Source organism: Papilio machaon, chromosome 3 (genome assembly GCF_912999745.1).
Source record: "Papilio machaon chromosome 3, ilPapMach1.1, whole genome shotgun sequence".
NCBI classification, from domain to species: Eukaryota; Metazoa; Arthropoda; class Insecta; order Lepidoptera; family Papilionidae; genus Papilio; species Papilio machaon.
Window position 1 is genome coordinate 612,918 of NC_059988.1, and position 72,089 is coordinate 685,006.

At 33.0% G+C, this 72,089-nt stretch overlaps 1 protein-coding gene across 1 annotated transcript; it reads right to left on the reverse strand.

The window, feature by feature from the left end:
• Positions 1-8,363: 8,363 nt before the first annotated feature.
• LOC106719643 (neuroligin-4, Y-linked) lies at positions 8,364-44,790 on the reverse strand. The gene is made up of 12 exons (XM_014514020.2): positions 44,594-44,790; positions 27,969-28,528; positions 22,925-23,080; positions 18,272-18,469; positions 15,322-15,438; positions 12,831-12,956; positions 11,690-11,828; positions 11,115-11,327; positions 10,662-10,800; positions 9,731-9,882; positions 9,449-9,607; positions 8,364-9,372 (listed from the first exon to the last, which is right to left on the reverse strand). The coding sequence occupies exons 2-12, from the start codon at positions 28,417-28,419 to the stop codon at positions 8,529-8,531; spliced, it is 2,694 nt and encodes an 897-aa protein (XP_014369506.2). The 5' UTR covers positions 28,420-28,528; positions 44,594-44,790; the 3' UTR covers positions 8,364-8,528.
• Positions 44,791-72,089: the final 27,299 nt, after the last annotated feature.

The window sequence follows — 72,089 nt, forward strand, 5'->3', positions numbered from 1 at the left end:
GACGGAGAGTGAAGTTAGAAATGAGATACTATTACTAAAAAACACAAGTTCTGAAGGTTACGATGAAATTAACACAAACATTTTAAAAAAATGCGTTGACGATATAACTAAAATTTTAACACATCTAATAAATTTATCTTTCGCCTGCGGAATTTTTCCAGATGCACTTAAACTATCAATTATTAAACCCATATTTAAAAAAGGCGAGAAGTGTGATGTTAACAATTACCGACCAATAACTTTGATTCCGATTATATCCAAAATATATGAAAAGTGTATGTATAAGCGACTTATAGATTTCTGCAATAAAAATAACATAGTGAGTAACGAACAATTTGGCTTTCAAAAAGGCAAATCAACTACCCTCGCTATTTATACACTCATAAAATTAATAATATCAAACCTTAATAATAACTATTTGACTACAGGCTTATTTGTTGACTTATCTAAAGCGTTTGACCTAGTGTCACATGATTTTTTACTACAAAAATTAGAAAAAGTTGGTGTTAGAGGACCCCCTCTCCAGTGGATATCCTCTTATCTTAGCAATAGGCAACAAAAAGTTATTATCACGAAAATAAATGGAAACAGGGACCTTGTACCGTACTCATCTAGATATAGACATAATAAATGTGGCGTCCCACAGGGAAGCGTACTTGGCCCTATTTTGTTTCTTTTATATATAAATGACATTATAAATATTACTAATCACAAATGTGTATTGTTTGCCGATGACATTTCAATTATAGTAACTTCTAATAAAAAACACGACACAATAAAGGACCACGAGACTAATATAAATATGACAATAGATAATTTAATAAAATGGCTTGACAATAATAATCTAAAAATTAATCTTAGTAAATCTGTATATATACAATTTAATAAAAGTAATAACAATAAACATAATTTTAAACTAAATATACCAAAAGTAAAAGCAGTTACGCATACAAAATTATTAGGAGTAACCATAGATGAAGATATAAATTGGAAGTTACACGTTAATGATGTAGCTATAAAAATGAATAAGTTCGTTTATGCGCTAAAACAAATAAAAAATATAACAAACATAAAAACAGCTCTCATGTGTTATCATGCATATGTTGCGTCAATATTGCGGTATGGATTAATAATGTGGGGAAACAGCACTGATCGAAATAGAGCATTTGTAGCACAAAAAAAATGTATTAGAGCGATGTGTGGTCTGCACCCACAAGATTCGTGCCGACCCGCGTTCAAAAACCTAGGTTTACTACCACTGCCAGCACTTTATATTTATGAGATATGTATGTTTGTACGGAAGCATAAAGAATTATTTACTGTTCGCAACCGGCGTGACCATTTTAGATTAGTACTACAAGATAATCCTAGACTTACTAAATATACTAATAGCTGTTTGTTTATGTGTATACAAATTTATAACAAGGTACCAAATGACCTGAAGATGTTAAATGCCAGACAATTTAAACGGGGATTGTATAAGTTATTGCTTGGAAGTGGTATCTATAGCGTAGAGGAATTTTTGTGTGCTTGACTTATGATAAATCTATGTGTTTCTGCATGGTATATATTTTTGTGAAAATTGTATGATTTTTGTAAAAATATGTAATAAATGAATTTGAATTTGAATTTGAATTTGAAATATGATCTCTAAATGAATCTTCAAAGGTTTACAATCCAACAAATTTATAAATACAGTAGAAATCTCATAATACGACATTGGCTAAAACAATATGATGACTGTAACGACCTGCCTGCGTGTATTAGTGACTAATTTTTTGATTTTTTCTGAGTACTTTACTCTGAGATTTTTAATAAATTTTGATAAATAATTCATAACATATTAATTTCAATTATCTGCCAGGCGTTATCCCACTCACGTGTGGTCAGCACTCAAGATTTTGTAAATCACCAACCCTACTTGGGAGGAATATGTTAAAATTAAATATAATACAAACTAAATAATTATAGCTAAACATTTCAAAATTTTTTCTAAAAAACACTAACAATAAAAATTAGTAATAAATCATTTTAGATAGAAAAAAAACTTCAAGTTCTTGTCTCGATAACTTCAAGTGTTAATTCCAATATCGATCTCTCATTCTGTCAATATATCTATCTTCATTTATACAATAAAGCAACTAAACGGCTGAACATACTTTTTTGTATATCATTTTACTGTGTTAACAATACATTGAGCAAAGTAAATAACTATAAAATTTAATGCACGAACGAATGAAGCAATGGACGGTTGCCAGCGATACGCACAAATGTAAAGAGTAACTTTGTAACTTTATAAAAATACTGCGTAAATCAAATTAGGTATACATAAATCTGAAAAGAGTACAGTTGTAAAATGAAACTCTAAATTATGTTCTTTTGTGAGTTGTAATGAAATATCAATGTAATAAAGTATAACATGTTTTCCAAACTTTCGTTACTTTCGAGGCCTCGGAAAGCAATAAAAGGAAATTAAACGCGCCTATTCCGTGATAGTCACCAGTTACAGAAATAAATAATACTTCAAAGAATACGACGTTGAAAGGAATAAGTCTATTATTTGAAAGATATTATCTGTATCGACTATTGAGGAAAGGGTCGTTAAAAGGTTATTTCTTCTTTTTTATTTGCTGCATACTGGCCAGTATTTTAAGTATATTTTTCTAAGTGACTGTAGTTAATTTAGTTTTGTAATAAAAGGACTTTAGTTTTCCAGCATTATTGTAGAAATGTACAACTATAGCATACGAGTATCGACCACGTGGAACCATTATTCTTCCAGAAATCTTACTTAATATTATAAATGCGAATGTTTAGATGGATGTTTGTTTAAAGGAATCTCCGGAACGGATCAACGAATCGTGATGAAAATTGGCACATACATAAAACATAGTCTGGAAGAATATATAAGCTAGTTATTTTTTTTTTTTAATTCGCGCGGAAGGGGTTGCGGGAGACATTTAATAGATAATGTCAATCATATTCTTGTTTGATTGTATTATTGTTTCCGTATTTAAGATAACAAATGAAAGCTTGATGTAACTTAACACAAGCTTATGGTTAATCAAAAAATAATTGTAATTCAAAGGAACCCTCGTCAATGTCGCGAGGATTACACTTTATTTGATTTCCATTCCGCGCCGGCGTTCGCTTCTCACAAATTTTCAAACTAATAGTGCAAATTATCATTGTTAAATATTATCAATATATATTTTTTTGTTTTCCTTTAAAACTTCAAGTAGTGGTGCAGAGGACCTGTATTTCGCATTAAAAAAAGGATTTAAACGTTGAGTAACAAAATTATATAATTGAAAACTAATTTTCAAAAATCTATAATCACATCAAGTTTTTGTTTTATATTTTGAAATAGACTTTTATGGTAATATTAATGGTGTAACTTATGTTGTTATATTTAATAATAAATAGTAATAAATTTAATAAAAACACGTAATTTCAGTGACAACGTAACACTGAAGTAATAGACACGAATTATTAAAATTCCCTTGATGACTTCTTTGTTCTATTGTTTTGTTTGCCAAAAAATATCTCTCCTTTATTGAAAGGCCTCGCCTATTGAGGCGAGTATCATTTGTTTCAAATGTTTTTTTTGAACCATTGAATTGTTTTTCATTTGTTTTACATTGTTTTAGGAGCCAAAATAGGAAGATAATTTTAAAGCAACGATGGGGTTTGGTTGTTAGCATTTAAACATGAAGTCTTCGGTTATAATTTTGAGTGGAATGTATAAGTATGAAGAAATATGCATCAACGTTTTTACTTTGTTAATTCTTTACTATGAAGCAAGTCTTGCTAGTCAGTCTTCGTGAAACAATTACATCATCTATCAAATATCACGATTCCGTTTCATATATTTTAATACACAAAAACTCTCTATATAGTAAGGTATAGACGGAGATCATAAGCAAAATTTGTGTCAAGTTAATATTTCTTAATATTAAGGATTATCAAATTGGAGAAAACATTAAACATCCTCCGCGAATATTAAAGCGCGCGGATCTTTCATTCCCTAACTAATTATTTATATTCAAGATACTTTGATTGTATTTCTTGTTCTTTAAAGAAGTAGGTACATATTTATTTGCTAAGGTACTTTTAATTACATTTGCCTTTGAATCATTTCTACTTAGAATTAGCAGCATTTGTTTTCATGAGTTTGAATACATATTTGATAGAATATTTAGATTTATATAGTAAAAGTACTTTTTCCTTTAAATTTAATACATAGTCTAAAAGTATTAATAGACGAATAAGAAAAACAACCAAAGTTATATCTAATGCGGTATTATTTACTAAGATCGTATCGGAAAAACAATTTTCAACTAAACAATAATATTGTGTACAGCCCTTAACAACTATGCGACATATTAAACTTTACGTGTTTCGAATTCTTCAACTAGATGTTTAACAAGTAGCCCAAGCGATGTAATTTATAGCAAGGGTCCTTCCCCTTTGACGCAATTTATAAGCGCTAGAGAATAGTTAATATTAACACTAAAATTAAATACTACGTAGTGTTAGGAAGAAAACCGACACTGTGCCGGTGTATCGGCGCTTCACTAGACCTACAAAATTATCAACGCTTACGTCCCCTCACTACATCTGACACTTGGCTTTGTAACAAAAGCGCGCTATTCGCTCCAAACGATTTCAATTTATAATAGCTGTCGCCCGCGACTCCGTCTGCACCGAATCAAAAATAATCTTTTTTAGTAGCCTATGACTTCTTCCAGACTATGCTCTTCATCTATGCCTAATTTCATCAAGATCCGTTGAGCCGTTCAGGATATACTATCAAACAAACATCCATCCATCCATCCAAACATTCGCATTTATAACATTAGTAAGATGGTCTAAAAGTAGATATCCAGAAGTCTTAATTTAATGCTATTTTTAGATTTTGAAATTTTTGCTCTTTATTAATTAAATTGATAATGTGTAAATAATAAGGTAATTTTTGTTAATATAAGTACAATTTGCATGAAAAAAAAAACTTCAATCAATTAATCGCTATATAATTTCAATCAAACCACAAGCTGAAGAATGAAAATTAATGATGTCATGTTATGTTACTGGGAGGCCGGAAATCCATTCATTATAGAAAGGTCATTCTGTTAAGTTGTACAATTGTATTAATCACTTTATGTCCAACAAATAAAGAAAATATATGTATTACGAATATTTCTTGAAGTTAAAAAGTATCCACAATTATTTTCTTAGTTGCTTAAGTTTAAACGAAGGAAAAGGAAGGACAAGGAAATCTATATATATATAAAAGAAAGTCGTGTTAGTTACACTATTTATAACTGAAGAACGGCTGAATCGATTTGACTGAAAATTGGTGGGCAGGTAGCTTAGAACCAGGAAACGGACATAGGAACTTTTTTATCTTTTGTGCATTCTTTTTATTCCACGCGGACGGAGTCGCGGGTAAAAGCTAGTTATGTATAAGAAAGATGTACATAACAATATAGAATATATGTCTGTTAGTACAAATAGAATTACAGTACTGAGATTAAACATGTTTAAATTACTTACGAAAAGGCAAACGTAAGGCACGTTTAAGTCAATATAACACACCTGCTTGCTAACATTAACGGGACCCTATTTACACGGGTCAATAATTACCTGCTTTCGTTAAGTATTTATTCTAAGAACTTTGTTACATATGCTTAGTCGAAACAAGTGTTACGTCTATTTACAGAGTACCTTACTGCTCGACTACCAGTGGGTTTCTAAGACCAAAGTCTCCTTTTAAAATATATTGTTATCTTTGTTTTGTCAAAGATAATGACAGGGATGACGATATGTTTACAGAGATTTTTGTCTCAGAAACTTACGGTACGTAAATGGAATAAAATTTGACTGTAACAATGTTGGCTTCTAATACCAAAAAATCTAAGTAAAACATATCATTGGATAACGATATGTTTTAATTGGGCATTTTGGTCTTAGAAACCCGCTATTAAACAGTCAATTTCTGAATGTTATCCAATTTGTTTCTGTGTTTATTGATTTGACTGTATATCAGAACCATTATATTAAAAGATTGATAACATCAAAGAACTATCAACGAAATATTGGATCCCGGAAAATGTGTATTTTACTGTCTTGTGAATTCTGCGTCAAATACTTTTCCATTTTATTTGACTTCTCATGACGCACTTCCGTTTAATACAGACTGTTCATATTATAATAACTGTTGTCCACGACTCCGTCCGCGGGGAAAAAAACAAAAAACTTCATTAGTAGGCTTTGTGTTCAGCGAGATTCGTGCATTCATTCTGGAGATACCTTCTAACAATCATCCATCCATACGTCCCAACATTCACAGTAATAATGTTACCAAAATTTATGATAGTGATAATTTAAAACAGCTTTTGTTACGTTCTATTGCGAAAAAAATGCTTTAAACACTCATTACACGAAGCAAAAAAGTAAACTTCATAATTTTAAAATTTCGAATGCATTTAAGTTTCCATTTTTAAAATGTATGCTCTTTAAATAATGAACAACTTATGCTTCTAACACTACGGTAGTTTAATTACTATTTATTTAAGCTACTAGTTCTACTAAGCACTTATAAAAGAACTGAGAAATGTACTCACTTGTAAAATGCATAAAATAAAACTGCTTAATTTCATTTGTAATGTTTTATTAAAATCGTTTAGTCCGCCTCTCATTAGGTAATTGAAGGAAGTATTTTGTTCAGACCAAATGTATATGTTATCTATGATTACACGTCAAGTTGTTTAATTTAATAAAATTAACATTAATAAGTCTTGGAAGCTACAAATAATAAGAGAATATGTTGAAAAGATTTTACGTAGAAAATTATTACAGATATTGTTGACTGTTAAAATTTGAAATTAGTACCTTTATTTCCATTAAGTACATTTTATAGAAATTTTTGTGTTCAAATGAATAAATTATTACTGATTTAAGAGTAACCTTGGATTTCTGTCACCAAATCTCTCTGTGAAACATATCGTCATCTCTTTCATTATCTTTGACAAAACTGAGATAACAATATGTTTTAAACTGACATTTTGTTTTCAGAAACCCACGGTTAGTAACGTAAATTATGTTTAACTAAACTAAGCATATTATATGTATAGTTTACAACTGAAGTAAAGGATACTAGTCAATGAGAATCCAATTGTATGTAGGACTCCTTGGACTTATGGTTTTTCATTATGCGAAAGTTTGTGCTCGGTATTACGCTACAATTACGAATTCAGTAATTACTAGTTTATCAATTTGCAATCATTTTTAATAAAAATTAAATTTTCAACCAAGTCAAATTTAACGTCATAAAATTAAATTGATTTGCCAGATTTTAATTATTAATTTTTATATTCATTTTTATTGATTGAATTTAGGTTACATTCGTTCCAATTTGCTAAATTGATTACTAAAATTATTTACATATATACAAAAACTATTGGTCCGTCTATGTTAAACGTAAAGATACAATATTGTGCACACGATAAGCTTTAGTTTTACAATCAGATTATTTTAAAATTCATAAAATTAAATGTAATAATAAATACGAAAAGTTCAAAATTTCTTTAGTGAATTTCTTTTTCCTATTAAATTAAGGGTCATAGTTACTTCAACGAATAAATTGCCTTTGAAATTGCTGAATTAAAAAACATGAAATGTTTTTAATTAAAAATTATGTCAAAACAATCACATAATTCACAAAAAAATAATTGTTAAATAATGTAATAAAAATATTTATTGCTTTATACATACGTAATACTATGAAGAAAAATCTTGGTGTTTTTATTAAATTCATTCTGTTATAATATTTGATCCATAATAGCTTTTTAGTAAAATAATTCTCTCTATTTTCTAGAAAATATACAAAATAAATCCAATACATTTTTACTTCATATATATTACACAACATTTGAAATTAAATTATCAAGATAATTAGTTAAAAATCGTGCTATATATTGAGGTTTAAAGTATAATTTAATAGGAAATAGAGACAATACCAATTACGTGTCAATTAAATGCTAAATTCTAACTCGACAATTACGGTGAGTAGGAGGGATATGCGGCTGAACTGTTGACACAACTATGTACATAAATTTAATTTTAACCATTAATGTTATTTACAAACATTTACATAATGATAAACATATATTAAAGTTCGATTTAAAACACCGGCACTTCTATAATCCAATTGTTTAGATATGGTTATATAAGTCACAAAATGTTTTCACACACTTCACTACATAGTGTTACCTCTAACGTCTTTTTAGTACGTGACACTATAAAAGTTTATTATAGCATTTGTTTCTTTTTACTACTAATTTTAAGGAAATGTTTTAAATGTTTCACATCACAACACAGTGTTTTTAACCTTCTATAACCGAGAGCGTCAACAATTAAATATAGTCCGTGACGTTCTCGAGAAGGTCCGGCTGAAGTCACACGATCTCGTCGTGGTGCACCACGTCACTGCAACTGCCGGCGCGTTGCAGTCAGGCGCGCTGACGTCACACGCGCAGCTCCTCCATCGTCACGTTCGACTTCGCGTTCAGCTGCGTATTCTTCTTCGTCAGTGTATTCGTGTTGATCATCTGTATCTGATGAGCGGACAGCAAAGGCTGATTCTCTTGCAGCTGACCGCTAGCTAATGTATTTATATTAGTCTTCCCTAATTTTGGCGGCGGTGGTGCCCGCGGCAGAGTTGCCATGCTCGCTACATTGTTGCTCGGCAAATCGGCAAATTCGGGCGGTGGTAATTGATGATGAGAGTGCGTGTGATGATGACTGAGTATAGTCGCCGGATCGTTCTTGAGGCTCGTCTGATAGGTCAATGTTCCTTCGAGATCACCGCAGATATTGTTAGGCATCTGACCATTTTCGACGCGCTTCTTCAAATGAGATCCGTTTATGTTACCGTCTTGGCCGTTCATTCGCGTTTTATCTCGCTGATAGTACACGCCGGCAAATATTAATACGTTCAAAATAAGAAGAGAACATCCGATTGCAATAGTAACACTCAAAGCGGTAGAATAGGCCGCGAACCCATCTTCAGGTGGCGGCGAAGTAGTTGCGTCTGATTTGTGTACTTCCGGACTTTGTGTTGGTGGGTTTAATCCACCGATGTTGAAGTTCAATGGCGAGGTAACATTTAGTACTGCTAGCACCGGTACTTTTGTAGCAACCCCTGTCTCTGACAGAATCAAATCAGTGATCTTCTTAAACGGCGGTGTGAACGTTTTTATAGTGGGCTGTAAGGAAGTATCTTCGTGCTCGAGCTGATGATGAGAGGGGGGAACATCTTCTCCCCCAGGACGATGTAAATCCGGTACAAGGTTTAGCCAGAACGATAGCCTGAGAACAAGCATTATATAGTTGCATCAATTATTTATTCTCTTCCCTAAGATATTAAAAAGCATTTGTGATTTACCTGTGTGCTCTGTAATGGTTCTTTAATTTCGATTTTATATCTATGTTTAAATATTTCTTATGAACTGCTTCGTAGGCAGTCCACTCCATATTCTTCATTCTTACTCGTTCTTGTCGACCGGCTCTTATTGGATCACTTTCTTGAGCTTCATTTGGATTGCTAGAAATCAAATGTCAACATTGAAATAGTAAAATCTTTTTATGTTTGATTAGTGTATATAAATTATTTTGTTGTTCTCGTTACTTCAAATATTTCTGATGGAAAATCGTATTCTAAACTTACCCAGTCTTTGCAAAATTGCCCCAATACAGCATGACTGATTCTGAGAGTGCTACTTCAGCTTTAGTGTAATTACGAGGGAAGTGAGCCAGTCCGCCAACTAGTGGCGCGCCGAATATATACGGCAACTCCTCACCATGTATGCAGCCTTGACGCTATTGAAATAACATGAATATAATTCTCAGCATTTGATTTGGCAATTCAAAAGCAAGAGTCTGACCTACTTGGCACATATGTTTAGTGGTTAATATACAATACAAAACATTATATACCTAAAACTGCTCATATTAACTATCAAATAATTAGGGAAACTCTTAAAATGATATCAAAAAAGTAAAATTGTTACCGTACGCTATATATACATCATTTAACGTTTAATTTTTTAAGAGTCGATACCATCCTATTTTAAAACTAGGTTCCGGTAATAAATGAAAGCCGGTCGGTAGGTGCCTGACCAAGTAATTGGCTCACTATCTTGTTAGTGAAACATCCGTCTCCGCAAACGAGGTAACTCGAGAGCTCGCTGTCTTTATTAATAGTAGTTTTAACTTTACCATCCTAGCACACCTCAAACGAGACTTTTATACTTTATTCTCAAGACATAAAAGTTCTTCTCCGGCAGTAAAATCTACTTTGAATATGACGTGAGAAGTTATTAAAAATTATTTACGAGCAGTTTAACACAAGCTTTGGAATATAATATAAGTCATTTAAAATTATACACTTGTCTTGATACTAGGCTTACTCCTATATCTAGAATTCAGTTTATAACCTTTGATATAAGTACAAACATAACGCTTTACAAAAAATAAAAATCCAAGTCCATTGTTAAACGTACAGTTTTTATAATTGCCACAATTTACAGTCTTTTTACATGAAATTCAATCCAATAAAGTATTTGTTTGCAATATTAATTATTTATTTAGATACATACCTGCGGATAATCTCCGTACTTGGTCTGATAGTCGAACACGTACAAGTAGGAGTTACGTCGCAGTGCCGAGTGCGTGTCCGCCGTTAGCACTATCGGCGCTACCACCTGTGCGTCGCTCAGCGCCTCTAGAGTCTCGTCTCTGATAATAAACGTTTCTAGTTGCTGTATACTTCCATATTTTTAAAAACAACTGTCGGAGTTTAGGTGTAGATAGGTTGCACAGTCTGTTCTAATGTTGTCGTCGCAATGATTATTAGATGCGACAGGATTATAATAGCTGTTAAGTTCTTAAAACCAAATTTTTCTCGACAAACACGAATTTTAAAATGTGATAAATTTTTATTTATTTTATGTGACAGGTACATATTATTCGTTTTTATTTTATTTAACTAGAAATCTATTAGATTTTAAATTTAGTCAATTATTTTTGCAATTTCAGACTATTTCCATTACCTGATATTGATGGGATGTTGCACAGGTTTCTCCCAATCAGTATATTCGTTTATAATCGTCGCTAGAATTTCAGATAGATGATAGCTGTACGTATTTCTAACGAATGACTTGAGGATCTTCGAGCGCCTGTCCGCCTCAATGCCGTACTGCACGTCGTCACCGCTGAACGCGAAGTAAGCTTCTGCTTTCGTCACTCCCAGCATCAAGTCATACCTGTTTAGAATTATTAGAATTTTCACATATCTTAGCGGCTCTCTATTTCGCGTGAGTCGCTGCGCAGAACACAATTATTGGTTTAGCAGGACGGCCTTGGGCCGCCAAGATATATGAAAAGAATTTTAATAAAGTAGTATACTTGATTCTTTCTTGAACAGTGTGCCATTCTGAATCAAGTAATAGCACCATACCTTTTTTGTATTAAAAAAAACATCTACTAATACTACTTGCAAACTCTCTAAAGCCCAATATGAATTTGAATCTACAACCAGATGATCGGATGCCATTACGCTTAACCATTAGTCTATTGACGCTTTGCTTTCTTATAGTACAATAAAAGTACTAAATATCTTACTGACTTGGTGAGTTGAGCGACTGCGCTCTTGCGCATGAGCACGGCGTTAATGATGTTGACTGCGGTCTGCTTGCCTCCGGTGTGCAGGCTTTGTCCACCCCAATCGTAAGCGTTCTCCGGATTCATTAGAAGATCACCTGTGTCTGACAATTATAAGATCATTCTAGAAGTTTATGTTCAAGTGTCTTATTTAAGAGAATGTTAATGTCCTTGTTTTTTTGTTTTTTAAGATATTGAGAGGGTTGAAAATATTACTTTTAATTTATACTACAGTGAAAACTCTTCATAAAATTGATTTGTTAAGAATTTCTGTATTAACACAAGTGAATCGACAACAATATAAAGTTGTATTTTTTATGTTTTATTAATTATTTTTCTATGCAATTTTGAATTGTAATATTATTTTGTAACCAACTGGCTTATACATAATTAAGTACAACTGTAAGTTGTAATTTATTTTGAAAAATTGTCGAAGTATTTAAGGCTCTTCATAAGAATGTTTGTATTGTAAAATTAATACGTTGACAAAAGAATACAATTTGTTTAAGAATTCCAGAAAGAAAGTTTCCAGGAAGAAAAATGTTATGGGACAAGAAGGCGAGATGAAAACGTGGAAGCTCAAGCAAATAAAATGAGAAAAGTTTGTAAGAAAATTTAATAACATCGAGAACGCGCTCCGTTTGTCAACACTCGAGGTATGAAAAAGTTGGTATTGGAAATCCGCCACATTACAAGAATACTAAAATCATTGTTGATTTGAGCTTCCCCGTCAGATTTTAATAGCTTCCTACAACTTTCACAACTTTCATGCTTCACAAGAATTATTAATATTAAAGAATAATTTTGTTTCAAATTGTTTACTTTAACATTTCAAATTTACGTTTACGTATTGAATTTAAAACATGCAGATAAAGTCAAAACATTTACATCTGTGCTGCCACACTTGTAAGATTACGTAATTTGACAATCATGAAATACAAATACTCAATTAACTAAACACATATAAATATAGCAAAGTAAATAAATAGAAGACTGATTGGGCGTTATGTGTTATGAAGATTATGCCGTTAATACAAAAAATTGCGAGGTTCAATAATAAAATTATTAATTTTAATTGAAATCTATTTGGTTGACTGGATTCTTACCAATGACAACCCCGTCAACGCTGGGCCCGAATGCGTACGAGAAGTCCGGTGCGCGCACGGGCGCTGACAGCAGCGCCTCTAGCGGCCGCTCGCGTAAACACCGCAGGAGAGCAGGTGGCGTCAGATCTGTATGAAAATAAATGTCAGTTATTCATGTTCCTGAGAGAAATTGTAGTATATCAATTAAAACATTTTCATAACTAGACATATATTTATGGATTCCGCTTGATGTGATCCTGGTACAGTCAGCTTCATAAATATAGTGGCAGTCAAGATATCCAAATATATAGGAACACCTAAAGTGATCAATTATATAAGTACAACCAAAGTTATCACATTAATTGAAGCATCCACTCTGCTCAAAAACACCGGAGCGTTCACATCGTCATATATATGAGTACATTCAAAGTGCCCATAATTATAGTAACAGACATAGCGTCAATAGTAACGAAGCATCGAAAGTATGCAAAAATATCGTAACATTTGACAAAATTGAACTCTATCTCTATTTACTTAAGATACAGTTTGAAATATACTACTTCTGTTAAATTCATTTGACGCTTTGTATCAACATAATAGGTTGTCCAATAAGTTCGTTCCGATTTTCAATAGGTATCTTAGAATAGACCCGAATATATTACAATTATTGAAAACATATGACATGTTTACATAACACATGCATAATGAAAAACTTAACTTCAGCCATATTTTGACAAATGGTAGGACACGATTCGTTCTTTTCTATCAGTTTTATAAAAACTGATTGACTTAATTTTTGCCGAAATACATAAGACGTTTTGCTATAAAATCGAACAAATATAATTTAAAAGACGTATGCCAAAACTTAAGGGCCTTTAAAATTTCCATTAAAAATGGGCACGAACTTATCGGACAACCCAACATTTTTCTTCTTATTTAACGTTTAAAATTTATAAATTGACGATACATGACAGATACCTAATCTACCTATCTATATATATAAAAGAAAGTCGTGTTAGTTACACTGTTTATAACTCAAGTTCGGTCGAACTGATTTAGCTGAAAATTGATGAGGAGGTAGCTTAGAACTAGGAGACGGACATAGGAACTTTTTATCTTGTGAGCATTTTTTTTATTCCGCGCGGACGAAGTCGCGGGTAAAAGCTAGTAAGTAATATCAAATTTTATTCTGTCACAATATGTGCTAGTTTCAGTGTTTTACTATTTTCGCCGCAGTACGTAAGTTTAATGGTTCGAATCCCAGGCTTACAAGGTTTTTATTTTTCAATATTATCAATATATGTATAGAGCTTGATTTATTTTTAATGAAAAGGAAAAATCTAGTAATTTACTTAGAATATGTTTTTTACTTAACAAAAACAATTTTAAATTTTTATTTTTGGGGTATTAAATATTTAAATAAAATTAATAACGATTAGGTTCGGCCATCTATACAACTTCTGTTAAATTAATTGACAATTTGTATCAAAACATTTTTCTCTTCCTGTTAGGTATCTTCAGCCCGGTTGCAGTAGAATTTTCCAAGCATAGATTTATTACACGTATTCGATGTCGCCAGTGACAGTCCGCGCGGAATTTAATGACGAAACTTACAATAATAAACGTGAACAATAAAAAAACATGCTAATGACGTCTCGGTTAAAAAAAGGGACAAGGAATATTGTGGTTCCTTAATTTTTAAAGATGTCGAATAGAAACCAATAATTGTTGCGATAAAGTTCAATTTTATAAAACGCTTTGATAATAAAATTAAAAACCTTAAAAATGTAAAAATAAGTTTGGGATTCGAATCGCCAAAACTGCGTATTACAGCGAGCAGTTAAGCCGTAAGGCCAAACTGGCATATATGGTGACAAATTAAAATTTGATATTGCTTATCTATCTCGTACCTATCTGTCATGCGGGACGTAAACTTGAAGTAAATAGGAAAAAAATGTTTTGATATAAAATGTCAAATGAATTTAACAGAAGTAGTATATTTCAAAGTGTATCTTAAGTAAATAGAGATAGAGTTCAATTTTGTCTAATGTTACGATATTTTTGCATACTTTCGATGCTTCGTTACTATTGACGCTATGTCTGTTACTATAATTATGGGCACTTTGAATGTACTCATATATATGACGATGTGAACGCTCCGGTGTTTTTGAGCAGAGTGGATGCTTCAATTAATTTGATGACTTTGGTTGTACTTATATAATTGATCACTTTAGGTGTTCCTATATATTTGGATATCTTGACTGCCACTATATTTATGAAGCTGACTGTACATCACTATTCCTTATTATTCTTACATACATAAATAACAAATGAATCTTCTCTCTTTTTTTATCTGGATCCCTTTTGGCCTGATCCAAGAAGTTGGTGTGGACAAGAGAGATTTTCCAAGCCTTCATTGCTATACCTCTGTCGAAAAATTTATGTAGGTACACACAGTTAATGTTTCACTACAATGTAATTATGTAACAAAGTGGATATTCTTGCACCTTACCGGGAGAACAATTGGCGTGTCTTGCGACTATTGTGGCGTATTTGTTAGGGTCAGCGACCAAAGACCAGGGACTTAGACCCGAGCCTGACATTAGAATAGCTCTGTGGAACAGCAGACCTGCGAACAAATTTATAATTCATAGCTGTCGAACGCTACTACGTCCACGAGGAATTAAAAAAAATTAGTAGGCTATGTGTTATTCCAGACTATGTTCTAGATCTATGCCAAATTTTTGGACGTTTGGACTCAAAAGTAAGGCAATATAATCTGTGGACCGTTTTTGAATGTTTGCAATGACACCACTATAGTTACTTATATATATTTACGAGTGTAAACAACATTTTATTTAGTAAATAGGGATCGCAGTCGCTAAAAGAATTGTTATAATTTATTATCGAACTGTTTTCAAATAAGCTATCGTACAAACAATACGCATTATTTATTCACGAAATATTCAAATGGGGACTGGAATTGGAGCGAGAAACGCATTCATACAGTTTTGTTTGAATCATAAATCAACGTTAGCTCCAATACTATCCCATGTATGGATAGCTTTGTGGATGTACTGTTATTATTTTTTTAAATAAGTTAATTTTCTGTTTATATTTACCGAAAAATACAATGATGGTGTGTTCATCTAATTGAGTCACTTCTATCTGTATAACTTCTTATTAGTGTTTTCAAATATTTTGACGTTTCTAACCTCCATCCCCATACACCCTCTTAGTTCTAATCCTGTGATAATCTGTGCAGCGGACTTGTACGATGTTCCGAACCGCATGATATTTGAATACCTCAATATTTCTGAGGGCCTATCACGGATATTTTCATGACAGTTACGAAACAGTATTCGACAAATTTTGTATGAAATTTTGTCCAGAACATTTCGAAAACTATCTCATGAACAGTCACACTAGATCCCTTGTAATCAAAATCGTTTTAGGTTTTAATTTAGTAGAGATATTATTTATTTAGTAAATATACATTATGGCAGTTAGTCCATTCTATCTCGTAGCGTTTCTTTCTCTACAAATAATGCTACGTTAAAGTGAATCATATTCATTTCATTGCATTTCCTGAGTGTAAAATGTGAGATGCATTGCGTCTCCAAGCGACTGAATAAAATATTCCGTCGACACTGGGTCACGGATCACGTTGAAAATTTCTCATATTATGTGACATATATGTATCGTAAAGTATGTTATTAAGTTTCCGTGAAAGTATATTTTATTTGCATTAATCAGTTTTAGTGCATTTTGAGTGGTAAATAAAATAATTGATATTAGTAATGTTGAGATTCATAAAAAGATAAGTTAAGATTTTACTTATTTTATTTTAAGAATACTATAAAGTCGGAGAAAGTTGAAAAATATAACTACTTAGGAATTAGTGTTAAATATATAACGAAAATTATAAAAAATATCAAGTAACTGTAACACCAGATTCTTAATCACATAATTATGTAGATAATATGCGCAGATGTATGCACATAGTGAGGAGGTTCCTGTCTCTGTAGCCCTCACCACTGGTTGCTTGATTCATGGGATTCCGCAGCCGGTGGTACCATTTTTTATATAATATATTTTGTTATTTTTTTATAAAATGTATATTATATAGATAATAAGGTAATAAATGAATATGACTAGATAATTAAATATGTAAGTCCAAGCGGGTCTTTTGGAGTCATCTCATTGTAACCATTTTTCATACTTAACAGTTCGCTGGAATCTTTCCAACTTTGAACTAAACGCTTCGGTCATTAAAGGAAGAATAATAAAATCACTAGCCAAGCTTTCGTGGAAAGATTTAATTTATTTTCAACTATAACTATATCATATTAATAATAAAATATTCTAGCATCATTTTTATAAGATAAGACAACCTCCGAAATCAGAAAACAGATCGCGATGAAACTACTTAACCTTAAATAACTTTAAAACATTGTAATTATTTAAATATGTGCAACATGCAACACATGTGACCGTTACCGTGACGTGAAAAATAGAATGAAAGCGGGATGGATGAAATGGCGACAGGTCACAGTGTTAATATGCGTCTCAAAAATTTCCCTCAAAATAAAGGGTATAATTTACAAAACCAGCGTAAGACCTGTCATGATGTGTGGATCAGAATGTTGGGCTGTTAAAGGGACGGATGAAAAGAGTGTACATGTGCCGGAAATGCGAATGTTAAGATGGATGTGTGGTGTAAAGAGTGGATAGGATACAAAATGAGTATATTAGAGGAAGTCTGAAAGTAGCACCGGTAGTAGAAAAATTGAGAAGTTGGTTAGCGTGGTATGGACATGTTATAAGGAGGGAAGAATCGCATGTTGCAAAGAGAGCGTTAAGTATGAGAGTGGTACACCGGTAGAGGTAGGCCTAGGAAGAGATGGATGGATTGGGTGAAAGGTGACATGATCAAGAAGGGGGTGACAATGGAGTTGACGGCAGACAGATTGATTTGGAGGACGGAAACCTGGTGCAACGACCCTACGTAAGTGGGACAAGGTCAAGGAGATGATGTTGATGACATGTATCATAAAACGTGCGTAGTAAAATTATAAATTTCTAAAACTAACATTAGTTGTGCAACCGAGTTACCTGAACTGAGTAAGCATTTGCGTCAGTGAATAAAGTCTACAAGCAGAGTGCCTGTGGGATCTTATTTACATAGGATAGTTTGTAGAGAAACACTATGAAAGGCTACTTCGTATTCTATAACCAAATAAAGGTACCGCTGAGTACGCACCGTCAGCGGATACGTTTCAATATTAAATGGATGCCATTACTGGTGTAATGGTTAATGGAATAACTGTGAATTTAAAGTAACCAGATTCGATTCAGTACCGAGACATGAATACGTACATATTACTCGTACAAATTTATTAGAAACACTGTGATAATTAGCGAAGTAAAAAACTAAAAGATATTATAAACATTGTACTAACCTTCTGGAACGGCTAGTGACGTAAGCAAGAAATGTACACACGCTGCGCCGGTCCCATGTCCCATGAGGGTTACATTAGTCGGGTCTCCGCCGAATACACCCACGTTCTCCTTTATCCAGTGAAGCGCCGCGATCTGGTCCATCAGCCCGTAGTTAGCTGGCGATCGTGGGAACTCATCGGAGCGGGGATTCAGGAATCCTGGTACACAGGATATAAATTAAAACTTTTTAACATACAAATTATGTGTTGGCATGTGGAAAGAGCATCGGTGGCTCAGGGGTTAAGCACTTGACTTGCGATCTGCAGGTCCTGGGTTCGAATCCCGGCGTGTACCAATGTCTTTTTTATTTTCGATTTACATACGTACATATATCCGACGTTGGTACAGTGAAGGAAAACATAGTGATTTGTTTGAATTCCCGGGAGAAACATACGGCGACGCGGCTCGCCACAAGTCACGTTGCATCTCCCGAAATGGCGAAAAGTGGATTGCGGACGTTCATTTGGCCACACTAAATGGAGGTCCGTGATCTCTGCCTACCCCTCTGGGTTACAGGCGTGAGTTGTGTGTGTGATGTGTTGGTGACATAAGACAAACGACTAACAAAAATGTGGGTAAAGTTTAGGAATACCAGAATTTAGTTAACCGGTAAACGTTTAAAAATTTACCCTTAATATAAATCGTTACACGAAAAATCTATGAATGTGTTTATTTATATCACCAAATCATAGTTTTGAATTTTGAGGCTAGCATTCTGTCAATAATTTGTACTATTTAAATTTCTCTTTTAAATACATTAAAAATTTGTTGCTGTTTGAATATATTATTTGAGTACTTCCTACCGGACTTAACCTTATACTAGAATTAATTTTAGTAATAAACTGACATCCATTTGGAAGTAACCTGCAAAACAATATTTCATTTCTTTTGTAACGCATATGTAATCGAGCGAGAGAGAGTTATTGTGGCCCGTTTGCGGTAGTTTATCGAACCAAAATGGCGGCGTCTATTTGCATATTTCCTGGGCTTAGTTTCATAAACATGTTATGTTTATGAAGCTAATCCCGGAGTGGCTTTGGTAAATGTATATTTTGTTATTTATAATAGTAGATTTTATTCAGTTCAGTTGTAAATAATACTTTTTTTTTGGAACATATCATTCTTTACATATTTTATGTTACAGATTTCATTTCAGTTATGGTTTTGGAAGAAAGTAAGGTTTAACGCGGTATTAAGCCAGATAAATTAAATATGACATACATCAATTACTTTCCCCGTTAAAAGTTTAGGAAAGCTTTAAAGCTTTCGTAGCTTTGCGTAGTGTACCTTTTAGCAGCTTATTTGTGATTCAGATCTCGTAAGCTGTATTCATTAGGCAACACCTCAAAAGAAAAGGAAGTTTTTCTTCTTTTCGATCAAGCAAACAATGTTTTCATTTCCGTAACATTACGACTTATTTTTTGAGTTAATTATTTTATTTATTTAAAAAATGGTATTAAAATTGACATAAATTACTGTCTTAATGGCTAGATATTTCCTAGCAAAAACATTTTCTTAATTAATAAGATATAGAAGGTTAGGATACAAAAATGTAATACGGAGTTTATTACTTCGTTTTAACGACTTTGGGCCATTCAAAGATAAGAGTGGCTATAAAAAGAAATAGGTTTCTGGATGATGATAAATGTGGGCAAACAAAATTGAACTCCGTAAAGAATACAACGAGTGTTTTATTTTCGGGCATTTGTTATTATTATCAAACGTGGGTAAGAAACAAGTTATTGCAACCGTGGCTTAGGCCCTTCGTACACAATGCGAGGTTAATTTTCAATATCTGGTTATTTTAGTTGATAAATAAATTACGCAAGACAATGTGATGAGAAAAGTCGCTGTGAGTTTCAAGATGTCGGAGGTTTAAATAAGAGTCAGGATTGTAGTCGCTATGCTTGTACTGACCAAATAGACATCTCGCGTCGACAAATCATCGTTGTGTACGTAGCACGCGCTACGTCATACTCGCTACGAAAGGCTACAATGTTACTTTCAAAGATTCGTATTATACGAAGGGCGTTATGTTATTTAATCTTTTAGATAATTAATGCGTAAAAAGAAAGTAACATAATGATAAATAATATTAGTAATTCCAATGTACAATATTTTAGCTTTTACCATTATTCCAATATCAAAATGAGCTCTTGAAATGTTTAATTTTAAATAGAAATTCAATGCACAAATAAAAGCGAAGATACCGCATTTGAAGAGCGCTGACCCAGTTCACGAATGAAAAACAATAGGTGATATTTTAGTAATCAACGATAGTGGTTCAAATAGAACCAAAAAAAATTAATACCGACATTGCTACTTAGAAATTCATATTTTTTCGAAAACAATCGGTACATTTATCTGATTCGTATCGAAGTATTATAGGAAAACATTACTTCAATAGGTGGAATAAATGTACAATCTTTTTACAATTGTAGGATTGTCATTTGTTTTAGAGTTGAAACTAATAATTCATTATAGACATTATTTATAACATACTAGCTTTTACCCGCGACTCCGTCCGCGCGGAATAAAAAATAGAAAACGGGGTAAAAATTATCCCATGTCCGTTTCCTGGTTCTAATCTAACTGTCTACCAATTTTCAGTCAAATCGATTCAGCCGTTCTTGAGTTATAAATAGTGTAACTAACACGACTTTCTTTTATATTATATATATAGATTTTACAGTATAATTGTGGCCTTTTATAAACTTAAGCTTCGTAAAGTTTATTATACGATATCGAATATACATCAATTATTGAAGATTATAAAATTTATAAAATTTTTGGTTGTCATAGAAAAATGACAAATAATTCGAGAAGGAAATATATAAAATTAATTAAGACGCAGTAATAAAGTAGTATCACAAAGAGAGTTAACAATAAGTAGGGAAAAAATCCAAAGGAATTTTTGTCAAAGGAAACAAGATGAATGGACTGGTTAAACAAATTTACATAACAATAGAAAGATAACAGGCCAGTAACGAGGCTGGCACTCCCGCGCCCCGACAGCGCTCTTAAATGATTCATTTGGAGCGGATTTGTTAACAAATTAATTTAATTCCCCTTTCCTTTATATGACGAAAGCAACACTGAAATAACAATTATTTTGTCTCGACATTTTAGTAATAGGTATACTCGTATTTATATTAAACCATCATAATTTCCCTGCTCTTTTCCATAAGGAAAGTCAACACGATAACATTACTTAATAAATCTCATTAGAAGTCATATCTGAATTTACAACGCAAACCATTCATGGTTCTTCAGTTTTCCTTTACGGTTGTTGGCTACAATATTATGGAGAGAGATTTTTATTCAGCATTATTATTTGAAAATTGATCAAAACACTTTTAAACAATATAAATGAACATTTCACCGTCTAGTTTATTTTATAAATATTATGCAAAACCGCGAAGAAACTTAACCCAAGTATAACAATGTAACACCCACCCTCTTTTCAGTTACTTATAATATGGTCGTAAATTTAGCTTAACATTTCAGAAGCGCCGCTATGTTTTGGAATTCCTCAAGTTCTCCCACCATACCGCAAATAATTTTCACAAAATTACGCAAACGACACAAAATTTCTGGCGTAAACATAATTGCCACGTAATCAAAAGCATTCCAACGATGGGCCACTTCCTACAAGACATGGCTGTCATAAAATCATTCCTAACTTTTAAACATGACAAAAGACGGTTTAACTTTCGTAATTTCGGCATCTTGGGGTTTATAGTTTTCCATATACAACCTTCTTCATATATAATGGAACCTTTTTCTCTATTTAGATAACTAGCAACCCCAATATTTATAAGTATATTTTGAGTTCAATAGCTCTTGCAATACACCTAAAATCTTTCTTACGTTAATCACACTTCGAGTATTAGACTACATTTAATATTACGCACATAAAATACATTTTGTCACATAAAACGCGATTAAATACATAAATAGATCGTAAAATGCTCGTTCGATAAAACTGGTTACATTTGCAAACATATTTTAGTGGGACGCGTCGGAACTCGGTTGATCTAATAAAGCTGAGTCATAGCAAAGAGTTGTGGTTTTATTGACGTATAACATGCGATGCAGTGATCATAGTTTTAATGTTTGCTTAACAAATTGTTACTGATTGATTTTATGCCTTTCTGTTTATTTGAAAAACATTTACCATGACGTCACTTTGGTGTTACGTAAACTTACAGTATACTTCGTTGAAATGATAATTAGAAATGCAGTACTATATGTATAAAAATTACATTATAGATAATGGTTGATATTGACTACGTAATTAGTTTATTAATACATGTACATCTATAACACTAATACGATTTTAAGAAGCCGTCATAATATTCGTTTAAGTAAGAGGAAAATTTTAAAGGATTTATTAGTTACCAACCCGCACTGCGCCAGCGTAGTTGACTAAGGCCTAGTCACCCCTAACTTAGAGTAGGATCCAACTTTTTTTTTGAACTTAAGAGAGGGCTGTTGGTGCAGGATTCAGTTAACATAAGTTTCCACTGCTTCCACACACAAAGGACACGTGAAAATATATTTCTGTACACAGATGTATTGTCAATGAAAACCCGAGTAGAATACATAATTACCAAGCAGGCCCAGTCTGTAGTTGATGGTGACGACGAGAAGACCGGCGTGCGCGGCCAACACGGCGCCGTCGTACGCGTTGCCAGAGCTCCACTCGTAGCTTTCTCCGTGCACGAACACCAGCACGGGGTAGCGAGCCGCAGCGTCCCGCACGCCTGCTGTACACACACACTACCATTAAGATACATTCCAGTATACAATGTCATTCAAACTTAATGGCAGTTTGAAACAAAACTATACAACTATAGGTATATGGGGGTGGGGCACATCCCACGCTTTTCTCCAGCCGCAGTGGATCTACAAGGCACACACTTGAGTACACTCTCATTTTCGCTGCTAACCACAAGCCGGCACAAACTTTCAATCTTAAAACACCTATTTACTTGTGCGATAAGTAACAAATGAACAATCATGCTTCTAATTCTAGAAAATACTTCGTTGTAACTTTATTTTTCGTATAGGTAGAATCAAGTCAAAAGTGTACCAGACCAGAATCGCTTTCTAACAGTTTACGATGATCTATAAATGACGTGAATAAGATACGTTATCAACCTCAAAGATTTTTTTATTTGATTAGAGACTTTTAATTTTTTTCAGTCAGTCGGTAGCCATTGGTGAAAAATCATTCAAGAGGTGGTTTGCGATTAAGTTAAACAAATGTGTTTAGTATTGAAGCCTAATAATAAAAAAAAGTTTGTACGTGCTTTATGAATAATAAACTGTATTTAAAACAATCACTTAAACTGAATGGATAGTTAGTATTTTCTTTGTTCGATACAAAGAAAATATTAATTTCGTTTTGAATTTCAAATTATAAAGTTTTGCATATCAAGAGAAATATAATTTGTTACGAAAATTCAATCGCGAGACCAGAAAGGAGGACAATCGATGAAATATTTGCTTCTTTGTACTAAAATGTTAAATAAGTATGAGATTTTCTAGAATTGCAATTATTATTTGAATTAAAGAAAGAGATTGTCAATGTATATAAAATGACTAATCGTTAATTAAATTCATCAGATAGGTCTAGATTTCTTTTATTCTTTTTGAAGAAAAACAGATATTTAGCATAGTTTTTTAACAGTCAAATTCTACTGTTGATTCTAATTTTAATCTATAATAACAGCTTTCTGAAATAAGCTGACAGCCTTTTACCTAATACGTCCTAAATGTAAGTCAGATATAAGTCAGCCTCTCCCGTCGTGTGGGAATTTAACTGGACGAGACAGACTGTCGTGTGACCTACATTTTAATAGGGTTGTGTAAATTTACACACATGTAATTCTGACATGAATGATATTTCTGAATAAGTAATTTAACTATATTAATTTAAATATCAAATGAAATAAACCAATTCCAATAGATATTTTTATGGATAAAAATAAAATCGTACAATAACTCTATAATAATAGTCCAAAACAATTGTTTCTACATCACAATGGAAAAAAGTAATTTACTTAAATAAGATGCACCGGGTTTTTATTTTTAAACCAAAATATTCGTTCTATTATTCGTATTCCATTATCATTTATTGTTAAAAATTTGAACTTTTAATATCAAAATTACAATTGATAGAAAATCTAAATAAGTAATAGTTATATAAACAATAGTTTTTAAACAAACACGTCCGACTGCAATACTGAAAAGTAGCTTAATGTTTACTAAAGCAGTTCCTAAGTATACAGTTACATAATAATTCCACACTAAGGGTCGTCACCATTATTCGTTAACGACTCTGAAAGTAACACTTTATTGCTATAATAAATTGAGGTTTACAAAACTATAAAAGTTTTTCGTTTGTGTTCTAAATTTAAATAAAGTACAGTTGGAATGTGTTTCAGTTGTGAAAGTATAGCTTTTCGTGAAAACTTACACGTTCCGCTCGCCTATTCAGATTTCTTTGCGCAGTGAGAACAAAAAAGAACCCCCCGATCCCGCACTAGCCCGTATCAGCGCGAATTGGCAAAGTCTGCAAGCCTTATCGCCGGCGTGATGGATCTAAAGAAAAGGATAAATCTGGGTTTTGTTGAATACACTCCGTCCATTTTCGTTACTTTAACATAAAAATTGAAAATAAGAAAGTTTCTATGTCGAAATGAAATCTTTTAAAATATTTTGGAGAGCAGCGTAGCGTATTTCATTATATTTTATGACTGTCATTTTCGAAATGTAAAAAAAAGAATTTCTTTTTTGACAGTGACAGTTCATTTAGTTTTCTTTGTTTTTTTTTTACAGTTTTTAAGGCAGTGGAAATCAATTGTTAATATTCTTAGATCAGACCGGTATTTAGGATTACTTACAATGATCTTAAGAGCTGAAAATTGTTATAAATATTTGAAAATAGTTATAAACCTGTCTGCACATTGTTAACCATTGTGTGTGCTACCACACCTTGATATTTATATCCGATAATGAGGGAATACCGAGCTAAAGGTCGACCTGATTGCTATTGCGGTTTTCCCTTCAGTATCAATCAACTATAAAAATAAATATGACTCTTGTTTTAATATTTAAATAACTCACATGATTAAATAATTTGAATGTATTTAATATTGATATACTGAATAATTCATTTGCTATGAACATTAGTACATGGTTTTACAATTCTCATTTGACATTGAAATGGTTTCAATCAAAATAGTTTTTTTTCATAATGTAAACAATTCATCATTATTTTCCAATAACAATGATTCGTTAAATTTTACCTTTAATGATTTTAACATGGACTTGATAAAAATTACAATTTTTTCTTCGACAATTTAAAAATATACGCCAAATTAAAGTTACACAACTATGAAGAAAAAAGTTTCAAATCTTACGCTCAGTAGGTAGAAACACATGACCGCTCCAGCGTGCGGTTTACGAAAGCTTACAGTCTCTCTCCCAACAAGGCACTCTACTTAAAACTGCTAATTGCACTCCTCGTGAGGGTTATCAAAAAATCCTACTTTTTGGCATAAGGGGTCTTCCAAAATTACGCCAAAAGATGACAGCGAATTAGTGTATGGTACAAGTGTTGGAAAGAGGCGATCTACTTGAAATAACGATTCGTGTATTCACAAGAATTGTCACGAAATAATAACTAGTGATTTTTTTATTATTAATGAGTAATAATACTCGGGCATTTTGCGACACTAGGATATTGTTATTACAATGTATCTCGATAAATTAAAACAAGTAACACTTGCACCAATCGTGAAATTCCGACGTGTGTTCGCGACAAAAGCTCTAGTCGACAAAACCATGCAGACGTACAAAAACGTATTCGGTGGATTTCAACGTAATATCCGTACCACGATGCATAGCTTCTTTTCGCCTTTTTGAGGCAGGGGCGTGTTCACTTTTATGACTATTTCAACGACGAAAAAGTATCGTTGCTCATATTACTCACCGACACGAATAAAGCCTAGAGTTCTTTACCTGGCGACAAATCAGGTCACATGTGCCAGTTCACTACCCTGTAAAAGTGTGTCGCAAAACTGTGCTGCAATTACATTAGCCACTTTATTATCATTATTTTAAGTTGATGTTCACAGAATTTTGTGCAAAATCTTAGATAATATTCCAAATTGAAATTAATGAAAATTATTCCGTCACACCTATTTATAGGCATCAAAATTAAAATAAATTAAAACACAAAACTAACGGCCATCAATCTTCTATTTTTAAAATTCTTCAATCCATTCATTCAATCACCAGTAACTGTAGCAAGGTATTAATCGGACATTTAATTTTAATTATTATTTCAACTTTTATACGGTATTACCGCGGGCGTAGCAATAACGTAACAAGCGGTCTACGAAGACGCTTGTCTATAATACGATATTTTAGTATATTCCTCGTTACAATATCATATAGCAGAGCTACGTCATTTAACGCTACATCAGCTCTACAAATCGCTACAAATCCAAACAGCGCTACGAATATTTGAAAATTTGTCTTGCAACGCGGTAACGTATTAAAATATGTTTCCAAGAAAACACTCACCCGCGACTTCGTCAGTATGAAATTAAAAAAATGAGTAAGTATCCTTTAAAGTATTTCATCAAGGACCAAAGAAGATTTAGAATTTACATACAAACTGTAAAAAATCTCTATTCCAAATTCCATCCAAATCCGTTCAGGTGTTTTGGAATTGTGTGACAGCTAGCATTTTTATTTCCATCCAAAGTTTCGCATTTGTAATATTAAAATAAGATAGTTAGATGCTAATAAGATTTTAAGATTCAATGCGCACTAACAAGGAATATATTATGTTGAAAAAATTTGTTCAGGAAAAAACTACAGCGTTTTCCTAATTAACAACATAACCAATTAGGTTCTTTGTGTCATTTGTTACAAAGACAGTCCAATTAGCAACGCTTGTGATATATATGACAAAATTCATCCACTTTATTTTTAATTCCGTTAAGAGTGGGAGAGGGGGGTTCTATTTAAATCCTTGAACCCTCGGTCCGAATTTCGTTACAGAGACATAAAAGTGATTTTTCTCTCCAAGGATAAAGCTCTTTTGAAAATTACGCCAGTTGAACACTCGGTCCTTTGAAAATTTTAATTCAGGCTTTATGTAATCCTACAAACACTAGCTAACATTCCAGCCTGAGGAAATAAATTGTTGTCAATTTGTAGAGCCCTAGATAAAATTATCTGAATGAAAATTATCTGGTAAAATGTCTTATTTTTATTCTACCAATTAGTTTCACTATAAAGTGAAAATGATGTACAAACAAACGATAAAACGTGCACATGTAAATTTGTAGTATTATTTATACCCTGATATCCCTATTCATTATTTTTTCATAATATTTATAAGCATTTATTGATTTACCCCAGTTCAAGAGGGCACTCAATCTACATTCCGGAGGACCTAGCACGAACATTCGTAAGAATGTGTTTTTGTAATATAATCGTCAACATTTTTAACTAAAATTTGTGCATACAATTTTGACATATTTAGTCGATGACATTACGAAGGTGCGTGTAGTAAATATTCGTGATAGGACCTTAAATTTATACATCGAAAATACAACATCAAATTATAATTACCTTGAGCGGGAGCATAAATATTTAGGTAGAGACAATCTTCCGATTGATTCGTTAAATATGGTAATATCCTTTTCAAATATTCTAATCTCCCTTTTGATATCCGCTTCAATACTGCCGTTTCGTTCCTTATATCTGGCAAAACTTGAGGACAGACCGGACTGAATTCTTCTGCAATTTTGACTCCTGACCATTGCGCTCCTGACACTGGAGGCATAAACCTTAATGAACCAACTGGAGGAGATGCATAAGGAACTCCACGGAACACTTCGACTGGTTCTAGAAATCTCGATTCTGGTGTCATTATAAATCCTCTAATATCACCGTATTTAGTTCTGACGACCCTAGAGCTGATTAACGATTGGCTCTTATCTTCCATTGTTGTATCCCCTTTGACAGGTCTCCAAGTTATCACAGGTAGCGTGACAAAATGAACTATCACTAGTATTAACATCTTTCCGTTTCCACCGCCACCCTCCCAGGTATCTTTCGCGTCTGCCCGCTGCTATAAGTCGTCCATTTCGCCGTTTGTTATGTTTTCTTCGCGGCATTTACTGGTTTTTCTGGAACAAAATAATTTGATTAACACCATTATATTATAATTAAATAGCTTTGAATTGCGATAAAGAAATTTTATTGAATCACATGTTACATGAAAAAGTGGTCAAATACAGCAAAATTTCAAATCTACAAAGAGGTAAGCAAGTGAGGCTTACATATCTAGAAGTAGAGTTATTTTGGTCATAAATTTCGTCCGAGATAAACGCAGGATACGTGCGAGACTGGTCGTAAAATGAAATCGCACTGAAGGAATTATTGTTTGTAGGCGACGTCCAACGCAAGATCACTTTACGTGACGATTTACTAAATGCCGTGCAATCATACGAGACTTACGTTTTATTGGCCACTTCGAAATATTGTCGTATTATTACACATATGTTTTATCGGATAGAATATTTTAAAAGGTTGAGAAAAAGATAAAAGTAAATATATGTTATTTTTGAATCATGCGACTGGATAGGGGAAGTATTACTTGAATAGGCTACCAAAAAAAAACACCATGTTAAAGCCACCATTCCACTTCTGAAATACATATTTGAAAAAATATCGTTTGCTCTGTCCTTTTCAATGATAATGTAAGGGATGACCGTACGTTTCTGTATGATAGCTTTTTTCTCACTTTCGTCTTTAATTTCCTTCAAATCATGAACCTGTACAAATAACTATTTCTAAAGTAGACTTCGCCATTACGCGAAAAGCTCGACACCTGTCACTTGAGTGTAGATAAGACGAAGTGAAAAGTGGGTTAAAGCGAGAAAAGCTGTTAATAATCTCGAAGTAATATTTACAGAGAAATTCTTTTTTAATATTTAATCAATTCCTTTTTTATTATGTTATCCTAAAATATCCTAATTAAACTTATAATGAAGGAAGTACCGATAGAAAATCAAGTCTATGTTTAGTATTTTCCATTTTAAAATAGAACTCCTGCAGATATATTGCTTTACACAAGTAAATATTTTTTAGAGAGTTTAGTTCGTGCAACAAAAAAATTAAGCCTTAAAAACAAAGCATTTGATAGAAAAATACCTCTCGGATCAAGTTAATTCAACGCCGTCATTCAACAATCTCGAATATCAAACAGTTTCAAACTTCATTAAAGAGGATAATCAAAGAGCTTTATGAGGTATGGCGGCAAATTACCATTTCGTGTTCGGTTTACCGGCCGGCGATACGCAAATATACATTGCATTAGTCTACGACACCGCTTGTTTTGTGCTATCAGCACTTTGCATATTGCGTTGTGCTGAAATACGTGACATTTTAAATTATCGCTTTATTGGATTTTATGGACCGGTGTAGTGCAGAGAGCATCTGTAAATTCTTATTTATATACTAGCTGTTGTCCGCGACTCCGTACATGCCGAATTAACTTAAATATTAGCCTACGTGTTTTTCCAAACTATGTTCTACATTTGTGCTAAATTTCAGCGAGATCTATGCAGTCGTTCTAGAGATACCATCTAACAAACATCCATCCATCCAAACATTCGCATTTATAATATTAGTAATATATTCAACTTCTTTCGTTATAACTACTGTTAATGTTGTTTTAATACATTGTTTTTGCACACATTGCAAAGTGAACCACTGACAGAGATAATTTGGTATAAAAATTTGGATAACTTCTAATCTTGAATCCATAGGAAAAATAACTACGGATATATAATATTAATTCCGTCTGCATTCAATAACGTTTGAATTTCAATAAGTCTCGCGGGCATGTCTGGGCGGGAAATTGCAGGCTCACAGCTCGTATTCAATGAAGTCGTGACGTCACAAGTCAGTATTCACGGCGCCGTAGGGTAATGAAGCCAGTAGTTGTCGTCCTAGCATTAATTCACAGAGAACACAGTACGGAGACAAATTGAAATACCGCATCCACGCTATTTAATGCACGTACTTTTACAGTGCAGCGAGCTCATACCGTGCTCCACAAATATTTATTACAGCATTAATCTGTTCTACATTGGTACTGAAATTTATTGTTTCGACGATTCGTTCTATGGTTTTATTACCTTGAAAACAATGTTGCACTTGCATTTAAAGGTTGCAAATATGCTCATTTACTCTTTATTTACAACGTATATGTTACATAAATACGAGTAACATAAATATAGAAACACTTATTCTACCAACAGCTCACTAGACGTCCCAACTGAGAGCTCGAACCCATCCTAAGTCAGGGTGGGGCCATAATCTACCACGCTGGCCCAGAACGGGTTCATTAACCTCACAAATATCTTTGAATTTATATCAGATATGTGCAGGTTGCACCACGATATTTTCCATCACTAAGAATTCTTGTTCTAAAAGTTAATCTAAAAATAACAAATTAAAAACTGAATCACCATGAATAATAAAGCCGTAAAATATTGAAAATTCTACAAGCAGTGGCTATAAATTTTCTCTATCGTATAGATAGATATTTACGTTTATCGTCGAACCTAAGGAACGATTTTCTATTCAAGAACTTGAAATGGGGTCGCACATCTATTTTAACATTTCACAAGTAGATGAAAACTTTTAGGGTTATTGTCATTTCTAAAATATACCTGAGACCTGAACTACTTTTGCTTAGTGAATCGAACAATGAAATTATTTTAATGGCCACCTAATTACTTAATACCAGTGCTGGGGTTCTTTGGCGAGCTGGGCTGGCTGGAGTAACCCACAGCCTGCCTTCACGCAAAATACGCGCTTGTCGTGGAGTTGCGGAGAACTGAGCCCCTACTACTAACTAACTACTAACCTTCTCTTATAAAAAAAAAAAAAAACTAACTACTTAATACCAGTTGAGATCGTGGTCAAGTGATAGCTTATTTATTCTAAAAAAAAGTCAGTTAGTATTTTAAAATTTTACTTCTTGACTTAACTTTTCTACTTCTACATTTGTTCTTTAATTTATGAACCCTCGATATTTTTATATATTATAAGGTGGCAAGACGAGCACCGAATGCCATCTGCAGAATGGACATCTACAGTTGCTGATACATTGTCTAATTTTAATCAACGGATAAGTGGATCCTCTGCCAAATCAACTTCCCCTTCCCATCATTTCCTTATAAGAAAAGGGTGGAGGGAACGTGGACTATAATTAGTTATGCACACTCGTTAGACGAAACGCACAATTTCCCAAAGTCGTTGAAAGAAATTCACATTTCTTAGCTAAGGATTCCATTGCTTAAAAATTGTAAAATAATGCTTTTGATTATTTGGTTTTCAAAAATACTGTTGAAATGGAGGAAATAATGTAGTACTTTTCAGAATACGTCAGAGACATAAAAATCTGGGCACGGTGATTCGTAACCACTTTTCTTTAAGAAGTCATAAAAAAGACCAATTTCTATAAGCAATAAAGTGTGTATCTGAAAAAGTTTGATGAATGCCAAAGCAATTTAGGAAATATAAAGTCACCCAATGTGGCGTAAAGGTAATTTTTTTCAAACTTAATTTTGTTGATGCAAAATACACAATAAACTTCTAGTTTGTTAGAAAAAAATGTCAGTTAATAAACTCCTATTACTAGTTCAAACTCTTCACTATAAATAGTTTCAAACTTGTAGTGGATGACACTAGACGTTTAAACAGTTTTTTTTCTTGTTAAAGGAATAAAACTAAATTATTATTTTCTACCTTAGCCTAAGAATTATTTGAATATAATATTTATTTAAACAGAAAGTTTTTTATAGATAAAGAAGATTACTAGCGATCCTGCTTTGTTTGTTTTCTGTCATCCTGTTTCATGTCGAGACTTTGTCGTAAGATTGTCAATAAATTAGACAGCATGAAAGCACGTGGAGAAACTTTATAATTACTTGCTTCACCAGGAAATAATCCACAAGTTTCTTCCGTTTAATAAAACTATAAAAGAGTTTCGTTCAAATATTTGATTAATGTTTCGTTGAGCGAGTCTCTGGTGGCAAAGATAACGTTTAAATTAAAGCAGCGAGCTTTGTCTGCGGCGGAATGTGAGTTGTGACACGACCTAGCCACCAGGAAATTGCGGCCTTCACTGCGACCTATGGCTAGGATGAGTTTTCAGGTCAAATAGGTCTAATTTCATATTTAAATTTCAAGAACCACTATTTAATATACAACTAACCTAAACATCATGTCATACAATCATACTCAGAGTCAAATTGGTCAGGGGAAACCCTTAGTGTTCATTGATACTACACTAAACGACTCAGTGTCGCAATTATAACATATTTTCATCACTTTATTTAAAGTAAATTAAGGTTTAATGGAGTTTCAAGTAACTCAATTTACTCCTGATATTTCGTAATATCCTAAAAAGACAAATTAACAAAGACTGTAAGTGACACAGGATTATGCATACTTGTATTAATTTAGTTAAAGCGAAAATTGATTTTCAAAATTATGTCAATCGTCATTATTAACGTTAAGGTAATAACTTTTGACACAAATTCTTTATTTTATTTTGAATCAAAACTTATGAAATACTTTTAAAAAATAAATAAAAAACATATCTAAATATATTTTTATTAACAAATTCGTTTAAAACCCAGCTGGAAGCTTTTAACTGGCAAGGCGTTAACGTTTAGTACAAAGTGTCGCTATCACCTAATGTGTCTGAACTTGTGTGGACACGTGATGTAACCAGCTGCCGCAATGCCGTGAAAACTGCACTTTCAATGTTGCATACAACTTTAAACTTTAATATAAATTCGTATCAAATGTTGTAAGACTCCATTCAACTCTAAACAAACCAACAATAGGTTCATTCCTATACAACTATCATGAGACTACTTTATTATATAGAGCGTAATTTTTATGTTAGTGCGAGAATAAAGTAATATTGAGAACGGGACTTTACAGAAATACACGTAACAAAACACATTTTTCTGCTTAATAAGGAATTTGCTGTTGAGAAATAATACTGCAGTCTTATTTCAGTGTTATTAAGTTGGTTTGCTAGGAGTATATGAACTAGGCAACTAAAGATTCTCATGTTTTTCTTACAACCGTCAAAGACTCGTGGAATTTTAAAAGTTGAAAGGAATAAAGTCATAATTAGAGTAAATACAAAAATCGAATACATGCAAGAAACATTTTAAGTACACTTTCACAATAAATCGGGATTAATTTGAAGTTTTGTCCAGCTTCAAAACATTTATTTTATATATTTTTATTCGAGCTTAAAAAAATCATTTAGCGTTTTCGACGCGCGAGCATTGACTTTCACATCCTCGTTTTGACAATTAATTGTACATGTTAAAATTGAAAAAAACCCAGTGCGTCCGACTTCACGTTAATTAAAAACTATTAAAGGGGAAACGCTGTTATTGTGCGACAGATCCAGGTCAGAGCGGACGCGAATCCGGCACGCTGCGTGTGACGTAACAAAAGTTTGCGTACATACAAATTGAATTTGAGTTTTTAAAATGTTTTAATTTACCTACATATCATTAGTCACGTGTTTGTCTGTCTTAAGTACTTTCACGATCACAGTTAAACGAAAAACGGTTAACGGTTATAACAGTAAACGGTTGCACTTGATTGTACTAGTACGAAAAATGTTTACTAACTTATGCTAATCTTAAAGGAAATGTTGAATAATTCCTCGTTGGAACTACAACATGTTTAAAAAACTTGTTGTAATAAAAGTTTATGACTGAAGGCGTAAAGTTTTCCTTCTGTAATCTCTTGCTTATAATAGCTTTTACGTTATAACTTTAATAGGGTTGTTGGAGGTAAACATTTTGCACTTAACATGATTTTATGTCATGACTAGTAAACTATATTTTGCCAAACATATATTTGAGAAAATCACGTCATTAGCACACCGGTTATCAAGTTTTCAATCTATGGTCTTAGGCCCTTCGTACACAGGGCAATGTAGCGACTACATGACAACTGTTTAGATTTGCTCCACCATTTTTGAAATTGCTTTTCTCACGACGATCTTGACAAACATGTTGCGAGCGATAAATAGAAATATGGGTGAAGCGCGCTGTCTGCGAACCGACATTATATTACATGTTACATGTAGTCACTTAGCGACTAAAATCGCCAAGATCTACATTGCCTTATGTACAAAGGGCCTTATATTTAAATGCAAAATTATTATTACACAATGCATATGAACTGTTCAGTCTATTTCTGGTTTTAGTCTGCAAATAAACCATTAATAATTTAAAATATTAAAATATTGATGCAGTATAAATCACTATTGTTGTTAAAAAAACTTATTACTGGTGACAGAATAAAATAATATTCGTGTCAAAATAATCTTGTCGCGGATTGAGTACGTGGATGTTGCGGAAACATGTTCGTTCCTGAATGTCGACTTAATTTCCTGCAACATATTTTATTTACCTACCAAATTTCGTTGACATTTTAATACATATATTTGAAAGTTTTTTTGGTCTTACTCAATAACTAAGTCCGTTTTCATTTGTTTTATAACGTAAATTTGCTTAAGGCAGTTCAATCAATTTTTTAAGGTGATAAAAAGCCAAATTATTACATACAGTAATCAAAGCTTAGTCAGTAACGAGAAACTAATTTTTAAATTGATACTAGAAGACCATAATTCTAATTAACGACATACTTCGTAGGTATTTGTATAGAAAAATATTATTTTGTTTCAATTACATCTGCAGACTTTATAACAGAAAAAATCTCTATGAAGCAACTTAAGATAAAGGCAGTACGTGTTAACTACAGAATAGAAAGCGTAAAATATTCCTATGATAAAGGATCCAACTTTTGTGAAACCGCCTACCGGCAAAGATATTGGATTTCATGAATGAGATCACAGCGCGGCGACCACAAAAGCGATGCGTGATACGAATCGTGGCAAATTGGAGCCTTTCAATACCTCCATAGGTGATGTCCCTTTTATATCACACCTATAAAATATACTACACTTTCACGCCTTTGATCCAAATCTAAATGTATAAAAACTGCCCATAGCGTATTCTATTCAGCGTAATGTGATAATTTTTAGCACCAGTTACGATACAATGGATACCGAATATTATGGAGAGATAAAATACATTAAAAGTCAGTTATTTTTTATTACAGTAATAAAATATCTTGTAGTCATACAGTATAAATCAATAAATCCAGGTTTCCTTACAATATTTTACTGTCAACCGTTAATGGAGTAACCATTGCAACTGACGTCACTCACGTCTACAATGATCTAATAGAAGAGCGTTAAACAAATGCTCATCACGTAAGCACCGCAGTATTAACACGGAACCGTTGAGCTGGAGACACAGATCAATCGATTAGAGCGCACAGAGCAACTGACCTATATCATGCGACCGGTCACTCTATTTCGGACATAACAAAGTTACATACTGCATTGATAGAAAAGCCCTTTTACATTGCGATATTCATACGGATACAATTTTAGCTTTTGGGAAGGAAAATTTTTGCAAACAACATGGAAAAGGCAGCTCTTTCTAAATACCTCTAGTATTTAGATAAAGAACGAATTGCTTATGACATGGAGTGTTTAAGGGATGAATGTCAATAAATTGGAAGATCTTTAGTGCCGACTTTATATAGAGTGGAAATAATAAGGAAAGCTAACGTTTGTCCGCAATAATTATTGTTGTATATGACTACGAAGCTTCAATAGAAAGTAGACATTACTTGATAGCATTTTGTAGTGAAATGTATTACGCAAAACTTTTGCAGTACTTTTCAGAATTCCACTAACAAAAGCCGTACTCAGAAATGTTGCCGCATTTTTCTGCACAAAAGTTTTTACGATCTTAATTAATTTCTGAAGATTTTTTTTTGTCGCGAGGTTTTGTTAAATTTCATTTTTATTTCGAATTTATTACCCTTTTATTATTCTTTTAGTGAATGGGACAGTAGCTCTTTTTGTAACGCTTGACCTAAGAGTCAAGTATTCCAAACCTGGAACACTACTCCACATTTCTTCTTTTTTAGTTATGTCAAATGGACAATTTAATTATTTTATAGGTTAATCTATTCAATTTTTTAAACTGTAATAAAAATGAGATTTTCCACTCAAGGACAAGTACTTTATGATACTTTTTCATACCATTTTATGTGACTTATGATTTTATTTTTTTGTACAAAAAATCCTTCCTGGGTCCACTTATCTGGCAAAAAAATATAAGCCAACAATTTTAACTTGAATTGCTCCTTTCAAATGAAAACAATTGTTTTTTTATTCACCAATACCAGAAACACTGACAAAAGCGAAAAGAAACTTAGTGCAAGTTAAGTATCAGTTATATTACACTTTAATTTCTAGTTACAAAATATATCACAAGCACTAATTCCTAAAACCGAAGCTTGATAGTTGGTAAGTCGCAGTGAATAAGATGACGCAGCAAATCCACTAACTTACTCGTGCTATGTATTTACTTTTGCACGTACTCGTATGTTTAAAGCCGGCAAAGTTCGCTCTCAGTAGGTATAGCAGTATCAAACCCTTCTGCTTACGTCATAAGTCTACGCTTACGTAGTTTTGCTTCGGAGTGAAGAACAAGTTTGATTATAAAATATATACGTCATCCGATTGTTGAAAAGCTTTCTAGTACTAGATTAAGCCCGATATTGAAAGTGAATTGTACCTTTCTATTTAATACCAGACCGGAAGCCTAATTTTAATCACCCTTTTTTCCCATGCTTTTGATATAAAAAAGGATATGAAGGGGAAGTGGATTTGACGTAGGGGAAATTTTCTCTCTCGATGTGTCTCTTCTTCCGTCGATTAAAGGTACCGTGCAGATTTCGGATGTCTATGGGCAACGGTCGCCTCGCCATTTGGCGAATCGGGATGGCCACATACTCGTCTATCACGTTATAATATCTTAAAAAGTAAAAAAACATGTTAAAGGCAATCCATCTACAATCAACAATAGATTGAAAGAAAGATAGAAAAAATCATTTATTGTCACCAGATTGCTGCATTATATTGCACACTAGGTCTATAAGCTTGTTGTAAAAATAGCTTTATTTCCATTTTTATTTAAACAGTTGACACAGAAATAGCTACGTGACTCAACCGCTGTTTAAAATTCACAATGAGTTAAATAATAGCAATAAACATTCAAACCATTGTACCATATCATTAATGTTTAACCTGAACTGTAATTCATTTGGCCCATTAAAACTTACAAATTGCTTTCGCAATTGTAAAAATCGAAAGTAACATTTTTAGGTCTCATGAAATCAAATGTAGAATTAATGAATAGTTTCAAACACGCAACGAACGAGTCATTTTCCACAAAGCAAGTTTCACTGTTATTGGCAGTTAAAAGTTTTTTAATGTTGATAGAATCATTTACAAAGTAATCAAAGTGTTTTCAACAATAGTCAATATTTTGCGTAGTAGTTTTTTCAACATCCTAAATAAAATATAATGGTACCAGGGCACGCGTGGTATTTAATAATCTATTGCACTGTTAACCCGAAAATCCGCGTATCGTAAAACAGCGGATTTTGAAACCAGTGTGATAACAAATACTGGTTAATGGATATAGTATTCAAAATTTAGAACACGAAATTGATAATTTTATTGCGAAAATTGGTGCTACGTTAAGGATTAAGGAGCAATGCTTTCCAAGGATAGGCAATACTGTCTGTAACAGATCTTTTTATATGATAAGGCGGCAAACGAGCAAGCGGCTTCACGAATACGCCTAAATAGCGAAACGACTATTGCCCCCAGACATTTTCAATTGCAGATGCTTTACCTACTTTTAATCGACAGAGGAGGGTAGGCACAGAAAGAGGATATATAGGGGATATATATTCTTTCCTACACAATTACCTTGATCGTCAAATCCACTTCCCCTTCCCCTCCCTTCCTTATAAGAAAAGGATGAAAAGGGAAAGATACCTAAAAATAGGCCTCAACACACTCATCAGACGATATGCGAAATTGCTTCCACGTCACTTCTGTCGTGGTCGCGGTATTTCACAGGGTGAGCCGGCCAATTAGTGATTTTGTTTTTGCAGACGTCTACCACTTTAAAATCTTATTTACGTCTTTGACAAGTGCAGTAAAAATAATACAATGATACGATAATTTTTACCGCATATTTTAAAATTGTTCCGTCAGGTGGCGCGGCCATGACCCCACCGCGATAAACACCTCAGTAACCCCGTGACCATGACTACTCCAAACCTCTCCAAATGTCGCGTCAGTGATTCCGCCCAGAAATTTAATGTTGTAAAAATCTAGTGAAATTACAAAATGCAAGCCATATTTCTACTGACGAAATTAATATGGTATACGATTAAATTAATACGAGATTTCCAGAAATCTGTTTTTAATTTTTCCTAGAAACCAGCACTAATTTTAACAGATGATTGTTATATGTAGACCATATCCGAATCCCAATTCGTAGTTCGTTATTCGACCAATACAGGCCACCATTTCTCTGACCACCCAATCAACGGAATTACGGTGAACATTTTCAATCCAAATTAATAAATTTACACTATCCTTTTTTGATAAAATGACTTATTAAATTTTTGTTGTAAATGTAAGCTCAGCGAAAACAATTACTTAAGAACCTTTCATTTTCGAAATATCAATTTAGCTGTTGCCAACTACAAACAATGAAGATGCAATACAGAGAACACGAAATTCTCTCCGCTATGTGACAAATTGATATTGGAAGTTGTTAGGGGCCGCCTAACAGTGTTGAGAAATAACAAAGCGACAACATGAAAGCAAACCGTTTTGACGCCAACAACAATAACCAACAAAGAAATTGTGTTGACAACAGTGAAGTAACGGAATATCTTTTTCAGACTTTTTGTAGCGACAACTGAAGATGATTTGAGATTGTAATGTCGACTTGAACGCTTTGAATTTTAACTTTTATATTTTGTTATTCATTTAAAAATAACTTTTTTTTTTCAGACATATCAAGTGTGATAGTGATCCCTGTTAGCCAGTAACAATTTGCTCTATTAGCCAGTATTCAAAGCAGTGTCGAAATTTGTTTGAAGGTAGATTTAATGTTTGATGTAGTTTCGATTCAAATTTTTGGTGCATGAGATGACATGAGAGATCAAACTGTGTAATTGAAACAGAGTAGAACGACAAGGATATGGAACCCAGTGATCATAAGGCAAATTAAATTAAGACATCTCACTAGCGCCCCCCCCCCCCCTGTTTACGTTAAAAAAATTTAGTAAATACTTTTCGTACTGTAGCGTGTACTTTTTTCTTTTTATGCCATTTTAGATGCCCATGTAGGTTTTCATTTTTTCCGACAGAACTTACCACGGCAGTAGCGCCATTCTCAACTGCTCATATATCCTTGTTTGACTATAGTTGTAATTATTAAACTGATGGAATAGTCAAAAAAACATGTACCAATACATTTCAAAGCTTGTTACAAAATAATATTTCACATTTTCAACATAGTTGTTGTACGTTCGTAACTTAATATCAATACACTTTACAGAACACAAACACGAAAACGAAACAAACAAGAAATGCTGCAGCAAAATTCACCGGTCTCGGTGCAGACATATGACATTTTGAGTAAAATGTTCATACTCTCGATGTCGACATGTCACCGGGGAGATAATATTACATATAACGTAGTAAAGTCAGGAAGGGGAGACTCGTAATTTCATAAAAACAGAGTGCCGGCGAATATCGATTGATAGGGTATGTGGGGTAACGAGGTGCGTGGATTACCACGAGAATATGAGTTACGGGAATGCAAGGAAAATATGTATACGAGCAATGTAACAATTACTGATACAAAAAATATCATGGAGAGAAAGATTGGACGAGGTAGTTAAAAGGAAAGGAAAGACTTGGTGGATTATTGACTAGGATTTCTAGGATTTAGATTGACCAATTAATACCGGCACTTAAAGCTGCTATTCTTTCAGTTTTCTTCTAGTCTAACTAACTTGTGAATCAAAGGGGTACGACCAAAGGACAAATTTCAGTTTGTCATGTGACTCTATTGTTACGAAAGTGATCAACTTCGTATCTCAATTACCTGTTAAATAACTAAGTAGTGACTGTAGTTATAAACGTACCTAGTGTTTGGTTTAAAATGTCTGCAATATACGACGTTGAACTAAAACTTAGCTTCACTCAACTAACGCTATAAGCACTTTGCGCAGCTGCAAGCAACATCAAATGGCCGCGTCAAATTGATCGTCAAAAATGATGGCGTCAAACGGCCAAAGTCGTTTCATGAAGTGAAAATATTTTCGTCGTGTTAAATGAAACGTGACGCTTGTGCTTTAATGTCACTTGAAAAGTGTTTTTAAAGTAAACGTTTCGGAGAAAGTATTATTGGGTTGCGATTAAAGACAATTTTGTATCGCTTTAATCTTGCTTGACGACATTTATTGAAATATTAGGTCCTTACATATGAAATTGGTGTTTTGTATGGGAGGAACAAAAAGTCGAATATTTTTTAATACAATATATTTAATTATTCAAAGTATGAACCATTGTTTTCTATGCACTTTTGCCATCTCATAGGTAGTTCATTGATCCCTTTACTAAAAGAACCAGTCGGACGGGAATCAATAAAATCTTTGAAGGCGATTTGGACTGCCCCATCGGAGTTAAATTTTTTCCCTTGCAAGAAGTTATCCAAATTTCGAAAAAAATGGTAATCTGTTGGAGCAAGGTCCGGGGAGTACGGAGGATGTCTTAGACTTTCCAATTGAAGCTCTTCTAATTTAGTAGCCGTCTGTTGCGCAGTGTGTGGTCTAGCGTTGTCGTGAAGCAGCAGTGGCGTGGAGCGATTGACCAGCCTAGGTTGTTTAGCCGCTAGCTTTTCCATCATGGTTTGCAATTGCTGACAATAGACATCAGCCGTAATAGTCTGGCCAGATTTGAGAAAACTGTAATGAACAATACCGACACTAGTCCACCAAACGCTTACAAGTAACTTTTTTGGGGTTAATTTTCGCTTGGGGCAGGATTTGGCTGGCTGGCCAGGATCCAACCATTGCGCTGAGCGCTTCCGATTATCGTAAAGAACCCATTTTTCATCACAGGTAATGATTCGGTTTAAAATACCTTCATTATTGTGCCGGTTTAGTATTGTAACGCAACAGTCGACGCGCGTTTGCCGGTTTGCTTCAGTCAATTCGTGAGGTACCCACCTTTCAAGCTTTTTAATCTTGCCAATTTGCTTCAAGTGAATTAAAACAGTTTTATCACTAACATCGCAGCCTGCAGCTAACTTGGACGTGGTTTGCGATGGATCTGCTTCCACAATAGCCTTCAACTCTTCATTATCAACTTGAGTCTCAGGCCGTCCACGGGGCTTGTTCTGCAGATCGAAATATCCAGAACGAAAACGTTGGCACCAAAAACGAACTGTGTTTTCTTTTGCAACACTACCGCTATACACATCATTCACCCTTCGAGTCGTTTCCGCAGCACTAGTGCCACGGCGGAACTCGTACTCGTAAATAATGCGATATTTTAAGTTTTCCATTTTGTAAAATGAGTGACGCAAACAGAAAAAAACAGAAGAAAAAAAACAAATGAATGACGGTCATCGAACCACAAATACACGAGTCTACAGCTGTACAAATTTGAATTTGGAATTCCTTACCAAAGAGGAGAAATTCGTGATTAAAGTGGCCAGTACGAAAAACGCCAATTTCATATGTAAGGACCTAATATATTTCATCAAAGATCAAGAACATAAAATAAAGCAGACATTGTGTACTTTAATTTCAGTAATAATTTTTCTTTCTTTCTATAAATCATATCGTCATCCCTGTCTATTTTATCTTTGACAATACAGCGATAACAACATATTTTAAAAGAGATATTAATTTAAAATTATTAAAGCTGCTTTCAATTGCGACTTTAATATGAATACGCAAAATCCTTCTGATATTACCCTAACTTAAAAGTAACGTTGGTTCAACCTTCGTATAGTATAAAAGGTTCTGATACATTGAGAATCCATTCGTATTTACAGAGGCTACGCACAATAGGCTTATCTCTTTAAATGTAAATACATTTAGACTTCTTGGACTCAATAAAAATAACAAGTGATTTCGCCTGGTAGTGATACTCGAACAAACATTTTATTTATTCAATAGCCAAGGCAGTACCGAGGCAAAGTTTACTTCTTATATTTTATGAGTAACTTATTCAGTGCTACTTCTAGCAATACTCAGAATAAATTTGAGTATTCAAAGTATCACTAAGTTTAAATATTTATTTATTGTTATAAATACTTTTTACAAAATGTATTAGTTCAATGTGTCGTCATGGTATTTTTTTGTTTTACTTTTAATGCAATTTGTACAATGTAACCTACCTTAAAAAACAAATGTAAAAAGAATTTGAAAATTAAATTGTAAAATATATTTAATTTTGTAACATTAATAATAAATCATTACGATTCAATAAATAAATTCAATTTTAGAATTAATATCAGAATTTGTATATGTGAAAATAAATTAAATCTCGAATGAAGTTAATGAATTATGTGGTCACGCTTTGTATTGTAATAAATGTTTGAAATAACGGTCGGAATATGTAGGAACTTTAATGTTAATGGCTTTTATTCCTGTTGTATTGTTAAAGTCACGTTATTCTTATGTTGGTTGTATAACATCGCTCCATCTTCATGGAACTAATCAATCATTTTCTTTTTCAACATATTTGTTTACTCCGATTTTATATTATATATCCTATGTTATACTTCATTCGTTCTATATATTTTTAAGGTTCATATATCGGTTGCAATTCCACTTCAATTTATCCATTGAAATATGATAAATGAGGGTTCAAAATTATCGGATTTTAGATGATCCTTGAAACATACGCCTTCACATCGTTTCGATTTACCCTATTGTAAAATATTGTAGATACATAGATTTAATGACATAGTTAATAAGTTTGTTTTCTATATTTAAAACTATGTCTTAAACTTAAAGGACAATGGGCAAATTTGTATGGAGTCTGGGCTAAATGCTCAACAGTGATGAAACCCATGCCATTTGAAAGATTATGGGGTGTTATTTAATTCATACTATGGCAGCCATGTCGAAATCGAGTGCGAACATGGTGTTTTCGAGCATTTAAAAATATAATAATTACTATGGGAGTTAGTAGCATTAGCGTGTTGTGTTTTATATTTAAGAGAAAAAAAACAACATGTTTGTTTGTTTATTGCTTTATTATCATTTATTCCATAGATTTAAAATTTTTTTTTCGAACTACATCACTGTTGAGATGTTGGCCCAAAATGCCCATTGTCCTTTATTAATAATATTGTGATGGATGAATGAATTTCAAACAAATCTTTTACACATATAATATTGATACTGAAATAAATTACCAAAAAAATGATTGCAGAAAGCGGATGAATGCATAGAAGATGTTAAATCTAATCAGTGTGAAAAACTTTCGTTACTTGTTTATCGGCGACCAATTTAAAACCCCAATGCGATTGGCTTGTGATAAACAATGTGTATGAATTCGGTAATATATCTAGTAAGATCCTAAGGAGATTCAAATGAGATCCTAATAAGACAAAATCGTGAAAGAAATTTTTTACGCAAATTAACCAGAAATTTAAAACAGCTCGATTCAATTTTCTAATCCATTATAAGATCCAATCAATAAGATAGATTGATTTATATATCCAAAATTCTTAATAATTTTACCACAGAGTATAAAAATATTTTTTTACATTACATGAGACTAGAAATAAAATTTTACTGTGTATATATTTGAAGATTATATAAAACACCGTTAAAATGTTGAACATTATTAAAGTTTATTACAGTATTAATCTTCAGACTTTCTTGTCGTTTAATTCTGTATAAATATGGTATAAACTAAATCCCATAGGCTCATGATTAATAATTAACAAGAGATGTGTTTAAAGAGCCTCTTGGCGAGTGCTATGAGATCATGTACCATTTTACGAACACCAATATTTTCTTTAAAAAAAAATTAATGTTACCTTTCTGCTCCATAATTTCTATCACACAGTGTTAAGTTTAAAATATTTTTTCAACTTCTTATCTACTTTAAGATACTTTAAAACATCTTAAGAATAAATCAAACGCTTACTTACCATTAAGAAACTCTTGATTTAACCAACACATAAAAGTCTTGACACATTCACATAATTCATACACTAAACAGCACAGAAATCACTCCAAGTTCACAAATCGTAAATACACTATGACGTCCGTCACTTATTGACGTTTGCGACAGTTATAGTTGGTTATGTCGGAGATAAATAGCTGCGACGGGGCGCGGTTGTACGGGCGGGCGGATCGCCACTCTGATGCCGTTTGAAATGTCGAGGTTTGTGCGCATGTCTGGACGCGCAGCTTCGTCAGAAGATGCGAGCGGGGATCGCCGGGGGACGACGAGCTTTGACGAAACTACTACGATTTCTGACGAAGTACGACGAGTTCTGACGAAGTTTGACGAGATCACGCGCGTTTCGGGCCTCGTTAACGGTCCCGCTGAAACGTCGCCACAGTAAATCGCAGTTAATTCACGTATTATGCTATGGATTTATGAGTATATCGGCTTATAGGCCTAACAATGTTTCTTTGAACAGTAATGAGTCTTATTATGGATATTTTCTAAGTTGAAATGTTACTAAATCAAAGCTGATGACAAAAACTCTTTGAAAACAAGTTCATTCATACAAACAAACTTAGAGTGTTGCTCATAATATCTTTAGAGATAAGCGTATGTTTTCTATAAGTTGAGTTGTTCCTTAAAAAGTTAACAAGAGCACTAATATGTTTACTTAGTGTATCTCTTTGGAATAGTTTTGTAAAATAAACTGAATTACAGTGAAATCCAAATAAACATTGTAATTACTAACGAAGCTATGGTCACCACTAACGCGGTTATCTTGGAGCTCGAGGTAGCGCTACTGTGTATTTCATAGATTCAGTTTGTGAGTGCGCGTTGGAGTTACATAATCCTATTTGTCCACTTTAGAATATCTAGATTCAATGCTGCACATATTTCTCTAATTACTGTTATGTATTTATTTTATTTAAGGCGAACAAAAATAAATAACAATAATAAACACGGTAAAATCTACCATACAACTGCATTTCTATAAGAAATCCTTACACTTTAAGAACCTATTTCCACTTAGAGGTATAAATAAGAGATCCTAATCTATACAGCCAGCCGGTGGTAGTAGAAATTGAATCTGAGACCGCTCATCTACCATAGCTGGTGTGTATTAATATACCTTATCATCAGTTCACTATACGATCCCACTGAGGGGCTCGAAATCTACACTAAGTTAGGGGTGACTAGGCCTAAGTCAACCACTCTGGCCCAGTGCGGTTTAGTTAACTTTACACATATCTTTGAATTTCTTGGCAGATATGTGCAGCATCACGATATTTTTCTTCACCGTAAGAATGTCGGTTAAATGTACACATGTAAATCGAAAAACACATTGGTGCATTTCGGGATTTGAACTCAGAACCTGCAGTTTACAAGTCGACTGGTTAAACCCTGAGAAACTGACGCTCCTATTTTAAACATATACTATAATATTCTAGAATCTTAGTATGTATAAAACTCTAGTTATGTATTGTAACGTGTCTGCATCTACATTGCAAATGATGTCAATTGATACGATGTCAGAAAGACATGGATCATTTGTTACTAGGTCTTGAATCCAATCCATATTCAGTTTGATCTAATTCGTTATTCCTAAGTTTGTGCTACAATTGATTCCTAGACAGACCGGCCCTCTAGTACATTGAATTTGATTGATTGATCCGGTATATTACATTGATTGTTTTTATAATATGCTAGCTCTACTTATGTTCTCGTCGTTGTTAATTTAAATATTTAATTTTATGTCAACAATAAAAAACCATTTCCTTATTTAAAAATGCAAAGAGATTTTACTAAATGTAATAATTTATTTATAACTTTATTTCTCAATATTTCTTGAATTCTAAAGTCATTCGTCTCCTTTCGGTTGTTTCCGACTGTATTCGCAGAATCGTAAACAGTAAGGTACTTTTACGACAGCACATTTACTACCCTCATTCAAAAATTATTTCACAACACTTGAATCTTACTACTTAGAAAATAAGGTTTGTTTTCTATTGTAATAAAGTAAGAATTTTCTTCAACATGTGCAGAGAAATCGTTGCCTAATAGCCTTTACTGTATTTTCCGGCCATCTTTCTTTAACCAAGGATATAAACATGTGCCTTTGTACTGTTTTTCCACTTCAAATATATCATACGATTTTCTAAGATAAAGTGTCCATGTGAGTTTCATGAGTTGCGCTAGTTTCAGGAATTATTGTTCTATGAAATTCTTCTCTGTTAAGTTCTTAAGTTTATAGGTGGTTGAATAGACAATTACTTCTTTACCTGATTATGATTACTTAATTTAACTTCTGTATTTCTTCTTAGATCGCTAACATCGTATCGTAATTTGAAAAAAAAAAAAAAACAAGTTAACATAATTTTAAGTTAAAATATTTTATAGTTCAATTAGTTTTCTAGAGAAAGCGTATTTAAGCAAATTCTTAAGTTATTAAGGAAAGTACAATATTACTAGGAGAAAAAAATGCCGTGGATATTATGTAAAGGAATTTTATATAATATAAGGAAGATTGTGATCCGTTGTCCTTATATATTATTTTTAAAAGTACATAAAACGTTATAATATGATTTTAATGGACAAGAATAACAGGAAATTATTAATATAGAGGTTTAGAATAATATAACTGTTAACATAATACTCGTGTTCCGTGGTCACTGCTTAATGTTTTCATTTGTTATTAAACAAAATATGGTCTTAATTTTATTGCTTTAAGGGTTAATTTATGTTTAATGGAAATTTCTTATTAAGTAAATTTGGTAAAGCATAGACAAGAAGTAAAAAAAAATTGTCTTTAAGAAGTCAGTGAAAATTTTCATGCATGAAATTATACGATATCTATTTTTCTTTTTTTTAGGAACATCTAAATATTTTTGTTTTAGGAACGAGTAGATGAAATGTTATGACATAATATTATGAAATAATTTTAACCATCGAAATTTGTAGAAGGTAACAGACAAAGTCTTTTATAAAATAACAAAAGGAACTAACCATAAATATTTTAGCGTATTTGAAATAGTCATTCTTGAAAAAACAAGAATAATTTAACTTAAAAAAAATATTTATTGAAAGCAAACAAGATAATTGTAATTCAAAAGGCTACCCTTTTAATTTAATTCTGTTTCAGTAGTAATATAATGTTCTTAAAAACCTTCTGCAAATAAATATTACATAAATGGTACTATAACAATACAAAAGACGTCGAGATTTTGCGGAGTAAATCAAAAATTAACCGGAGCATGAAATCTCGCAGCAAACTTGCGCCAAAGTCACCAAATATGGGTCAAGCGCCAGTAGAAATGAATGAATTATTTTCCAAATTAATGCAATGAGAATCTCTTCAGGCAAATTCCGTAAAAACTGATGGACCTCTCCCTATTTATATATTATACATTTTAAAATGGATAATCTTTGTGCAAGTCAAATTATTTAAACTTTCTTAAGATAGTATAATACATTAATAAAGAACGGCTTAACTCACGTTTGAACGTCCGGTGACGGTACCGACTAGTTTGGAACCCATCAGGGGTCCATCTTTATGGCGAGTGTATGTGTTCTTCGCGGTAGCGTGGTGTCTCGCATTCAGTGCGTCACCGGAAGATCGTACTTGAGTTAAGCCGGTTCTAATTAGTTTATTTAAATTTTTCAAATAAAAAAATTAATAGAAGATACATAATCAGTTTGATAACTAAGCATTTAAAATTAGAATATAAATATTTTTGAAGCAGTTGAAGAAAAAAACGCTATTCTAACAGCATAACCAGATTTGTAACTTTTGTCATCGTTTCTCCGTTATATTTAAAAAAATCGCCTTACAAAGTTATTTATAAAAAGAAACACCACTAGTGAAATAAAATAAAAATCGTTTTTACAAACGTATCGCTAGTCGATTTACATAAGTACAGAGATACAAAGTAAAGATCAACAGGTGCGAGCGACTGCAGATTGCAGACATTGCACGACGTAAGTAACACGATAGCTATGTTCGTGTTTTCCAACTACTGGTAATATGTTTACTAAAATTGTTGAAGCTTACTAAGATTAAACTAATATGTTAGTGGGTATTTATAATCTGGGACTTTAATTTTTTATCCATTTAGGTTAAGTCATTTGACGCTTACATTGTAATTAGGTCAAAAACTTGTCATAGTAAAATTCTTACGAGCTAAAATATAGCTTTTGTGGTCATAATTTGCTATACGATAGGATCGATCTTAATTGGAATTATTAAAGTCGAATTTAGCTAAAAATTTAATACCAAAAGCAATATAACAGTAAGCAAAATTTTCATTCCTAAACAAAAAAAAAAAAAAAACACTATATTTATTAAGGCAGAAACCATCTCAGGCGTCCTTTTAAAAAAAAGAGTCCAAATTTAAAACAAATGATGTCAAAGTTGTCAAACGTATAAATGTGTGGAATAGAAAATTAAAAAAAAAATCCCAATAGTACTAGTAGTAATAGAAAGTGACTCACGAAAATGTTCAAAACATAGAGTCATAATTCATTCCACGTAGTAAAAATTTTACTCAATTTAATGAAACCGTAAAATGAATTGCGAACATTTTTAACGTAATATTTAAAACCATCAGCCCATTATTTTAGCATTCAATCCAATAAATCCTATTCCTGAAGATAAATTGTTTCGGAGCAATAATTTACACCGACAATTCAAAACGTCTCTTTAATGGAAATAATCTGTTGGGATTACTGATTCGCACTCCAAATTAAGACCTGGCTAAAAATTTAAACACATAAAGTGATAACGCAACTGCCGCCTGCTAGTTATTTTATTGACGTATCTAAAAGTTCGAATGAAAGAACCCAATCTTCTACAATAATTACCTTCTTTACTTACGAATAAATTAAAGAAAAGTCATTATGTTCATTAAAATGATAAAATAATTCTTGTTAACTTATCTTAAATAATTTATTTTAACTTATATCAGAACGGCTAAAACGCTCCCGTACATATGTCCAGTGTCGGCACCGACTAGTTTCGAGCGCATAGGGGCCATTCACATGGTGAGTGGGACTGGTATTATTTCGCGGACGCGGCCCTTCGCTCACTGCGCGCCTGCGCTCTTAGGGAGCGTCTTGAGGGTGCGAGGGGCGCGGGGTGCGCCGGCGTCGTTGACGAGGTTGATACCAAAGCGTCATTGGTGTTGTTGTTAAAGTTCCTAGATAAGTTAATTATAATGTCTCACGAAAGTTTGAATATTTTTTTTTTAAGTATTAAAATATATAATCTTGTTTATTCATATTTAAAATCATTACTCAATTATAGACTTCTTTTTGTATTTATTAATGACGGATTATATTTTAAGTGCTTATTTCCAATTATCCATATGCTCCTTGCTACGACACGGCTGCAACTATCTACAACAGTGGGAGTCGCGTCGGTGGAAATAGATAATGCGCATGTAACGCGGTTAGCTGCTAAATGGAATTAGGTACTAAGTTTGTATGTGTTAAATAATTATTTTGTACGTCTATGTAAACGAATTCAAAGAAACAAGGCCGTGTTTCCGTTCCCGGTGTCGGAACGTTTTCCGATCGCCAGTACACTCGTAAATCTTTCTTTACAATGCTGACAGATAGGCGGCTATGTTTCTTACACAAAGGGTGATTGGTGTTTTGGGCGCGACTCCATTTAATTATTAATTAATTTTATACATTTTACTTTAGAAATAAATATGAAATCAATATTTGTTGCTTAAAACTCCTTAAAGTGTAAATAAAAAATTCTGAAGTAAAGATAGATTGCTCTACTATTCACAAAATACACAAATATACTCTTATTGTAAAATGGATTATGTAATGGTACATACAGTTTTTAATGAACGCAATAAAAAGAAAATTGTAATAAAAAAATTCTACTCGACTATTCGTAATTGTGTGTCATATAAAATTGACGACTTATTATCAAATAATTGTTCAAATGTAGACAAGAATAAATTTAAAATGTAGACAATGTTGCAAATAATACGCGTTTTCATTTGTCTGCTTCTTTTATGTTCACCATAAAATGTAACAAACGTTCGCTTTATTTGTTAATTATACGCTGATATCTGCTGATGTTGAAAAATATAAAATTGCATTTGATTTAAATTTAAATGTGAAGTTCATTGCTCTCTCTCTACAGTTATAATACCAATCAATAAAGTTAGAATTGGGTAAGCTAGACGTCGACTTTTTCTCTTCTGATTCTACTGTTACTTAAAATATTATTTCTTACAAATTTTATTTAAAAATTAAAAATACGAAAGTTTGAATTTATTGCTGTTTGTTAGAGAGAGAGATGAACGGAACTGAATAAAATTTGGAACAGTAATAGATTGCAGTCTAGATGATCACATAAACAAAAAAATAATGAGATTGAATCTGGATGGCTACATAGGTCTACCTATGTAGCCATCCAGATTCTTCCTCTAGGAAGACCAAGGAAAGTATAGTTGGATTGTCTGAAAGAGGATATGCGTAAGAAGGGGGTGATATAATATGACGACTGATAGAGAGGTATGGAGAAGAAGTATATACTGTGCTGACCCTCCATAGGGATAAGGGCTGGTTGATGATGCTGATGATAAATTGCAGTCAGGAATAGCTTATCGGGTAAGCTCAGTTATTTTTTTTTTAATTCCACGACAACGAAGTCACAAGTATATAAATTAATTTCTAAGTTTCGTCCCATCGCCTGTCCGAATTAAGCTAAAAATTAAAGTTCATTGATGACAGTAAATGGGAGGAGCTCGCGTCTTTACCAGATGTTTTATTGCCGCAGAAAACCGCCTGGACTCGAATACCTCACTTAATAAAGGCAGCCACTTTATAAAGCGCAAGACGATGTTTTTCCTTTACTTGAATTACCCTTCATTGAACGATTTAAACTCAGTTTTTTTTTTTTACTCAATGTGTTATTCCATGCCGTATCCCAATTTCATCCAGATCCGTTCAGCCATTGTAGGGTTACGCGAAAACAAACATCAATCCATCGATCTAAACTTTCACATTTATATTGTTACTAGCTGTCGCCCGCGACTCAGTCCACGTGGAATTAGAAAAAAACATAAATGTGTTCTTCCAGACTATCATCTACATGTATGCCAAATTTCATTGAGTTCCGTTGAGCCGTTCTGAAGATACCTTCAAACAAAAAATATCCATGCATCCATCTAAACAATCGCATTTATAATATTAGTAAGATAGTAAAATAAGATAACGAGTTAAATTGGTAGAATTGATGGCATGTGTTCATTTTAATGATATGAAATAAATTAAAAATCAATGAAGCTACCGCATTATAAAATTAAAGCACTTAATTACCTCTTACTATTTGATTAATGGACGATCATGGTTCCGTTGAAACGATTCAATAATTTATCTTTCGATTATGGCTAATTAATACCTTTAGTCCCTCATCAACGTTAACTACCGAGAGAATTAAAATTTCCCCAAAAGTAAGCTAATATATTAATATTACTGACGGGCTATTATTAATTAAAAGGAAAAGCTACAAAGCTACGTAATATTTAAACAATAATTTTTTTTATAAGAGAAAGGCGCAAACGAGCAGTGGGAACACCAAGGTGGGTACGCCCATGGACATCTGCAATACCAGAGGAATCGCAGATACGTTGCTGGCCATTGAGATTGTGATAAGCTCGCTTCTTGTAGGACCCTAAGTCGTAGCGGTTTAGAAATACCTCCTAATGGTGCTAAGTTTTATAAATTTAAATGATATGTTTGGGCATTCTACGTTTGCTTGTGTCTTTGTGCCGCTATATTTAATTGAAATAATAATTTTGAAAATGTTTCAAATGATTTTATACAGATGTCTATAAGTAATATGTTTTGTTAATCAATTTTAGAAAACTCGAAGGGACTCAAAGGAGTACCCGGATTTCGTCAAAGAAAGAACAAAAGTTTGAACGCAAATCCAATTTGCCCCTTCGGACCTTAGCAATTTTAATCAATTAGCTATCACGAGAAAATTTCTTATATTTTAGATAATAAATTGATTAAAAAGTATCAATTGCAATTAACTAACGTTTATTGAAACAATCTAAATTAGTCTGTAACTGAATCATAATAGATTTATTATTCGGCGCGGAATAAAAAAAAACTTAACAAGTAGCCTATGTGTTCTTCCAGACTACGTTCTACAGCTGTACCACATTTCATAAAGATCCGTTAAGCCGTTCCGGAGATACCTTCATACAAACATCCATCCATCTATCCATCTATATTTGCGCATTTATAATATTAGTAAGATAAAGTAAAAATAATTTTCAAACGTTGATAGAGTGAGCACTGGATTTGTCGAAGTTAGAAAGAGCATTTTAAAACGATCACTAAAATTGTCGACTTAAAATCCTAAAATGCCCAGAGCAGAAACTTAAGTGGCGTATGAAAGAAAACGGGAACCTTTGTTAAATGCTTATAACCAATTTATATCTGATGTGTTGCCATTGCTACTCATCTATAAATATAAAAGAAAGTCGTGTTGGTTACACTATTTATAACTCAAGATCGGTCGAACTGATTTAGCTGAAAATTGATGGGGAGATAGCATAGAACTAGGAGACGGACATAGGAACTTTTTTGTCTTGTGTGCATTTTTTTTATTCCGCGCGGACGGAGTCGGGGGTAAAAGCTAGTTCTGTTATATAACTGTATTTTTTTTTTTTGTTCTAATGAAATATAAGATTTCGCGAAAGTATTTTTACTTTTACAATGTTTCCACGGCATCATAAAAGTTAGTTTTAATTTTGATCTTGTTTCTAAAAAATAAACCTAGAATACTAAAGACACTTGTTAATGAGCTAAAGAGAATTTACTGCGAATTCGAGTGAATAAAATTAAAGAATGTTTTTGCTCAATAGAAAACCTTCTCAGCTTATTGAACCAACGTCTTTTCCGGCGTTGAAAGGAAAAGATCGACTGTTTCGCCCGGGGCATCTCATTTGCTCCGTTTTATAGTGATAATAGCCCACCAGTGTATTCAGCTGTAGATAGAGTGCTCTGTGTGTGCAAAGGAACTGCCAGGGTAAAGACTCGACAAAAAAGAAAATGCAAACTTTTCTTAGTGATTGCAATGCACCTTACTCTAGAGAAATATTCACTTCTAAATGTAACTAACAAACTACGCAGTTTACTACATCAGTCTTAAATGTAAAATGTAATTTAATTTAAAACTCTGCTTCGAAAATTTGACCAAGATGAAAAGGTCTTTCATTCCATAACATTATAAATAACTGATATTTAGTTCAACCAAGCTTTAACTTGTGATAAAACATTGTCCAATACAATAGCTGAGTTATCTGATTCGATTGTACGATACAAAAGAATGACTACAAAATCACCGCAGCACTATTAGTTGGCGGATGACCAACTTCTGACGTCTAGCTCTTATTCACTTAGCTACTGAAGCGGCTTGCAACTATTGTTCGGTTTGTTGTTAGTTGTAACATGTTTGGAAGCCATTCGAGTCGGTTGTGGGAACTAACTATTCACTTGGCGTTCAAAAGTTTTTGTAACGTGACCAATTGTACATTATCTAGACTACGCTAACAATGTTTAGAGATACACTACGGAGCTGCAAACTTTTTTAAATAATTTAAAAACATTATATTTCTTCAAACGATTAAATTTACAAACAAACTATGAGCATAAAAGTTTTAATATTTATGTCAATTTATTTTTAATTTACGTATAATTTAAACTATATCAAGTTATAGATTACAGTCTGGGAAAACGCATTAGCTAAGTTTTGTTTAATATCACGCGGATGAAGACGAGTGCGATAGGTAGTAAGTAAACATCTTTGTTATTTTTTTAATTCTAGACAATATATCGCCGCAGCAAATAATAATATGTTATAAATGATTAATATAATAAAATAAAGAAATACTTAACTTTACTAATTCGTTATACTAATATTTGACGTCAATCTGTATTGAGTGAATATTTGGAATATTAATTGTGGAGGATACTCAAGGGGAATACTTTAAGAGCCTTAAGTGCCCGCTCTCCGACGGCGTGGCAAATTGTACTTCAGATGGATTTAGACCACCATAAGTACCGTATTATAGACTATTAGATTTGTCGCTCTCAATCATAAATAATATTAGCTTAATAAATAAATATTATTATTGACCTTAACCTTGAGTCTTAATAAGCATGAAACCATCTTATCATAACAACTAAGTTCTTATACATTTAGGTGCATTCATTTTTTAATTGGGATTCAGTTTTAATGAATACTTATTGTATTTGAAAGTCCAACTTTTACTGATATTATGAAGTATTGAGGAAAATCATAGAGTTGTTATACGTCCCAAAGAGAGTACAAGTAAATCTTTTCCTTATTCCAATATGTATCAAATAATCTTACTCTTACTAATATTATAAATGCAAATGTTTGTATGGATGTTTGTTTGAAGGTATCTCCAGAACGGCTGCATGGAGCTCGCTGAAATTTGTCAAAGGTGTAGAATATATCATGGAAGAACATATAGGCTACTAAGATTTTTTTTAATTCCGCGCGAACGTAGTCGCGGGCGACAGCTAGTAAAATATAAATGTAACATTACGAGGAAATCGTATTGTATTTAAAGCCGCCTAAACTTTCTTCAGCTGATAAATTTTAAGGGAAATAAGTAAGTTAACAAAATCAAACTTTAAAAGCGTTTGTTATAAAACTAATTAAAAAATATCTTGTCATATATATACCACTTGCAATTGCAAATGTAATTTCTAAAGATACATAAATAAATCTATATTGAAATTTATTACAGTGTATTTATCAGCACTTGAATGGTGTTTCAGTATCGATGTAAATAGAGAGTGCTTCAATCAAATACTTTGTGAGTAAAATACATCCGATCGTCAATTATTTTGTAGAGGGCCTTCGCGAACATAAAATTGAATTGATAAATGTCAGTCGTGTTGACTCCTCGAGAGCCTTAAGAGATCAGTGTCAACACTTTCTACTCTAAATATTAGTTATTTAATTATTGTTAAGCAAGGTTGGATATACAATAACTACTACATTTGAAGCTTTAAAGACATTTTTACTGAAATAATCGAATCCAATTCCAATAAAAGAATTTTTTGTTGTTCAAATTCGTTCTCATCGGAATAGAATAAAGAATAAAAGAAAAATGAAAAGTTTTCAGAAGAAAATCTTAAAATCCAAAAATCCTATCGTTTCAGTGAATAAATATTAAAAAAAAAGCATTAAAAGCTGAACAATTTATTGAATCGTAAAATCTACATGTTTTCATTTTAACCCAATATTTGCATTGAGGATTCAGAACTTTTTTTCTGGAAAACAAATATTTCGCAATCCGTATCTGAAGTATTAATATACTCTGGTGTTTCCCGTTGGGCCGACCAGCCTACAGATCAATCGGACCAAGGCGAATATTTTTGGAAAAATTTCATTGGGCCGATTGACTCCATAGAATCAACTCAATACTCTCCCATTATTTTTATCATTGTGACGTCATGAAAAGGATTTAACTTTCACGGTTTTAACATTTTACGTAATAAAACTCACTGATTGATTTATTCAATGTATTCTTTATTAAGATAAATTTTAATTTGTATTTTTAATACCGAAAGCATCTATACGAAGTAAACGGATTTCAAGCAGCATAACTGATGTGTTATTTTTCGATGAAGAAAAATCCGCTTTAAAATTACAAAATACATCATAGTACACAAAAATCTAAATTCACATTAACATAGAATCACAAGAGATCTCTAACGTTATATTAACTCTAAGAAAAATTAAAACTAATTTATATTCCCTTTTGAATGATGTAAAACCAGAGATTAATCAGTATAATTGAAAGGGAATTAGTTGTTGGTCAAATCAAAGCATTACGTAATTACAATTTGATTTAAATTCGGGGACCTTAGTACAAAGTACAAGGCAACATATTATTACACTTAATTAGGGCCCCAACAATCGGATTAATTAAATTGAAGCTCCGCTTTCAGCTCAGATGAAAAGCTTAAACTAAATTGATGCCTAGTTCCAAACTATTTGTGGCTAAGTAAAAAGGGTTTTTAGACATACTAGCTGTCGCCAGCGTCTCCGTCCGCGCGGAATTATAAATTAATAAACAGCCTATATGTTCTTCCAGACTGTTTTCTACATCTGAGCCAAATTTCAAGAAGATTCGTTCAGTCGTTCCGGAAATACCTTCAAACAAATATTCATCCATCCATCTAAACTTTCGCATTTATAATATTAGTAAGATAGTAATTATTATTTTATGTCGTATTATAATTAGTCTATGCTTTTGTAAATTACGTCTTATAATTATTCCTTTAAAGGTTTAATTTTTATAAAGGAACAAAAGGATTTAAAGTATTAACGCTCTCAATGGGTCAGTAACAGGATTACGTCGGATCTATAACGTTTAGCTTATTTGATCTTCTCATTGGGATCACACAGTTCACTACGCACTATTGTAATTACATTATTGTAATCCATTAAATTGCTATTCATTAACTTTACATAAATCGTATTCATTGACAGCCATTGATAAAGTAAAACATAAATACTATGCGTCTACAATAACTTAATACTCTACAGCAGAAGTAAATATTTGTTGTAAACCTCTATTGTGTATTTGATAACATAAACTTTTTCGTACACTTTATTTAAATCTCATAATAATTTAGTAAGTACTAAATTACTGTTTTTCTATTTAAAATAAAAAAATAACATTAGCTAAAAAAACAATATCCACTAGTCAACATTTTTTTATGTACTTTAAAACCAAGTAAATAGGAACGCTGCAACTGTGTATAAATTGAAATATCAATCCAAGCTAGCTAAGCTCATGTTCACAATGTCTTCGACAACAGAGAGTACTTCTGAATGCTATTCTATCAGCTTTTGAAGCTTGAAGTCAAACGAAGGACAAACGGCGACGTCCTTTGACTTCTCAGAACAAACGATCAAACGCTTTGCAAGATTCGAGACACAAACAAAAGAGACACGATTTCATTACCTGCTATTGATCTTTCATATCTACTATCACAATTGAGCTTTAGCTTTTTCTGGTATAATTATGAAGATAAGGTATATTACAGACGTGATCTCTCATATGTAAGTACATTAATTCGAAAGTCTAAGCAAGACGGGATCAGGATGTGAATTTACCTATAACGCAAATGTAATTTTAGTCCTCTTTCCCTTCCCACCCTTTTCTTATTAGGAAAGGATGGGAAGGGGAAGTGGATTTGGCGGAAGAGGGGACGCATAGGAAGGATAAATATCCTCTTTATGTGCGTCCCCTTCTTCGTTGATTAAAGGTTGGCAACGCTACTGCATTTGCGGATGTCTATGGGCAACGGTCGCCTCGCTATTGCGGCGAATCCAGGTGGCAGTTTGCTCGTTTGCCACCTTATGAAATAAAAAAAAAATGTGAAAAAATAATTTAAACTTGAAGTTATTGAAACTTTTATTATGAGATACTTCGGCACTATTTTGTTCACCCTTATCCGTCAAAAATAAGAAGAAATGTGTCAATTCGAACAAAACACGTTTCCTTAATTTTTATTCTTTTAGATCACGTACCAGTGCCTTTATTTTATCTATAAATTTTCCTACCCATTTTTCCCTTCAATTGATTACATCTAAGAGAATATGTCACTCTTAGTTTTAGTATTCGTATCACACGCGACAACGTTTTTTTATTCATGTTAGATATACGTATATTGAAAATTCAGTTTTTTTATAAAATATGAAATAGTTTGCTAGAGACTTCACTACTGATTGAAGATTCGGTAGATTTTATAGGACTAGAAAAAGGTTGATTCTTAAAAACTTGATATTAAAGTACAATTGATCAGTTTTACTTTATGTGATTTAAAATTTTCATAGTTAAAATTGTCTTTAGATTTTATTTTCATTTCACTTGGATAGTACTCTAAAAAGAAAAAAGTTAATTGAAACAGAAAACTAAAAATTTCTTATGTTCAACAAACGTTACGTTAAACATTTAACTTTAAAGTATTTAAAGCATAATACTGAATCTTCAATTCCAAAATAACACGCACGCTGTTTTTACTTTATAAGGAATCTAAAATTAGCTTTAAATTATAAGAGAATGTTGTAGAGCCTTATTACGTTATTTAATCTTGTACAACGATAATTGACAATGTTAAGAACAATGTAATCTCTTGTTAATTATGTCATTTTAGGAATTTCCTGGAAACATTTCCCTGCCTACACTCAAATAATATATAACGACCCAATAGACAAGTATTTTACATGCCGGAGCACTAATTTTAGTCCTCTTCCTCTTCCCACCTTTTTCTTACAAAGAAAAAGATGGGGATTCGTTGGAGGAGGGGACGCACAGTAAGGGGGAATGTTCTATTTCAGTTCCTCCCCTCCTCTGTCAACTATAGGCTGGCAACGCATCTGCAACGATGGATGTCTATTTCCTTAATTTATGAAATCAGTTGATCACTTACTCGTTTGCCACCTTATGATACAAAAAAGAAAAACAATTCGGAACAGTACGGATTTAAAATGTTACAAAATAACGATTTTATTTTGTGGCAATTTCTGAAATTTGCCAACTCGTTATTGCCACATGCTAATATTTTTAATTGTGTAACAATATGTTTATAGAATTCTCCTTTAATTAAAACTGTGTATATCACCAGAATTTCTATTTTTTAGAATGAAATTATCGAACTTGATATTTCTGACTTATTTTATGATAAAAGAAGTGCAACATGTTACGACACCTAGGATTGAGGTCAACTTGCTATAGTAGTTTCAAGTGAAAAAAAATTCACACTCTTAATTTTGCACAAGCCGCGTAATAAGCAGCTAATGTGGTCTGCTATTTTGCGCAGTCACGTTCGAGCCCGCTTCTTGCAAATATTCAAATCATAAGCCACTTTGCATTCAAATTATGCTCAAGATGAAATGTTAGCGACGCAATAGAGTGTTGCGGATCCATGGCTAAGTTCACATGCGGTTCAATTATGTATGCGGACAAAGATTTTTGTAAGGCGTTATTTGTTACATATAATGTGCTTACTGCAACTAATAGTTAGAAATACCAGTGCATAGTAATATTAAAACCAAAAATATGCACCAGAAGTAACATTTGAGACTATTAATAATTTTAAAATATTTACCTAGATGTACCGGTTGAACCTAGTTGATTTCTCATTGGATACGACCTATTTTCGGATTTGCTAAATTCCGATATCGTTTTAATATTTTATGTCTATTCCTATTTATATTTCTGGCATTATCGAACTATGATTATCTTTTTGGTTTATATCAATTCTAAGTAAGAACATAAATTATTACATAATTTAAGGGACATGAGAAATATAACTATGTGGTATTTTACCAACTTATGTTAATTTTATTTATTAATCTATTTCTTAGAAACATGTTCTAGCACTTTATTATGTTTTTCTGCATTAACGATAAATAAAATTATGTTCTTTTATGTTGGAAAAACGTGAGTTCTCTTGCATTGTACACGTCTAAGCATTTACCTTTATAATGCAAATTTTTAATGAGCCTCCGCTCAAGTTACTTTCTTTACAAACAAAGCTTTGGTTTGTTTTTATTTAATTTTTGCGTTAACATTTTCTGACTTAGTACTGCTTTAAATAATTTCTATGATATAAAACACTCACAAAGCAATAATGCAAACAAAGAAAGAAAACTTTGAGGTAATCTGATTTCTAACCTTCTATAAAATTTCATTTTTAATTTTATAAATTCGATTTATAAATATTAAAAACCTAAAATATTTATTTTATTTTTTGAGGTTGCAATTAAACCTTAGTCTTCCAAAATTATAATACACGTATAAGAAAGTATTATATTTCCAATAGTCCTGTGGAACTTAGTAGCTCAGTCTTAAAGAACATACTAGAAAGCATAAGCAGGTCTATTGTAATAAAGTGGCGAATTTCTATCGTCGTCGTCCGAACCGAGGGGCTTAGAGCCAACTCAAGTTAGGGTGACTAGGCCTTAGTCAACCACGCTGGCCCAGGTTACAACACTATGTTTTTCTTCACCATAATTACGTTATAGTTTCTATCACAACATGATTATAAACCAAAATATTTAAGAACAAAAATGCCTTCCTTCACGTAACAAAGTAAAATTTATATGGTACAATCACAGGTTTACAATATTTGCATGTTAACTTCGCTTCAATAGGAAGCTAATCTTGTAAAGTATCAAACACATTTTATAAAGGTTATAAAGAGAAGTTTTTAATGGTACTAACCCGTCATTAAAAGGGAAAGGATGCCATAAAGTGAAAATGGCTTTAATAAAGGTAAAACAAACGGGTAATATAACGGTCGTGCTATGTATAGTTTTAGGAAACGCGTTTTAATGACTTTGCGTGATATTTAGGCCCTTCGTACTCAACGAAACGTAAATCTTCGAAAACTATTGATATTAGATTCGACGATTTCCATTGTCTTTTGTACGAAGGGCCTTAGGCACAAAAGCGATACTCAAATCAAAATCTTAATAAAAGGTTTATATTAAAATTATGATGACAAGGCCTTATTTTAGTCCACATTCCCTTCTCACCCTTTTCTTATAAGGAAAGGATGGGAATGGGAAGTAGATTTTACAGCGGAGGGGACGCGGCAGAAGAGGATATATCCTCTTCCTGAGCTTCTCTGCTCTGTCGATTAAAGGTAGATAACGCATATGCAATTGCGGATATCGGTGACTGCTTGTTCGTTTGCCACCCTATGATATATAAAAAAAAATAGATTGATGAAGTTATTGATCACAAGTTAAATAAAATGCCATTATATCTAGGTAAAACATTAACAAAAATTATAATCTGTGAATTTTGTTGATTAATAAATAAAAAAAATTAATTACGGTAAAAATACTGTTAAAACATTTACACCAGCAAACTGAGAATTAAAACAGGGTAAAAATTTAATCGAGGTGCGGAAGAAATAATTGCATTACATCCGAGGAGTAGGAATTATGGGATATTGAAATTTCTCGTATCTCCGGTATTCCATATTAATTGTACCTTTTCCCCTTCAGTTTGCATTAAGTTTGAGAAAAAATACACTAAGGGTCTTTAGTTTTATAGACAGAGATGATTACTGTCTTGGAACTACACAGATTAAGCAAGAAATTCATACAATGTGGCTTTACCCTAAATTACTTTTCGTTTTCGTAATGATTGATCGGTTCCCGCACATACTCTGTCCATGAAGTTTCATATCAGAATCCTTACCTTTTTTAGAAAGAAGGAGGTTATCAATTCGACTGTATTTTTGTTACTAGAAAAAAAGTAATAATAAAAGAAATGCGTTTGAATATTTGCCAATATTTGTAGCCCAGAGTTGGCAATAAAGAGTTCTTGTGAACCTTTTTACGATCATTATTAAGTCAATTGGCGTTCCCAGCGTCTGCAGACAATGTGTCTGTACGAAGTTGTTATGAAAACTTTACTTAGCTTAGGTTATTCATTACAAGGACCTGTGTTCGTTTGAACTTCTATATTACTTTGTAAAACAAATATTATTTGGTATCGATTTTGGTTTACAAACAGTGTTATCTTCAGTACAAATATTTAAACAAAAAACATTTTTTTGACTATGTTATAAATTTTGCGGACATTCTAGTTTGGAAAGCATTTTAAAATATAAAATGCTCTTTATATAAGATGTTTGTAAAATTTCACATTAAATTGCTCAAAAAAAAAAAATTACCTTTGTTTAGTCAAAGGTAATGAAGGAGATGAAGTTATTTTGGTCTTAGAAAGCAACGATTGGTCATCAAAATGGGAGTAAATAAGAAATTTTAAAATTGGAACTAAAGACACAATTCAATTGAAGATATCAACTGTATACTATAAGCGCTTTAATGCGTACACTAATACCAGCTTTCGCTGGACGACATCAGGCCAATTAACAATGATGTTAGCTACTTCAGACGGACTTAGAGGGAGATATGCGGTCACTTATGTGAAAAATTGTGTTTACTTTTGTACTTAGAATATTTACTAAGTATTCAATATTGACAATAACTTCTTAAATTAAGTTCTTCGTAAGATGCTTTTGTTATAGTTTTTTTTTTGCGTTTCGAGCATTTATTTTTCTCAAACTGTTTGAGAACTTGCAAACTTGACTGTTTAGTATTTCTATCGCATATTCATGATGCTTTCAAGTTGATATTGAAAAAGTCATGAGCAAACTTTATAAAGTTATGCTTGTCGAGAAAAATCATTAATTTTATTATTTATTTTCATTATTTTCATTAAGTTTACAAAACGTAATTAAATTGTTCTTGTGAGATAATATCTTTACAAAGTTTGAATTAGTGTCTTCTTAGAAACAAAATATGTTAAATTAAATAAAAAAATAATCTATGTAAGTTAACATTATGATGAAAAGTTTCATTGATTGAAGCTGGTTTGTATTTTTTCTAATTTCATGAAATATTCTTCTTATTTTTTCCTATTGCCTATAAATATTTTGACTTTCATTTTATACTGGCTGCCGCCTGCGACTCCATTAGGTATTAAAAAAAAAAAACTTAGTAATAAGCTTATATTAATTCTTTCAGACTGGATTCTATGAAAATCAATGGCAAATTTCATAGATACGTTGAACCGTTCTGGAGTTATTCTTTTAATATCCATCCACTTATACTTTAAATTTAACAATTTTATTTCGAAAAACATTTCAAACGAATAAATGTTATTAGATGTCGCTACGTAAACCTTATGAAGTGAACTGATAAAAAGTTAGCGCATGCTCACCGCCCGTCGCCCCCTGCCCGGCGCCCGTCGCCCGCCGCCCCTTGCCCGGCCAAGTAACAATCCGTCACTGTCACGTCGGTCTGAAAAACTACTGAATGACTCGCCGGAACACTTTTTGTTGCGGATTGCACGAAAGAAAGTTTTGTTAAATTATGTCGGCTAACAGACGTATCTCGGTTTATATATAGACTTGTGACGTTCCTACTTCTTATTGTTTAAGAAAAATTATATTTAAAATTTTATACATTAAAAGATTGTGGAATATTTTTTCCCCATAATTCAGCTTCATTTAAAGTCAAGTATGAATTATAAAATTACGGTTCTACATTCTACATTTAGGTGTAAACGACAACAAAAAGTCTTTTGCCCGCGACTTGTTCCTTGCGGAATAAAAAAAAAATGTAGTAAGAAATATAGTGTATTTTACTATGTAAGAAATTGTAAAAATGTAGCTTTCTAATGGGAAGAGAATTTTTGAAAACTATTTAACTATTTTACATCACTAGCTGTCGTCCGCTACTCCGTCCGCGTGGGATTAAAAAAAAACTGATTAAGTAGCCTGTGTATTCTTCCAGACTATGTTCTACATCTGTTCCAAATTTCATCAAGATCCGTTGAGACGTTCCAGAGATAGCTTCGGACAAACATCCATCCATCCATCTATCTAAACATTTGCATTTATAATATTAGTAAGATTATTGTAAAATACAAAAATAATCTTTCCTATTTATAATGTTAGTATAGATATTGATAATTTGTGTTCTAATATTATAAATGCGAATATTTAGATGGATGGATGGATGAATGAATGTTTGTTTGAAGGTATCTCCAGAACGGCTGCATGTATCTCGCTGAAGTTTGGCATAGATATAGAACATAGTCTGGAAGAATACGGAGGCTACTAATTATTACTACTAATTATTGTTTTTTTTATATCCCTCGCGGACATAGTCGCGTGCGACCGCTAGTTTATAATAAAAACAATATAAAAGTAAAAACAATTTGACAGAGGAGATGGGTTAAAAAAAACCTTTTCCTGTTATCTATTCATCTGTCCATTGAAGGTAGGTTTTGCCCTACAGCTCATTAGCTTGTTACAACAACATACGCATAACGCCAACGCGAGTTTCTAGTGAAAAATAAGAAATAAAATATAAGGTTAAAAAGGTATCGGTAGAAAGTTATTATCAGGGAGGCAAATTTTACGGTTTTATGCTTTAGGTTGAATTTATTGCCTTTCTTTTAGGATTACGTTGTCCATTCTTTGTTTAAATGGCCGACTGTTAAAAAATTGGATTTATGTGATAAATTAAATCCGTAGATAGAAACTGTCTATTTGAAGGATTGTTGAATGAAATCGAGAAAATTGCAACTTTTAATAATAAATAAAATGAAAATGTAAAACTTCGAGGTTATTTTGGTATAGGATCATATAAAAATGTATATCATGAAATCTATTATACTTGATACATACGAAGTCAACGGAAATCCAGTTCGGTTGTGAGTGTAACTAATATAAATGGTCATTACTACACCGTTGCGTGACAAAAAACGTTCAATCAGAGGTTTTTCAACGTTTCTTTCATTCCACCACACGCTCTTACAAACGCATTAGCGGTACAATACTCTTCCACTAACTATACTTGACTTGTATACGAGAGATAGTGCTTCACTAAAACGTCCATGGTAAAGTCCATCGATCTTTTGGAAATCTTACTGAATTATGATTTAAAAAAAACACTCAAAAAGGTTTATTAAATGAATAAATAGCAATTGAATTTACATACAATAGCTCTCTAATATTCCCAAACCTTATGCATACTTAATTTGACTCTACTCAAGGTTATCAAGCAATTTATTTTAATTAAATTGGCAACACTTCCTAATTTGCACTATAGACGCTAGCTGAACGCTAGGCTTCCCTATTAGGAACTTTTGCATTCGCTCACGGACCGTGGCTTAGCACAACCGTATGCCGCAGTACGCCCACAAACTTTGCAAGGCTAGTGGCCGATCAATCTCGATCGTTTGCAAGTTGGTCTACAGAGCGAGCATACACACCGAAAACGACCTGTTGTGCCCACAAATCCCGAGGGCCTGCTGTAATGGGTTGCGCCGACCGCACCAACTAGTTTTCCGTTGGTACTGCAGCTTCTACATCTTCTACTTACAAGCGACTTACAAATACACAGGTATTTTCTTTCTACAATTTTTTTTTTGTGACTGAGGAATCACAGTTTGCCTTGAGGAGGCATTTACAGTTTAAGGAGGCATTTACAGTTTAAGGAGGCATTTACAGTTTAAGGAGGCATTTCCAGTTTCTTTCTACAGTTCGGAGATGAGTTTCATATTCGTGAACACCCTTAATGTTTAGATGTGAAACTCGTCAACGTGCCTTTATTTCAAAATCTATCCTGGATACTACAAAATATACAAATAAATAAATGTTAAGTTTTTTTTTTAATAAAGAACGTGCTTCTATGAGATTTTTTCGCAGAATAAACCGTGCGCGATTTTTTGTAATCCAAGAATATCTTATTTCCCAACGGTTTAAAAACTAATATAAAATGGAATAAACAATCCATATTTCTATTACATATTAAGTCCATGGTGAGGAAAATATCTCATGACTGTCTGAGATAGATTATGCGGCCTTGAGAGGAATATAATCAATACATGAAAATATACAAATGAATGAGTATTAATTTTTACATATATGCACATGTCTCAATTAATATTTAATTTTTAGCAAAATGTAAATAACAATACTGGGAAATTAAGCTATTATTTATTCCATACACATTTGTGTACTCAATTCGCGGTCCCACAATCCGTTGATTGTTTGCATATAAAGAAACATCCATGATGGAATAGCAACACAAAACGATAAGTCATACATTGCTGCAGTGAATGTGAGAAGCAATAGGAGTAGCGAGAGATGCATTCTATGTGCAGTTTTTTTAACTGCAACCCTTATTTTATGACGTGGGGGCCTTCAAGGGTAGAGTGAACAGCCATTTTCTAAGTTAGCGCGTACCATCTTTAGACCACATCATCACTTAACATCGGGGATAGTGGTCAAGAGCTATCAAAGTTAACGTTGAAAGAATCTCTTGCAAAGGTGGATTTGGCGGAGGAGGGGACAAGTAGGAAAGGAAAATGTCCTCTTGCTCTGCGTCCCCTCCTCCGTTGATTAAAGGTACGTAACGCTTCTGCAGTTACAGATGTTCGAGAGCGGTGATCACTTTCCTTTTGCCACTTTGTAAAATATAAAAAAAAAAAACATCATTTACATATTAGTGCGTAAATGGGCATAGATCTTTGTGTTCATCGTAAAATACTTTGTTCGACTATCTGCAATTAATTATTACATTAATTTCCTAAGCTCTTAAGTAATTTTAATGTTTCAATACTTATAAATTGTATTGATACCGTATACCTTTAACCCGTAACTTCTATCATAATAGCTTTAGAAATATTTCAAAATATGGATCATAAGTGTTTCACTTTTATTAAAAACTTCATAAAGAATTCTAAGAAAAAGTACAATACAGTTAATGAAAGGGAATAAGAAACGTTACGGCGGAAAAAGAGCGCAGTAAATTCAACTCGAAATGTAATAAAATCATAAACTTCGTATTTCCTCCTCGAACGTTTCTGAAGGCAATTCATAATACGTTTGCTATTGTCCTTGCAATCACATTATGTTCAGGCAATCGAGATAAAGCTAAATAGAAAAAAAATAGAACCGACATTGTACAAACATGATCCTATTAAATACCTTTTACTTCTTATTTTTACTTTGTCACAAACCGACAATGCTGATGAAATATGATATTATGTCTGTCTTTAGATTAATTTCATTTTAGTTAACTTAGAGTTAAGAGCGTCGGTGGCTAAGGGGTTAAGCACTTGACTTGCAATCTGCAAGTCCTGGGTTCGAATCCTACCATGTATTTTTCGATTTTCGATTTATATAATGTACATATTCCGACATTCTTACGGTGAAGGAAAACATGGTGATGCAACCTGCATATATCTGAGAAGAAATTCAATTATATATCTGAAGTCAACCAATTTGCACTGGGCCAGCGTGGTTGACTATGGCCTAGTTATCCTTAACTTGGGGTAGGCTTATCCCCTCAGTGGAGACGTATAGTGAGCTGATGACTAGTTAACTAAGTTCAAAAATAACATTGCTATACTAGTATAACACTAGATGTATGGTAGTAGATTCTTACAATATTTCTTGTTTTTAGTCGGGAGCTGTGGAGACACATACAAACCAGACAATCTGAAATATGTTAGTAATCTCCATGTATTTATGGTTGGTCTGAAATAATTGAAACTTTTATTAGCGCGTTTATTTTGTAGCCGTTATTCGATTTCATAATTAAACACGACACCGTCTGTTTTAAAGTGAGAACAGGGCGTTATTCATCCAAGTGAACTAAATCTGAATAAAAATGTCGACTTAATAATATCGCGTGACAAAACCCGTTATATTCTGTTTTTTTCTAATCTCAGTTAACACTTACTGGCACGTTAGTGGAGGCATCGTTGCCACATAATTTTTATCGTAATAATAAGAATGTACACGCGATTTCAAAATACAACGTAGATATGTAAAATAACTGTCCTGATTTTAGTCCTCTTTCCCTTATCACCCTCTTCTTATAAGGAAAGGATGGGAAGGGGATCTGATGAAGGAGGGGGAGACGAATACCAGTGCCGTCTTTAGGATCAACGAGGCTATGGGCCAAGGTACTGGCTGGGGCCTATGTAAGGGATGGAAAATCCTTAAATTTTAACTTTATCATTTTTCAGTTTACAATAACGCAATAGGCTAAATCGTAACCCCGTCTCTTAACACCCCACATATGAGAGTTCAATAAATAAATTTTTTGAATCTAAAAAACTAATACCCCACCAATTCTAATTTAAATAAAATTGAATGAAAACCATATATTATAATCTATACACTAGTCTATATCTATACTCTTTCTATTTTACCAAGTGTGTGATTTGATATTTTTCTTATTATGTTATAAAATTTGTTGTTGTATATCGAAAATTTTCAGAATTGTGGGGCCCCTGCCTACCTCGGGGCCTCGGGCCAGGGCCCTGCGGGCCCTGCCTTAAAGACGGCACTGACGAATACGAAAAAGGAATATCCTCTTTTTGTGCGTCCTCTCCTTCGTTCATTAAAGTTAGCAACGTACACCTGCATTTGCGGATGTCAATGGGCCGTGGTCTCTTAGGTAACTTCAGCTGGCCGCTTACACGTTTGCCACCTTATGATAAAAAAGTAACCTGCATAATAAAAACATAATAATGTTAATGTGACAGGGAGACAAAATTTATATCCAATTTACCAATTTATTTAATGATCTAATGTCCAAAACCAATTTAATGTCTAATTTAAAATAATTTCTCTGCTGTTGACAAGAGCTTAATAATAAATAGCAAATAGTATCGCTGCTGTTATCGGAATTTCAAAGTGAAATTGTCAAAAGCAAACTCAGTCAACTCTTTTATAATACAAAATAAATTGTTACAGTTGTGTTGTATTTGACATGTTTTGTTAAGTTTCAAATTTATAAACAAAATGGGTTAAAGAAATAAAACGTAAGATTACGTTTTATTGCATCGCACGCAACTTTTATGTTCTTATTTTAAAAGCAGTTTTTATAAAGCTGGTTACGATCAGCCACAATAACAAAATAACTGCACTTCCATAACTGATCTGTTATGAAGGACATTTATTTGTGGGTATCTGTTCATACCATCTTCGACTTATCTACTAGCTAAGTTCCGCTTAATAATCCGTACAATAATACATAATACAATAAAGATCTTTTAGAGCATAACTTACACCATTTGCATGGATTATTATCTCAAAAAAAATTATTTCAAAACAACGAACATTTTATACACTACCGCATATCATTTAGTATAATATACTCATACGGTTACTTTCAAAATATTTTAATACGCAAAGTTAAGAGATAAAATGAAAACTACAAAAGACATGAAACACAACAATAAGAAAGACATTACTATAGGAAAGCGAGAGACCAGCAAGTACGGAAGTGTACGGCAATAAATTCTTGTTGAAATAAAACAACCGACTTCCGATCTTCCATTCCGCCGATTAAGTTATGACAAACTATTTTACTGCACTAATATTAATAATACCATCGTTATGTTTTATTTATATAGAGTATAATAGTTGCGCGTAGCTATAGCGTTCAATAAAAATGTGGTATTTTATTTTAAACTAGCTGTCACCCGCGACTCCGTCCGCGCGGTATTAAAAAAAATGTAACAAGTGTTCTTATGCATTCTTCCAAACTATGCTCTACACTCTACCTATATCAAATTTCATCGAGATCCATGCAGCCGTTCTGGAGATACCTTCAAAAAAACATTCATCCATCCATCCATCTAAACATTCGCATTTATAATATTAGTAAGATGGGAAGATTATAAAGAATTTGGTAGTTTGTAAAGTCGGTTTGCGAACGATAATTTTACGTCATAAGAAAAAATTGATGAAAAAATGCATGCTTTCATGAATTGAATTAAAACAGATAAGACGTTAAGTCACATCAGCTTTGTAACTAATCCATACTCATATCGTTTTAAATTATGAAAGTGGCTAAACATTTGAGCCCAAAACATAAAATACAAAATACTTTTAAATATAAATGGCGGGTCCATTTCATTAATGCTACATCATAGTTGAAAGTATAATTATTGTTAATTTATTTCGGCAATCCATCATAGTTCATCAACATTTTTGATATTAAGTCCTTTCGTGTCCTTTACCAACTTGTCACTTGTGTGTTATACTCGTAAATAATCGTCGTCTTTCTTTTTTTCTTTTTAACATTTCAAGTCTTATAAAATATAAGGTTCTTAACTCAAAAAGATTTATATAATGATCAGATGTCAAGGTAACATAGGTCGTAGCGTGGCGCCGAGACATTTTAGTTGCTAATCTCTTTGAAGCTCTCTGCGAATCAATATCTCTTGCTTTTCGAATTCCGATTTAAAGAAGAGATGTCTCGGAAAGAAGCCAAATACATTATAATTCTCTCCTTCAACTAAATCTTTTACATGAAATCATTGGTAACTCTCCAATATGACCCTCTGTTTCTTTTTTGACATGTAAATGCTTATTATCTTAATATGTGTGCTCCACAATTATTTTCTTATCTTTTATTCCCAAAACAGATCTGAGAACAAATCAAAACAAAATAAGTGGGTGAAATAAAAATGATCCGATGCTGCAACATATATCAAAATGGAAAACTGGGAAACCGCGAGAGCGGAGTTTTACTTTAGTTCGCTGCGAATATATCGCTTCCAACTTCCGCAACAATATTTCTGATGTATCGGCTCAGTCCGATATTGCGATATTGATCTACAAAACTCGCAACAAAGTTGACTGTTTTAAAACTTTACGCGTAACATTAGGACGTCACATTCTACTTCTCTTCATCTCACTTAATTTATGGGAACCAAATCGTTTTCTTAGAAGTAACCTCTCTGCTACTACTGGCCAAATGTGTTGGATATGTGGATTTTGGATTGATTACAAAGCTTACGATCACAGCGAGGATAATAAAAATGAAAGGTTCTCATTGTTGAATTTAATGACATAATAGAGTTGAGTGTTCGATCCATTCGGTAATAGACAATGTTGTTGGAGACCTTTATTATCTCGATGGCTGGCAATCCACAACCGTGCGGTTTTCGCGTAGCTTTCTACCGCGTACTGCCACGTTGTGGAATGGTCTGCCCTCAGCGGTATTTCCAAACCGCTACGACTTAGGGTCCTTCAAGAAGCTAGCGTGTCACCATCTCAAAGGCCGGCAACGCATCTGCGATTCCTCTGGTATTGCTCCGATGAACACCTTGGTGTTTTCGCTGCTCGTTTGCCCCCTTCTCGTAAATAAAACCTTTGTTAAATTTAAAGCTGATTATTTATTTCAACAATTGAAAATATGGCGTAAAATTTCGAAGGTTAATCATAATTTTAAGCGCCAACATTTACTCGTTTTAATAATTTATCGTCTTTGCTTAGATTTCCGGAAACTTTTGTAATAGTATTGGCTCGGTGCCAACAATGAAGTGATCATCGGGTTATATTTCACACGAGAAGGTTCCCACTTCTAGCACTGACATGTTTGCCAACAGTTTATCTGTTTAAATGAATTTTACTATCTCATCTACTTGCTCGCTATTATTCTTCACCGCAAACACTATGACAACTCTTTTCTTTAATTAACGTATTTAACATAATTAAATGAGATTGAATTTTCCGTCGATAGCCCAGGGGTTAAGGACTTGACTTGCAATCTACAGGTCCTGGAATCAAACCCCGTCATGTACCAGTGTGTTTTTCAAGTTTTTATTTACTTTCTAACGGTGAAGGAAAACATTGTGATGCAACCTGCACATATCTTAGAAGAAAGTTAAAGATATGTGTGAAGTCAACCATCCCGCACTGGACCAGCGTGGTTGTCTATGGCCTGGTCACCCCTAACGTAGGGCGTATAGTGAGCTGATGTGGAGGAATGAGATTGAATGTAGGTGGACTAAGTCTCTAGAAAGATGGACCGATTGTGTGAGAGGAGA

Bases quoted from the DNA above. Each gene is read 5' to 3' on its own strand.
- LOC106719643 (XM_014514020.2), bottom strand. From the start codon at position 28,419: ATGTTAATACTAGTGATAGTTCATTTTGTCACGCTACCTGTGATAACT. The intron at 10,801-11,114 runs GTAATGGAAATA...GTTTATTATCAG, and splicing joins CAACATCCCATCAATATCAG to AGACGAGACTCTAGAGGCGC. The intron at 9,608-9,730 runs GTAAGTTTAGAA...TTTGATTTCTAG, and splicing joins GGCAATTTTGCAAAGACTGG to CAATCCAAATGAAGCTCAAG.